General features: G+C 35.7%; 1 protein-coding gene across 1 annotated transcript; it reads left to right on the top strand.

The window, feature by feature from the left end:
* The first annotated feature begins 40151 nt into the window (after positions 1 to 40151).
* Fbxo33 (F-box protein 33) lies at positions 40152 to 71167 on the top strand. The gene is made up of 4 exons (XM_046461011.2): positions 40152 to 41014; positions 65729 to 65839; positions 66339 to 67024; positions 68714 to 71167. The coding sequence occupies exons 1-4, from the start codon at positions 40401 to 40403 to the stop codon at positions 68983 to 68985; spliced, it is 1683 nt and encodes a 560-aa protein (XP_046316967.1). The 5' UTR covers positions 40152 to 40400; the 3' UTR covers positions 68986 to 71167.
* The last annotated feature ends 922 nt before the right edge of the window (positions 71168 to 72089 follow it).

Below are 72089 nucleotides of genomic sequence, written 5' to 3'. Positions count from 1 at the left end.
AAGGAATACATTCTACCAAACAAAGATGCAACTATCTTAAATAAAATACAATGAAACAGAACCTAGCAAATTATCAAAATGAATATTACCCTGACAAAGTGGGGCAAATGTCAGGAATATAAGGGTGTTCAATATCAGAAACTAAGGAAATATAATTCATTAACTTAATTAATTAATAAATGGCATACTGAAAGTATGCCATAAACAAAAATACACAAATAATAAATTTTGGGGGAAAGCATTTGGAATATACATGACAAAGTGTTACTATCTGTACCATTGATTCTTAGCTTTCACAAGAAACAATACATGTCGGTAGAAAATTAGGCAAAGAAAATAAGCAGGCAATTTATACAAAAGCAAATTCGAAAAAAGAAAACATGAGAATTTACTCCAACTTATTAAAAATGAAGAAAATGCACAATAAAGAGAAATTTATTTGTGCCCATCAGATTGGCAAAAAATAAAAAGAGCTATAAAACCTAAATTGATGGGATATGGGCAAAAGAGAGCTTTTGTGTTTTATTGGTGATACTATAAAGTGTTAAAACTTTTTTGAAAAGCAATCTAACAATATATTAAAAAATAAAATTACAGATATATTCCCACCCAGCACCACTTACTGAAAATAGAAGCCATCTGAAATAGAAGCACCAATTACTGAAGCTATAGGCACAGGAGTATATACTACAAAAACAAACAAGAAATAGAATTGGTGAACAGCCAAATAAATTGTAATGTACCCACACCATGGAACATAGAGAAATCTTTAAAAATAATGAATCAGGGCTAAACCTTATTTTGGCAGGATTTATATGAAATATTGCTGAAAATGAAAAACAAGATACAGAAAGGTGCATGCAAAGGATCTCATTTTTATTTAAAAAAAATTAATAATTGTAGGTACACATATGAATATATACAACAGCTCTATGTGTGGTTGTTAAAACAGACTCTGGAGCCAGACGAACCAAGTTGAAACTCAAACATTTGCTTCACCTCTCCATCCACAATTCCCTTATGGACTGAGGGAACTAATATGAACTGAAAATCACAAAACTGATATGAGGATTAAAAGGGCAAATACATGTAGAGCACTTAGAACAGTGCCTGGCATTATAAAAGTATTCACTCTTTATTAATATTAAAATTATTATATAAGCACAGAAAAATAGGAAATGACACACTCTGGGGAGCTGATATGGATAATGAAAGGAGGTTTAAAAAGGTGAAAGTAAGGAGAAAGGAAGAACTGAGGAAAATAGAGGGGGGGACTTTAGCACTGAAAAATAAGCATGAAAGTGATGATAGAATTAATGCATTTGTGTAAAAATGAGGATGGCTGTGTCGGGACTGGGGATATAGCTCAGAGGTAGGGCATGTGCTTAGAACACAGGCCCAACCCCCAGTCAAAAACTAATAATTTTTAAAGATGGCTATCCAACTATAAAGACATAGATCAATTTTTAGTAACAGAAAAATTTACTATTCTGGTGAAAAAAAAACTCATTGAGAAAATAATTTAATATCTTCCACTTGTTTCAAAGGGGAGTCTTTTGGCCCATGCAATTTACAAAAACTGTTCTCCCCTGTGCATAGCAATTAAAGTTCAGATGGCCATATTATCTGAATTCATATTATCTCTGTTATGATTTGAATATGAGGTATCCCCCCAAAGTTCCTATGTTAATACAGGAATATTCCTAATAAAGTGATTAGATTATGAGAACTATAACCTAATCAGTTCATCCTAGTTTGAATGAACTGACTGGATAGGTACCTTAGGAAGATGGGGTGTGGCTGGAGAAGGTGGATCACTTGGGGCTGGCCTGGAAGGATGCATATTACTTGTGCCCATGCCCCTCTCTCTGCTTTCCATCTACCATGTCCAGAACAGGTTTGTTCTGCCACACCTTTCCATTATGATGTTCTGTCCTATCTCAGGCCAGGGCAATGGAGTTAGACTAAACCTCTGAGACCACGAGCTAAAATAAAGGACAGTTTTTCTTGTCGGGTATTTTGATCACAGTGATACAAAGCTAACACAAATTAGTATTAGGAGTGAGGTTGTCATTGTGACTAACATGATCACATGATTCAGAAGTCTTTGGAAATGGTTTGTGGGAAGAATCTGAAAAAATTTGGAAATTCAGGCTAGAGAGGACCTATAATGTTGTATATGGAACTTAATGGGCAATTCTGGTGGGAGCTCAAAAGACCAGAATACTGATAAGAATGTGGACTGTACCCATGAGGTTTCAGAGGGAAATAAGGACTCCATTGGAAATTGCACTAGAGACTACTCATGTTATATTCTGGCAATGAATATGGTTATATTTTGCCCATGTTCCAAGACTTTGTGTAAAGTTAAATTAAAGGTGATGGAGTGATTAATCTGGTAGAGGAAATTTCAAGTCATAGATCATTTTAGTCAGTGGCTTGGATCTTGCTGACAGCTTTCATCCAGGTTTTCTGTGAGAATCCAGAGAGGGGGAAAAAAAAAACTTAGCTAAAGGATTTTAATAACTTGCAGTTTGACCCAAAAACTGCATGTAAAACTGGAGCCAAAAGAAATGTGTTTGCTAAAGATTATAGCCACTAAACAGATGCTAAAGTACTTTGCATATAGACAATATAAAAGATGATTTAAGGCATCTCAGAAATTTTCAAGACCATATGCATAACAGACTCTAATAGGTAGATAGAAATTTTCTTTGAGAAGATCATGGACATCCTGCTTGCACAGAAGGGCCTAATAGTTGTTTCAGCATGCACAGCCATTCAGGTACTCAGAAACTACTACTGCTGCTGCTATAATTTTAGGAGAGCCCAGTTATTGCATGAGCTGGCATAAGACCTTGGCATCATCCACATGATGCTGAATCTGCAGGAATACTGGATGTTGGCATTAAAAGGTCATGGAAGCTTCCACTGAGATTTCAACGGAAGGCCTAGGAGGCCAGGTAAAGTAGAGCAGGGTCAGAGTCCCTGTGGGCTGCCTCCAAGTGGACAATACATGAAGTTGTAAAGGCAAATCTGAAGCTAGAAGAGACCCCATAAATTAGGAAATGCCATTGACATGGATTGTCTGCTGAGGAAAGCTGCTGGCTGTAGAGAGAGCCAGGCTAAAGGAGAGCCCATGTGCCCTTGAACCAATAAGGCCAAAGGGGCAGAGCTACCCAAGCTCTCTGGAAAAAACATCTCATCACCATGTGTCCTAGATGCTGTATGCATATTTGGAGGAGCTATTTGTCTGGCTGGATTTAAGTCTTTATTTTGGTCTTATCCCTTCTTTCTATTTCCCTATTCCTCTCTTTATGTTTATTCTGTGCCACTGTATATTGGATATATGTAACTTGCTTTTGATCTTTACAGGAGCTCACAGACAATAGTTTTCCCTGAGTCTCAGATGAGATTTTGGCTTTTGACTTTTGGACAATCTAAAACTGTTAAGACTAAGGGACTCTTAATGATAGACATGAGCTGTTGGAGGCCAGGGGTGGAATGTTATAGTTTGGGTATGAGGTGTTCATTACAAGCTCCTGTTAATGCAGGAGGTGAAATGATTCACTTATGAGAACTTTAACCTCATCAGTTCATCCTAGTTTAAATGGAATGACTGGGTGGTAACTATAGGCAGTAGGGGTATGGCTAGAGGAGATGGGTCACTGGGGTAAGTCATGGAAGGGTTCATCTACCCTCTAGTCCCTTCCCCTCTTCTGCTTCCTGGTCACTAAGTCCTATGCAGATTCTGGTCACCACGTGCTACTGCCATGACACTCTGCTGCACCCAGGGCCCAGAGCAATGGAGTTTACCAACCATGGACTGAACTTCTGAGACAATGCCAAAATAAATTTTTCCTCTTTTAAATTGTCTTTGTCAGGTAGTGGTAACAGTGACACAAACCTGAATAACACAATCTCTATGATATACGTGTCAAATAGTACCTCTATATAGCTGAGAGTTTCTGGAGGCAAGGACAGAATCTAGCTATTGAATAATAATAGTGTGTCTAAATTAACATATAAAATAGTTTGAATAATAGTGCTATAAACTAGAAAGGATGAAGAAGACACACAGAGGTCTTAAAAGGAGGTATCAAAAGTCCATATGCAGATGAAGGGGTGCACAATCTCTTCCTTTTTAAAGTAATGACTCATTTCTGGCACTGATTAACCATGGGAGAAGGGAAGAAGAATTTCAGTTTTATGTGTTCTTGTTTGTCTATTAGTTTAATACATTGTTTTAATATTGTTTTGTTTAAAAAAATGACGATGTGCACTAAAAGTCTCAAATTATCTTGAAATTATCCATTAACTAGTACTTGTTTTACACCATTAACAAAGTATAATATTTTATAGGTAATTTTTGTAATTTTAAAATTTTATCCATGGTATAATTAAGTGATATAAAATACGTCTTACCATTTTAAAGAAAAGGAATTTATTCTTTGGAAAGATTACTTGAAGTTCTCAAAATAAAAAGACATTTTAGGCTTGGTCTACAACTTGAATCTTGGTGTTGTGATTCCAGATACTCTGAGCCACATGAACTTGATAATATTGTTACAACCGATTGCATAATACAATGAAGGTGTATTGTATAAAAATGAGGGCATAAATTTGTTACTTTGCCTGTAAATTGTCTTTTTCTTGTTGTTACAATTTCTTGTTTTCATAAGAAAACCTCTTAAAATGAATGTCATAAAGCTACCACCATTTGTTTTGCTATGAGAGATTCTAAGTCAGGAATTCAAAAGGTACAGCAACATTGTTTGCCTCTGCTCCACAGTGTATAGGGCCTCAGATGGGAAAACTTCAAAGCTGAAGGTGTTGAAAACATGAAAGCTGAAGGTTGGGATCTGAAATCACTTCAAGGTTCATTCACCATGCACCCCAGCTGGACCCTCAGCTATGATGACCAGCTGTAACACCTACACACTGCCTCCCCATGGACTCCTTGGACCCTCCTCACATTATAGTGTCAGGGTTCCACAAGCAAACAGCAAGAGCAGAAGCTGTGTCACCTTTTATAATTCAGTCTTGCAAATCACATGGAACTACTTCTACCATACTCACAATCCCTCCAGACTCAAGGGGAGAGAACAAAGACTCTACCTCTCCAATCAAAGAATTCAAAGTCATTTTGTAAGAAAGCATAATGGAATGGAAGTTACTATTGCATTTATTTTTAGAAAATGCAATCTACCATACTTGCTAACTAAAAATAGTAACTACAGGTAGAGTACTCTTTATTTGAAATGCTTGGGAATACATGTTTCACATTTTGGAATGTTTGTATAGATTTTACCCATGTCCCTGATGCAAAATCCTGAAACTTTAGTTGGTTAGAGCATTTTGCATTTAATCTATTTGGATTTGGGATACTCAATCTGTAATGTGTTAAGTATATAGTATCACAGAACATATTTTGCCTTCATATTAAATTCATAATACTTGATTATAGAGGAATTAAAATCAATGATCCATAAAAAGCAATAAAAGAGAAAACCCAGATGATCATATCATTAGCTACTAAATACAGGTCAAATAAAATTCAACAGTCATTCCTAAGAAATATAGGCCTACAGGAATCTACACAAACATGATCGTCTGTTCACCAAAGCCTATAGCAAACACCCCCCTAGACAATGAAACATTAAACCATTTCAATTAAAGGCAGAAATCAAACAAGAGAATCTGTTTTTGCCACAAAATTCACTGATGCAAGCTCCATAAGGCAGGGACTTTGTCTTTTTTGTTTGTTGTTGAATCTCTTGCACTAAATGAAGTGTTTGTTGCACAGAGCATGAAAAGATACTCAATACATTTTTGTGCAATTGATTGTTTTTAAAGTATAATAAAAATCAGGCCAAAATAATGAAGTAATTTACATAAATATTGAAACAGGTATTGCTGATAACATAATCATATATTTACAAAATGTAAAAGTAAAATATTCTGACAATAAAAGAATTTGGTAAAATTATTACACTCAAATATTAGAAAAATCAAGAATTTTTCTTTACACTTGCAATCAGAAACTAGAAGAGAAAAGGTGAATTTTTTTCCTTTTATAAAACAACAAAATCTAAATTATGCTAATAATAAACTGAAGACCAGAACATATATGAAGAAAACTATAAAATCTTACTGAAGGACACAAACTAACAACACTAGAAAGACAAAAACTATAAATCCTCTCAAAATTAAAATAAGTTGAATGTAGAATTATGTTCATTAAATATCCAATTATCTTAAAATCCATATGGAAGAAAAAATATCTGTAAACAGTCCCCCAAAGTACAAAATATAAAAAAAAATAAAAACAAGGAGGGGCAAATCCACCTGGTATGATGGCACACATCTATAATTCCTGCTATTCAGAAGGGTGAGGCAGGAGGATCACAAGTTCAAAGCCAGCCTAGGCAACTTAGCAAGATTCTGTCTAAAAAACTAAAAATAAAAAGGACTGGAGATTTAGTTCACTGGTAGAGAACTATTGAGCTCAATCCCTATTAACACACACACACACACACACAGGACAAGTCTAAGCAGACATTTATACTGAAGCCTCTGCATCAAGATGATATTTGCAGTTAAGCTATTGAACCAACCTAGGTGCCCTTTGACAGATGAATGGATAAGGAAAAATTGGTATATATATGCAATGGAATATTACTCAGCCATAAAGAAGAATGAAATTATATCATTTGCAGATAAATGGACAGAACTAGAGACTATCATGCTAGTGAAATAAGCCAATCCCCAAAAAACAATCACCAAATCTTCTCTCTGATATGTGGATACTCACATACAATAAGGGGAGGGATAGAAGTTCATTGGATTAGACAAAGGGGAATAAAGGGAAGAGACGGGGGATGGCAATAAGAAAACAGTAGAATGGATCAGTCATAATTTTCCCATGTTCACATATGAATACATGATCAATGAAACTCCACATCACTACAACAGCAAGAATGGAATCCTAATCAGAATAAGTTATATTTCATGTATGAAATAATATGTCCAAGTATACTCTACTTTCATGTATATCTAAAAAGAAAAAAAAAACAGGAATGGAATTATCTACTCCTCAGTATATATCCAAAATAACTAAAATCAGCATACTATAGAGATACATGCATATCTATATTCAGAGCAGCACAATTCATAATAGCCAAACTATGACACCTGCTTAGGTGTCCATCAGTGGATGAATGAATAAAGAAAACGCGTTATATATAAAAATGGAATTTTGTTCAGCAATAAAGAAAAATGAAATTATGTCATTTGTTGGTAAATAGATGAAACTTGAGAACATTATGTCAAGTGAAATTAAAAAATTCAAAAGGTCAAGGGTCATACATATTCTCTCATTGTGAACACTGGCAAGAAAAGAAGAAAATAATGACAGAGGGAATCTTATCAAAGGGAATCAGTACAATAGAGGAAAAGGACCAGGGGGAAGAAGAGAGAAGAGAAAACGAAAATACTGGAGAATGATATTGGCTAAATTAATACTGTTGTATTGTGTGCATGTATAACTATGTAACAACAAATATCACCACTATTGCAAGGAAAATGCACCAATAAAAATGTGGAAAGATTTTTAAAAAGATGATACTGGCATTAGATGAAGCAAATTTTTGGAAGAGAGTGGAAAATACAAAAATAGATACTAGCATTCAAGAGAATTTCACATATGAAAACTCCACTGGGAAAGAATAGCTAGCTACATTAATAAAGGGGGCTGATTATCCATAGGAAAGAACATAACAATTAATTGGTGTTCATTATATATTAATAAAAAAATCATTTCAGGTCACTATATTAAACCATGTTCAAAAATTCCTGGTAAATTAAAGATATGAATATTAAAATATGGAATAATTCAACCCAGAGTGGATGAAATCTGAAGCCAAAGAGTTAAGGACCTTTAAGATGGATCTTAATATCACCTACAGGAAGATAGACAACAAATCATGTTGATACTGACCTGACTTCTCCCAGATCACAATTTTTTACTTCTTGACTAAAAACTCTTCTGTCAGTCTCAGTAAAGAAAAACAAAAAACAAAAACCTTGCTATCGCGGAGACAGCTCTAAGTGATCTGTTCCCACTTGCTCATTCTAGCCTCGACTCCCACCACTCTTCTGTTGGCTTATCATGGTCCAGTCACAGTGGCCTCCTGGGTATTCCACAAATACACCAAGAATACATCTACCTCAGGGCCTTCATTCTTGCTGTCCTCTCTGCCTGGAACTATCTTCTAACAGAAAACCACATTTTATTTTCCTTACTCCTTCAGTTTTCTGCTCAAATGGTCATCTTATTAGAGAGGGCCTCCCTTACCATGCAATATAAACAAGCAACCATCCTCTAGCCCCTTGTTTAATTTTCCTCCAGAACACTCACCACCTCTTATGCATTTACTTTTTATCTACACTCATTAAAACAACACTTTGTAATTTTTGTTGATGTTATTCACCACTCTAAAAGTGAATGCATGAATCATGTAGACAATAAGTAGTTGTGAAAGAAGGATACAGAAAGAGGAGAGAGAGAGAGAACTGCAAAGACCAAAAGAAAAGGTGGCCGAGAATGCAGTATTTCAAGCAAGGTGTTCATAAGGCTTATATGACCGTTTCCTGTTTTCTTGCTGTTCTTAGGATAAACACAGTACCTAAACTAAGTCTTTACAGCTGAAATTCAAATATAATCATAATCACTCCATATTTGTATGAGCTGGGTGCTATAATCACATTTACTTATAACTTAAGTTTTAAGTTGCAACTAATATATGCCTATAATCACAGTTACTTGGGAGGCTAAGGCACAAAGATTTCTAATCCAAGGCCAATCTGGGCAACTTAGTGAGTCCCTGTCTCAAAATAAAAAAATAAAAAGGGCTGAGGATGTAACTCAGTTATACTCTGGGTTCAATCCCCAGTATCCCCAGTACCACAAATAAATAAATATACATTAATATATGTTATCTTCATAATGATGCTAGGTATAGATATTACAGACATTGTTATTCCTAATTCTTCTCAGATGTGGAAACGGAAAATCAGGAAAGTTACTTGGCCACTAAACAAGTTTGGAATTTTAACAGCTTTTCTAGTGCCCAGTTGGTCTTAATTACCACTGTGAATGAGCACTACCCATGGAACTTAGAATCTACTCACCCATGTTCCACCCCATAAATTCTGAGTCACTCAATTTGAATGAGAATCTACCATCTCCCACAAACTTCAGAGGATCCTCAGACACAGCACCGATTAAGAACTATTTCATCATACAATTCTACCATATATCATTTCCTTGCTCAAGACTGTTTGATGGCTTTCAGTTTTGCCCAAAATAAAGTTCAAAATTCTGTAGCATTCAAACCCCTTAAACAATGGTTCCCGTGTTACCTTTCCAGTCACTACACACAGACAAAGCTGCATTGTGCAGCCTTCATTCTCTGGCTGTGCCCCCACCCTCTTTCTTGTTCCCATGCTTCTGCTCATGCTGCTCATCCCCTGGAATGGGGCTCTTTCTTCTCCTGCACTGGGTCACATTCCTGCAGCCTCAAAGACCAACTTAAAAACCACCACATGAAGTCTTTGCAAAGCTTCTCCCTTCTTGTGATAAAGTTACTTACTAATATCTTTCTCTCCTCCACTTTATTATAAACATCGAGAGACAAGGGATTATGTTGTGTTTATCTTTGTATCTCCCATGACAACTAGATAATAAATACATGTAGAATGAAAGCTCTTAAAATGATTGCTCTCTTTCTTTAAATGGTAGCATAGCACTATAGCTGCCTTGTGTGAGTGGGTGGGAACTCTGATGAAAGCTTTCCTATGAATATAGTGTTGGGGCTTTGGGGTTGTAGTTCAGTGGAAGAGCACATGCTTAGCACACACACTAATATGAAAGAAAGAGAGCAAGATAAAGAGAGAAAGAAATATTGAGAGAAAGAGTTGGGAGAGCAATCCCAGCTTGCCAGGCTCATTGCTTAATTCATTCAACAATTTCTTACCTGCCTGGCCCCGTGCTCAGTACTAGTGATAAAAGATGACCACAACTATGCATGCAATAGTTAAAACTGATAAGAAAGGTCCCTAAGATGAGATTCGGTTATAAGAAAAAGTGCTAAGAACTGATGTCTAAATTTACTGTGATTTTCAGAGAGGATGCTGAGTGGTACCTGGTTAAAAAGCCACCAAGGAGAAAAGGGGGGAAGCCCTCACTTAGAAAAGCCAGAAAGTCAGGTTGGAGTTCCCTGCATAGTTGTTTCTAACTCATACATCCCAGCCTTGAAGGGAGAGAAAGGCATCTTCACTGTATACTTAACAAGCAGAATTGGTAGAATTTCAATAGAATTTCCTGCTAGAAAATCTACAGAAACTCAGTGAGAGGTCTGCAGTTATTTATAAAAACGGGTTCATGATAGAAAGAATAAATCTAGAAAAGAAGGTTTTCTCTCTCTCCCTCACCCTCCCGACTTTTTCTTCCTTCCCTCTCTCATATTTCTATATAACTATAGGTTAATCTTAAATTACAAACTCACCACAACTTAACAGCATGAGCCCTCCATTAAATCCTAACTATGACATGTTTTCTACCTGCAAGTAAAGTTTTTTATTTGGCAGTGGCACTTTTTGTAATAGAAATGAGAATAGCATTTAAGAAAAGATAAAATATCTTTCCAAGACTCCCTTCCCTAACAGACACAAAATCTAATCATGCTCCCTGGGGCTAAAGGAGTCATCGTGGCAACAGAAGACACTGTCAGCCCTTATAGCTCAAATGTACAAGAATAGTAGTAGAAACCTCAAATAGAATCACTCGCACAACTGTCACCACTCAGATAAGGATTTCAAGTGGATATATATATATATATATATATATATATATATATATATATAGAGAGAGAGAGAGAGAGAGAGAGAGAGAGAATGGAAGAGGAACAAAAAGTCTCTCCCATAAACTGACAAGCCATGAACATTATGCCCAATAGACTAAACTTTGCTTCTACCAGAAAACAAGCTTACTAATAAACTTAAATAGAACCAGGATCTGCTGAAAAAATATATTTTTTTAATTTAGATTCAGAAAGTTCTGAATGGATCTGCACTTTAGTGTTTTAACACGACTGTTAATTACCTGTGCTTTTCTGGTTTTCTGATTTTTGCTCCTTTAACTGACTTCCTGTCTCATTGTAATGCATGTGTACAAACAAAACTCAGAGTCTTCACTGACCAGCAAATGCCCTTTGCCTCTAAGTGGGCAGCACATTCACAGTAGCTTCTCACAGGTCACTGGCCTGGCTACAGTTGGAGTGAGGGAGCACTATATTCAACCATCACTAGCTAGACAAACTGGCAGTCATACATCATTGCACAAAGCCACCATATGCAAGAAACTTCCTAGAATTGCTTCCCTGGCAAGGAATGTGGCCATAGCAAGTTCTATACAGATGGAGAGGCAGCCCTCTTTAGAATCTCCAGACACTAAGTTACTTTGTTCTCAGCTCTGGGACCTCAGCCCAAAATCAGAATAGGAAAGTCCCACTTCTCAATTTGCTGCATTAGCCTCCTTTGAATTTGAAATTATATTTGTATTATTTATTTTAGTAGTTCTATGTAATAGCCCCCTTTTTTAATGGAAATCTTTATGTAAAATCTTGCTGAGCAACAGAAATCCTCATGTTCTTTTGATGTATGCAGTAGTTTCTTTACCCCAAAATTGTTTCCAGAGAAATCCCAATATACCACCTACATTCTATTCTACCAAAAAAATAAAAAATAAAAAATTAAGTTCTCCATGCTAGCTAAAAAATGTCTGAAGGCCTATTAGCAACAAGAGTTAACATTTGGACTAGTTGATCAGAATCTCATGTAATCTATTCTCATGGGTGAATAAACAATAATTTGGCTATTGACAAAAGGAAATACAAGAAGAAAAAAAAGGTTATTTTATTTAAGTAGCAATCTTGGAGAGAGGAGATGGGGAGGAAAGTGTCTTTTCGGATCTTTTGCCATTTTTAAAATTGGTTCTATTCTTATTACTGAATTTAATAATTCTACATATATTTTGGATATACACACTTTATCAAACATGTAAATTGCCAATGTTTTATCCCAGGTATAACCTCTTTTCATTCTCTTCACAGGACCTTTTGCAGAGATCTTTTTAAACTTTTTAATTTTGATAAAATCTAAATGACCTATTTTTCTTTCAAGGATTATGAAGTGATTGTCTCTAAGAAGAAAGTAAGTTTTTAGATTATGATGAAAGGATCCTATTATTTGGTCAATGAGAAGAAAAAATGTAATTCCATTTCAGGGGGGGTATTACATAAGAAAATCATTTTCCAATTATAAATCAATTAAAACATTATGTAATATTTTTAAATTTATAAAGTAGAAGACAAGAAAATGACCCTGATCTTTATCGTTAGGGTTATAGCTTTGGATCAGAGACAAAAAAATGGAGTCATAGTGTACCATTTGACTCTTCATTGTGTAATCATACATAATCATAATAATGTTCTATGTTGGTTTTTAATTTTGAAAATAAATTGAAAGCATGTTAAGGATTGATTACGATTATAGAATAATAATGACAACACTAATAGAAATCATTTATTTAGCATTTATTGTATACCAGGCCTTGTTTTAAAATATTTACATATTTAAATCACTTACTCCTTATAATAATTATTTTAAATAAGTACCATTATAATCCCTTTTTTTAATAGGTGAGGAAAGTGAGGCACAGAGAGATGAAGTAACTTGCTCAAAACACACAGAGAGGATGTGGTTCAACATGGATTTGAACCCAGGCAGCTTAGATCAGTGACTACATTATCAAGCACAGTAGTACACTACCTTCCTTAAACAAAACATAAATGTTATAAACTTTAATAATTCAGAGTAAATGGGTATTTAACAGAAGTTAAAACGCACAAAAAGTTGAAGTAAAGGAGAGTAATAATAGCCACAGATTATAAAAAGGGAAATGAGAGTTATTGCTAAAAGTTAATGGTATATGAAATAGATGTTTAGGCATATTGATTTGAAAAATAACCATTAAATGAAATAAAAATAATAATGTATAACTATATAAAATTTGAAGAAGGAAGGTAGAGTAGCACAAAAGTAAAAACTTATGTTAAATGGCAGGTCACTAATAATCATTGTCTTAGTTGATAAATCAAGATATGGAGTTATATCATTTAAAACTATGGAAATATCCAGTAGAAGAAAAAAAGAAATAATTAAAATTGGCTCGCCGCTTTCCAGATAGGCTACTACAGTATGGCAGTTAAAAATAGAACCTCTAGATCAAAATTTCCTGGGATCAAACTTCATTCTTCCACTTAGTATCAAAGTTTCTAATAAAGAAAGTTATTTGCAATTTCTTTTCCTCAATTTTCTTTTCTGAACATGTCTAATTCATATGGATATCATGAGGATTAAATTTGTTAATACATGTAAAGCATTAGAACTAAGACTGATCCATAATCAGTAAGCCTTAACTAGCCTTAAATAAACTAGAGAGAAGAAAACACACACACACTACATTCAGATGTAGTTCCTGATTTACTAAGCCAAAGCCCCGAAATCTTATCAGCAGTGAAGCTGCCACTCAGCAAGAACAGATGCAGCTTGTCTTAGCACCGCTTCTACTGACCTGCATAGTCATGTGCTGCAAGCGGGGAGGGCAAGGTAGATTTGCCATATTTGATAAGCTCAGCTGTTAGGGTGGCACTTCTCTTTTATGCTTAGGGCTTACACCACCATTTTGGAAAGGACAAACATTAACAAGCTGTGCCCTATAAAGGGAAGAAATTACAAACATCTGAGTTCCTGCTGGTTCTTGAGCCAAACCCTATCCTAAGGCAAGAAAGCAGAATCTACATCCAGCTGTTCCCGAACAACCCCACTTCCTCTAACCTTCCAGTGTTTGGAAAGACTATTTCCCACACAAATTGCCTCTAAGAAGTAGAACCAGAGTTCTGATTGTTGTGGAAGGCAAAGTATTGAAAATCTTGGTCTCTGCCATAAATGTCACTAGCTCATTAGGAAAAAGGATACATATAAAAACATGGTGAGTGTAATAGTACAGAGAAAATTAGGAAGAATGGGATAAAGGTACAAAATTTTGCAAAAGAAGTTTCTGAAAAAGAAAGATTTATCTTGTTACTCTGTGGTAACAAGATGAATTTGCTTGAAGAATTAAGTTGGGTGGAAAACATTATAAGTAAAAAAGAATAAAAATGACCATAGGAAAGCAGCAATGCAAAAGGGAAGCTGAGGCAACACAGTATTCTGGTTTGACGGAAGTAAGAGATTTATATAAAACTACACTATGCAAGGACACTGAAAACCTAAAGCCTTTGAAGGTAAACACCAAGCAGGGATATGACATGGTAAGTTATTTTTAAAAAGTTTAATTTTGTTTACTATCTAAGTGACTCAATTGTGGTTGCATAGTGGTAATATTATCTCTATGCTGATGAATCCAAGACCTTCCTGAACTTCAGTCCAATACGCTCTCGTTTACTTAAGCAGTCTTGCTCTACTTGACTATCAAGTAGGCATTGCAAACATAACACAGCCAAAACTGACTTCTGAGAAACCACCTACCAAACCTGCTCCTCTCAGAACTGCTACTCCCACATCTCAGTTAATAGCAACTTCACTTTTCCAGCTCCTCAGGCCAAAAGACTCCAAATAATCCTTGAATTTTCTTTTTCTCTCACATTTTCCATGCAATCTATCAGAAAAGTCTGTTGGCTCTATTCCAAATACATCCAAAACCAGGCGTGCACGTGCACATGCATTCATTCTCATTTTCTTTCTCTCTCTCTCTCTCTCTCTCTCTCTCTCTCTCTCTCTCTCCCACTCACTCTCACTCTCACTCTCTCATTATTCCCATGGCTATCACTGAAATCTGAGCCACCACTGTCTCTCTTGGGTTTGTTAAAATTCCTAACTCATTTGCCTTCTTCCTGTCTCCTCTCAAGATAGTTGCCAGAGTGATTCTATTAACATCTAAGTCAGAACATGTCACTTATATGTTCAAGATCCTCCAAATACTAGCCATCAAATGTAGAGTAAAAATCTAATAGGAACCTCTGAGACCCTACTCAATCTGCCTCCTCCCGCCCTGTACCTCACTCCTTGCACACACCCATGCTTCCCACGACTCATCACTCTACTCCTCCCCAATATTCAAGCATATCAGGCACACTCACACCTGAGGTCCTCCGCACCTGTTGTTCCCTTTGCCTGGAACTCTTGTCCCCATGATATTCCCTATCTACCTCATTCTCTCCCTTTAAGCTTTTACTCAAGTGCACTTTTATAAAAGGACCTTCCTGAACACTTTATCCAAAATGTCATTCTCTCTTCCTTGATACTATCTCTCTCCTTCATTAATTTTCCTCCTTTGCAGTTATCACCACTTAACGTACTACATATTTTGCTAATTTCCTTCTACTTCACCATAACATAAGCCAACAGACGTCATTAAGTTTTTATAGTTGATTGCTATATCCTCAGTGCCTAAAAGAGTGTTTAGCACATAATAAGCATTCAAATAATATTTGTTCAATGAGTGAAGGAACCTGGTAATGCTCTACAAAACAAATTAGAAAGAGAAGAGATTATAGTTAGAATACCATATTTTCAAAAATATTAGTTGAGAGCCAACTATGACGTAAGGCTTCTAGGGGTACCAAGATGAAAAAGTCAATGCTTAAAGAGAAACACAAGTAACTATAATCTAAAATAATTATCCACAACATTCATGTGCAAGTTACAAAGAAAGTACCAGAGAGAAAATTCCATTAGTGGGGGGCTATTACAGTAATCTAGGCATAAGGTGATCAAGCCCTACACTGAATAGAATACAGAAAAAAAATGGAAAGGAAACTGAAGCTGCTTGGCATGTACTCTCAGGTGCAAATTCCTTTGCTTGAGGGGGGAAAGGCTGCTGCCCCTTTAAACAACTGTTAAGGTTCCTTAAAGTTGTTTGTTTTCTGTTTGCTTCAGATAAGGCCCTCCAGAGAAAATCACAAGGAACCTAATTAAATCAGCCAAGCCACCCAGCCTCTTCTCCAGATGACATAAAAGTTTGCTCATTACATTCTCATTATAATGCTAAATACTCCAGAATGGAGGGTGCTTGACTGCCATTTTTTATGTGATGTATAAAGAAACAGAATCTCCCACTGAGCATGCTTAGGAATATGCCCGCCTCTACACATGATAATGAGTCTTTCCAATATGAATATGCATGAGTTTCCCCTTACTTCCTTTGTTCAAGGAGAGGTATTGCTTTCAGAATGACCCCTACTGCTCTCATTTGCTGCAAGTGATTAACCTTTCTTCCTCTTTCATCTCCTGGTCCTGATTATAGGCTTTGCATTCCACAAGGGGAAAACCTCTTGCATATGGTTACAAAGGAACAGATAATATGACAATGGCCAAAAACAGTTGGTAGGACTTGGTGTCTATTTGAATAGGCAGAAAAATTCCATAAAACGTGAAACTTTGTTAACGACAAGAATGGTGGTGCCATTTAAAAAGATGAGACAGGGAACAGAGGGCGGGGCTCAGTGGTAGAGCACATGCTTAGCATGAGCCAGCCCCTGTGTTCAGTCTCCAGCACAAATAAATAAATAAGAAGGGAAGTTAAAGTAGATGGGAAAATGATGAGTCCAACAATAAACCTGCTTCGTTCGGAGTAACTGCAGGCCATATAAGAGAAAAGTTCAGCTCACAGTCCTAGATTCAGTACTATGACTTAAAATCAAGAAGCACAGACTTAGGAGATTTTTTCCTACAGGGAGATAATTGAAACTGGAAAAGGTGAGATTTCTAAGCAAAAGACTAATGGAGAAAACCATGGGAAATAGGCGAACTTACAAGTCAAGGGAAGGAAGAGGTGTAAATGAACATGACAGAGAAAACAACACAGGGAGAAAGAAAGAAAATCAGGACACTCAAAAAATACACACACACACACACACACACACACATATATATACATATATATATATAAATTTTATCCAGCTTCTTAAAAATGACTACGCTACCATCCGCTTTCATAGGTACTCAAAGTTGCAGACAAAACCAAAGCAATATTTCAGTTCAATCTTTATTTAAAATTATGAGGCTAGAGTATTTATTTTCCTGGTAACCTCTGAAACAAAAACACAGCTTATGTACTTTAGAACATTTAATGGACTTTGGATGAAAGATAAAGAATATGACGCATCAAGACTCTGTCACCCAGTAAACCAACCAATATCATGGGAAGTTGTGTATCCTTCCTCATGAATGTAATCCAGCCCTGCTCAGCCTCTGGCTCAGTTCCATACTTTAGGAGTAGGCACTATATGTTCACATAATGGTAGCAAATAGGATAAGAAAATGCAGAAATAGATAAATTTTAAAATAATTAATTCAGAAGAGGGGGGGAAGGGAAGTTATTATTTAATGGGTACAATTTTCAAAAGATGAGAAAACTCTGGACAGAGTGGTAATAGAGGTACAATAATGTAAATCTACTTAATGGTCTGAACTGTGCACTTAAAATAGGTAAAATGGTAAAAATTATGTATATTTTACCACAATAAAGAAAATAATTAATTCTACTCACATTTTGTGCTATAAGCTAAATGCTAATTCTCCATGAGCAATGGTTATATCAACTGTTTTAAAATCCCAGTTCTCTATAAATTCATGACTGAAATTCAGTAATGAGGAGAAAAAGCTTTGATTCAAGATGATATTGACAATGGAAAACAAAACAAGATAAAAAAAAAAAAGGCTTTTTAACTTGAAACTCTAGCCAGAGGAATTAGGCAAAAGAAAAAAATTAAAGATATATGAATAGGAAAAGAAGAGCTCAAATTATCCCTATTTGCTGACAACATTATCCTCTATTTAGAAGACCCAAAAAACTCCACCAGAAAATTTCTAGAACTCATAAATGAATTAAGCAAAGTAGCAGGATATTAACTTAACACCCATAAATCACTTATGTTTCTATACACCAATAATGAATCAGCTCCAAGAAATTAAGAAAACCATCCCATTCACAACAGCCTCAAAAAAATAAAATAAAATACTTGGGAATCAACTAACAAAAGAGATTAAAGTCCTCTACGATGAAAACTATAGAACACTAAAGAAAGAAATCAAAGAATACCTTAGAAAATGGAAAGATCTCCCATGTTCTTGGATACGCAGAATTAATATTGCCAAAATGGCCATAACTATCAAAAGTGCTATACAGATTTAATGCAATTCCTGTTGAAACTACAATGATGTTCTTCATAGAAATAGAAAATTCATTTGGAAAAACAGGAGGACCAGAATAGCAAAAGTAATCCTTACCAAGAAAAGTGAAGAAGAAGGCATCACAATACTAGACCTTAAGTTGTACTACAGAGCCATAGTAACAAAAATAGCATAGTATTGGCACCAAAACAGACATGAAGACCAGTGGAACAGAATTAAAGACACAGAGACAAACCCACATAAATACAATTATCTCATACTAGACAAAGGTGCCACAAACATACAATGGAGAAAAGATAGCCTCTTGAACAAATGGTACTGGAAAAAACTGGAAATCCATATGTAGCAAAATGAAATTAAACCCTATCTTGCGCACTGCACAAAACTCAAATCAAAGTGGGTCAAGGACCTGGGCATTAAACCAGAGACCCTGCACCTACTAGAAGAAAAAGTAGGCCAACTCTCCATTATGTCAGTTTAGGAACCCAATTTCTCAACAAGACTCCTAAAGCTCAAGAAGCAAAATCAAGAATCAAGAAATGGAATGGTTTCAAGCAAAGGAAACACTTAGAACATGAAGAGAGAGTACAGAATGGGAGAAAATGTGTGCCACCTGCCTCTCGGAGGGACCACTGATTTCCAGGATATATAAAGAACTCAAAAAGCTTAACACCAAAAAACAAAAACAAAACACACACACAAAAGCAAATAATCCAATCAATAAATGGGCAAAGTACCTGAACAGGCACTTTACAGAATAAGAAATACAATCAAAATATATGAAAAAATGTTCAACATCTCTAGCAACTAGAAAAATGCAAATTAAAACTACACTGAAATTTCATCTCACTCCAGTCAGAATGGCAATTTTCAAAACTATAAGTAAAACATTGGGAAGGATGTGGAGGAAAAGGGAATACTCATACATTGCTGTTGGGACTGCAAATTGGTGCAGCCAATCTGGAAAGCAGTCTGGAGATTCCTCAGAAAACTTGGAATGAAATCACCATTTAACCCCACTCCTCACTATATACCCAAAGGACTTAAAATCAGCATATTACATCGATGCAGCCACATCAATGTTTATAGCAGCTCAATTCATAATAGCTAAGTGATGGATTCAACCTAGGAGTCCTTCAACAGATGAATGGATAAAGAAAATGTGATATATATACACAATGGAAAATTACTCAGCCTTAAAGAAAAATGGCTTTATGACTTTTGTCAGTAAATGGATGGATCTGGAGACTATCATGCTAAGTGAAATAAGCTAATCCCAAAAAACCGAAGGCCAAATAGTTTCTCTGATATGCAGATGTTAAAACACAATAAGGAGGTGGGGAGAGGAGAACAGAAGTTCATTGTTTTAGACAAAGGAAAATGAAGGGAAAGGAATAGGGATAGAAATAGGAAAGGCAGTAGAATGAATTGGACATAACTTTCCTATGTCTATGTATGAATACAGCACCAGTGAAACTTCACATCATATACAAACACAAGAATGGGATCCTAATTAGAATAAATTATATTCCATATATGTATAATATGTCAAAATACACTCTACTGTCATGTATATCTAAAAAAAAAAACAAATTTTTTAAAAACAGGCTTTTCAACTTAAAATAATTTTTGTCAATTATTCTTTACTAGATTTATAATATTTAGTTTCATAGTAAAGTTAGAATAAATCTAGCAATTCCATACTAATTAACCAACCATCTAATTTTTTAAAGGCTATGTTTATAAGAAATGTTTCAAACATGCAAAGTTTAAAATGTATTCACTACTATTAGTCCTGTAGAAAATCAGCCACAAACATATGGGAAATAAAAAGTCTTCATCCTGTCATAGCTCAAGCAGTAACAAATAAGTAGGAAATGTTCAGGTTACCTGTTATCTGGCCAGTTCTCTGTTGATATGATTTGTAACTGCCAGAACTTTTTTTCTCCCTGGTCACCATAGAACATTCCCAAAACTTTCCTTCACTCAGTCCAAACCTTATCATTCCTGTCCCAAACAACCAGAGCTTTACAGCCATCCAAATCCTAGTCACCTCCAAGGAGAGCTCTCTATCATGAGATCATCTACTAGCTCAGAACATACTGATCTCTTCATTGCTAAATTCTCATATCGCCTGTAATCTCAACTAGGGTTTCTCAAACTATCTGTGGTGAAATGCCATTTTTAAATTTTTCTAATTCATTGTGGACTCCCACTTGTATAAAATTATTATCAAAAAACTTTTATAACGTGCAAAAAATTAATTTAAATTTTTTTAAATTAATTTTTAAATTACATGTTTCAACAGACATATAATTATTTTGTTGAGTTGCTATAAAAGTTTCTAAAACTTATCTACAGTTTTTGTACTTACATTCCAGCAAAGGGGTTACAAACAGGTCATGGACTGGCATCAGCCCGCAAACCATACTTTGAGCAGCATTAAACAACTCAGGGCTTCAGTCAGAAAACATTTATTCTATACTCCATATGAAACCTTCACTATGTGAGACACTGTAGGGCAGTCAAAAAGGTATATAGTCTTTTCCTTTAGGGACTTCAAAATTTATGGAGGTAGGGGGGTACACTAACAAGAGAGAAACAACAACAAGTCACATAGATAAATAAGCTTTGTTGCTGACCAGAGGCAAAAGATAAGTGAAGTCTGGAATAGTCACAACAGGCTATTGGGTAGGGGGGATGAAATTTGAATTCAACATTTATGTTTAAATAGGTCTCAGATATGAAAAGAATGAAAACTCTCCAGAGTAGAGATCATATGTACAAAGGAATACAGGTGAGAAATGACGTGTACTGCTGACATAATGAACCACGTTGCTTTCAACATAGGGCCAGGAATTGATAGGCAGAGTTGACACAGGAAAACATGAACAAAGGGAAATCATCACAAATTTCTAAAGAACTGTGATAGAATCAATGTAGTAGAAAGATTAAGCCAGTAGTGGCAGCAAGGTTGAAGTACAGTAGAGATTCATCAGTTGCAGGGATTATGTTGTATCTCCAGAACCCAAAGAAGACCTCTTCTGTGGGTATGAAAAACATCTTGTTCAAGCAGCACATATTTTTAAAAGTTAAAATTCTGTTAGGGGTACTAATAAAAAATATTTTAGATTCACTTCATCAAACTTCTGAAACTTAAAATAAAAAAACAATGTAGAGAGACTTAAGACTGTGTAATAGTGAAGAGAACTTAGCTAGGGTAAGAGGTGGTCATTTGCAATCAAGAGAGTTAAAAAAAAATCTCTGAAAGAAAAAAGTAGACATGAGTATATGGATACCATAAGCAGAACATAACACACCAGGAGAAGCTGCAACTGGAATGAAAGCCCACTAGGATCGTAGAAAGATTCTAGGCTCGGACATACCCAGGAACTGCCTCTATTGGAAATGAGGGAAGAGGTGGGAAGGGAGGCTAAGAACAGAGATCAACTAAAGATCTGAATATAGGAAGACTACACTACTCACATATTCCGCCTTCTTCTTCCATCTCTGCCCACAGAAAATACACAGAGCCTAGTATTGATCACCAGACAAAAATGATAACAGAAAGAGAAATTTCCTTTGTGGAAAAGATGGCCAACCATCAACCAAAACTCTGACACCCTCTTCCATAGTTTAGAGTGATGCTGGGGCCAATGGACAGATCACTTGCTCCCTGGCAACCTACATTTCATTCAAGTTGGTGTCCAGTTTAAAAAATTACGTGTGGTGATGCACAATTGTAATCCCAGTGACCTGGGAGGCTGAGGCAGGAGAATTGCAAGTTCAAGGCCAGCTTCAGCAACTTAGTGAGGCCCTAAGCAACTTAGCAAGAACCTGTCTCTAAATAAAATATTTTTAAAAAGGGCTGGGGATGTTGCCCAGTGATTGAATGCCCCTGGGTTCAATCCATGGTAACAAAAAAAAAAATTTATTTTAAAAAGTTACTTTAATAATAAACAAAATCCAAGAACTGACTTTGTATTTTTTCAATGACTAGAGATAGTTTAAAGATGTGAAACTATAAAAGCAGCCACTTCTTCAGATGACACAGAGGCAGAACCATGAAGTTTCTATGAGTTTAAAAAATAATATAGTAATCAACAAAAAAGGGTATATACGTAATATATGTATAAATTCATTATATTAAGTATAAAACAATTAACCCTGAAACTAATATAATTAATATAATATTGTATATATTTTATATGTATAAAATATGCATTAATTTCCTCCCAAAAAATGTTTTATTACAAACATGAGACAAATAAAAGAAAAACTGGCCAGGCAAAAGCTAAGCAGTTAAAAATATTAGTTGAAAACATTAAAGAAAACTATTATAAATGGATGTTAACAGTGATAAACTTTTTAATATAGTCTACATATTAATAGGAAAAATATTGTCGGGTCCTTATAAAGTCATCTCAATACAAAGGTACATTATGACATTCTGCTGCATGAACTTTGAACAGTTATTGTTCAAAAAGATACTATTAAAAACTAAACTGTGTTCAATCTGATTATAGACTATTACATGGTACCTAATTAATATGTACTTTTTAAAAGTTTCTGTTTAGTTAAAAACTTTGTTCTTTTTTTCCCCCCAAGTACTAGAGATTGAACACAAGGACACTCTACCAATGAGCAATATTCACAGTCCTTCTTTTTTTTTTTTTTTTCTTTTTGAGACAGGGTCTCACTAGTTTATTTAGGATCTCAAATAAAAACTTCATTTCTTAAAACTTTTTTGCATCTAGACAGAATAACATGTCTCCTTTTAGCCAACGGAATGTAAGCAGAAGCAATATGTCATTTCCTGGACAATGCAGTTAAGTGCCTTTCTCCATTCTCTTCCCCTTCCCCTGTCTGGAGACAGAGAACCACAAAGCAGTTTTCCTTAAGAACAACAGAACAATAAGACAGAAGGAATTCAGGGCATTAAATCATTATGTGGTGGAAAGATGCCTGCTGAGAACAATCTTATTGAACTGTCGGAATGAGTAAAAATAAATAAATAAATAAATTGCTATTTTGTTAAGTCATTGAAATTTTCAGGCTTACTTGTTACAGCAATCAGCATTTTTATTAGAGTCTTTATCTTGAAAGGAAGAAAGGGAAGGAAAACCACCATAAGTGAGCTTTACACTATGGTTTTAGTGACCCAGAGATAAGACTTCTTTTGTGCCATTTGAGAGACCAACAACCTGAAAGTCAGCTCCCTCTCCCTCACAATAAATAAAAGCCTGACAGCTGGCATGTTCTACCATATATACTCATATTAATATGAAGAATAAAGGCAGGAGGATCACATGTTCAAATCCAGCCTTAGTAACTTAGCACGGCCCTAAGAAACTTACTGAGACCTGTCTCAAAATAAAAAAGGGCTAGGAATGTTGCTCAGTGATTAAGCACTCCTGGGTTCAATCCCCATACCAAAAAAAAAAAAAAAAAAGGAAAACGAAGAATAGGGAAAGGGAGAAGAAGGAGAAGTCTCCTTCTTAGAAGAACATAAGTAGATAGAATGAAAGGGATGCACATAATTATGATCAAGTGGTCAGATGTGCTAGACTGAACTACTCTTGTATTATCTTATCATGAGCAGCTAGTAGTACTGTTAATGCTTTCAACATTCTGCCTGGAAATTATTTCCTTGCCCAATAACAGTTTCATTACTTATGCTTTCTTTCATTTTACTTCAGACAATGGTCTTATAAAATGATTGGTTATGAAACAACAGAGTTCACAATTTTTTTCAGCCTCCAGGAAGTTTTCTTGCTGACTATCACCTAGTACTGAATCTAATACCATGTTTTAGGTTTTCATTTTATCAGCACCCTGCTTGTAGGTACCCACTTATATAGTCAGCATTCTCCACATAACAACCAACCACAAAATCTCAGTAGTACACAAAAAATAAACATGGATTTCTCCCTTAGAAATAAGTTCTGGAGGTCAACTGGGGCAGCTCTGATTTGGGCCATACAGATCATGTTGACATCTATTCCATATTTCTCCTTCTGCGGCTCAAATGCTGGGCAGCAGACACTTGGACATGTTGTGTTCATGCAATGATCAAAATCTTACAAAGGAACATGTGAAAACATTGGAGACTTCTTAAGGCCCAAGCTCAAAACTGATGTATTATGACTTCTGTCTGTGTTCTTTTGGTCAAAGCAACTCAGAAGAGCAAGCCCAACATAAGTTATCAAGGAGGAAATATACCCTTTCAGAGAGGTGGAAAAGAAGAAAGAAATGAATATTCACTGAACAATTATCTTTCTTATTCTAATTCACTTTATTGTAGACAAAAGATTATGATTACTACATGGCACAAGCTGGTTAGTTATCAGAACCAAATAAAAATTAAAATTAACTATCAAATATTGATAAAATATGGGAAAGGGAAGGGGAGTAATGTCATTGAAATAAATTTTTATCTTTTCTAAAAAGGAGTAATCAGATGATGTCTAAAGTTAATTAATCAAAGAGCATGGGTAAAATCATATAATTTAAAGATACCCAAGAACCAAATACTCACATGTTTCAAAATGTTTCTGGGGTAGGACTGAAAATAGAAGTAAGGGAAGAGAAAGAGGTGTTTTTCATCAAAAGTGCTTTTGTACTATATCTTTTGGTTATCATGTTCTTGTATTACTCTGATTAAGAAAATGAAGTAGTACATGAATAAAATGTTCAACATCACTACTCATCAAAGAAATGCAAATCAAAACCACAAGGAGATATTACCTCACCCCAATAAGAATAGTTGTTATCAAAAAGACTTAACATAACAAGTGCTACTTCAATAAAGAAATAGAGATTCTGAAACAAAATCAAGCAAAAATCCTCAAAATGAAGGAATCAATAAACCAAGTAAAAAAATTCAATGGAAAGCATTGCCAATAGAGTAGACCACATTCAAGCAATAAAGACAAAATATGTAATCTTGAAAATAAAGTTGACCATGGAGAACTTCCCATAACCTGAAAAGACCAAATTTAAGATTTATCAGGATAGATGAAGGCTCAGAAATACAAATCAAAGGAATGCACAATTTTTCAATAAAATAATATCAGAAAATTTCTCAAACCTAAAGAATGAAATGGAAAATCAGATACTGGAGGCTTACAGGACCCCAAATATATAAAATTTCAACAGACCCACACCAAGGCACATTATTATGAAAATGACTAACACACTGAATAAGGATAGAATTTTAAAGGCTTCCAAAGAAAAATGTCAGGTTACAATTAGAGGGAAAACAAATTGGATTTCAGCTGATTTATCAACTCAGACCCTCAAAGCTAGGAGGTCCTGGAACAACATATACCAAGCTCTGAAAGAAAATGGATATCAGACAAGAATACTAAGCCTGACAAAATTAAATTTCAGAATTGATGATGAACTGTGGCATTTATACACAATGGAGTATTACGCAGCACTAAAAAATGACAAAATCATGGATTTTGCAGGGAAATGGATGGCATTAGAGCAGATTATGCTAAGTGAAGCTAGCCAATCCTTAAAAAACAAATGCCAAATGTCTTCTTTGATATAAAGAGAGCAACTAAGATCAGAACAGGGAAGAAGAGCATGAGGAAAAGATTAACATTAAACAGAGACGAGTGGGGGGAGAGAAAGGGAGAGAGAAGGGAAACTATGGAAATGGAAGGAGACCCTCATTGTTACACAAAATTACATATAAGAGTTTGTGAGGGGAAAAGGGAAAAAAAACAAGGGAGAGAATTAAACAACAGCAGATGGGGTAGAGAGGGAAGATGAGAGGGAAGGGGAGGGGGGATAGTAGGGGATAGGAAAGGTAGCAGAATACAACAGTCATTAATATGGTATTATGTAAAAATGTGGATGTGTAACCGATGTGATTCTGCAACTTGTATTTGGGGTAAAAAATGGGAGTTCATAACCCACTTGAATCAAATGTATGGAAGATGATATGTCATGAGCTTTGTAATGTTTTGAACAACCAATAAAAAAAAAAAAAAAGAATTGATGATGAAATAAAATCTTCCATGATAAATAAAAGTTAAAAGAATTCACAATTAGAAAGCCTGTACAACAAAACATTCTCAATAAAATATTTCATGAAGAAGAAATGAGAAATAAAAGTGAAAGTTTTTTGGTTAATGCTCTCTCTGTGGTACTTGTGGTAAAGATTTTCTCCCATTATGTAGGCTCTCTCTTCGTGTTATTTAATAATTAAAATCAGAGCTGAAGTCAATGAAATTGAAACAATTCAAAAATTGACAATACAAAAAGTTGGTTCTTTGAAAAAATAAATAAAATTGATAAACCTCCTGGCCATGCTAATGAAAAGAAAGAAAGAGAAAAATCAAATTACTAAAATGTGTGATGAAAAAGGAAATATCACAATGGATACAACTGAAATACAGAAGATAATTAAAAACTATTTTGAAAATATACTCTAATTAAATAGAAAATCTTAAAGACATTGACAAATTTCTAGAGACATATGAACAACCCAAACTGAATCAAGAGGATATACATGATTTAAACAGATCAATTTCAAGTAATGAAATAGAAGATGGTACCAAAAGCCTATCAATCAAGAAACACCCAGGACCAGAAAGATCCTAAGCCGAGCTCCACAAGACCTTCAAAGAAGAATTAACAACAATACTCATCAAAGTATTCCATGAAATGGAAAAGGATAGAACCCTTCCAAACTCATTCTATGAAGCTAGTATCACCCTGATAACAAAACCAGATTAAGACACATCAAGGAAAGAAAACTTCAGACCAATATTCCTGATGCAAAAATTCTCAATAAAATTTGGGCAAATTGCATACAAAACATATTAAAATGATAGTGCACCACAAGCAAGTGGGGTTCATCCCAAGGATAAAGGTTGGTTCAACATGGAAATCAACAAGTGTAATTCATCACATCAATAGACTTAAAAACAAGAATCATAATCACATCAATAGATGCAGAAAAAACATTTTACAAAATACAGCACCCTTCATGTTTAAAACATTAGAAAAACTAGGAATAGTAGAAACATATCCCAATACTGTAAAAGCTATCTATGCTAAACCCAAGGCCAACATCATTCTAAATGGAGAAAATTGGAAAGCATTCCCTCTAAAACCAGGAACAAAAAAAGGATGCCCTCTTTTCACTTCTATTCAACATCACTCTTGAAACTCTAGCTAGAGCAATTAGACAGGAAAAAGAAATTAAAGGGATATAAATAGGAAAAGAAGAACTCAAATTATCACTATTTGCTGATGATATGATTCTACATTTAGAAGATCCAAAACATTCCACTAGAAAACTTCTAGAACTAATAAATGAATTCATAAAATGAAACATGTTCCTATACATCAGTGATTAATCTACTGAAAGAGAATTAGGAAAACTACCCCATTCACAATAGTCTCAAAAAAAAATACTTGGGAATCAATTCAACAAAAGAGATAAAAGATCTCTACAATGAAAACTACAGAATACTACAGGAAGAAACTGAAGAAGACCTTAGAAGATGGAAAGATCTCCCATACTCCTGAATAGGCAGAATGAATATTGTCAAAATGGCCATACGACCAAAAGATTTAATACAGATTTAATGCAATTTCTATTTAAATTCCAATGACATCCTTCATAAAACTAGAAAAAAAAAACAATTATGAAATTCATTTGGAAAAATAAGAGACCCAAAATAGCTAGCAACACCAGGCCTTAAACTATACCCCGGAGCTATGGTTACAAAAACAGCATGGTATTGACACCAAAACAGACATGAAGACCAATGGTAGTGAATAGAAGACAGAGACAAACCCACACATAGGGGTTCTGTGTTTGGGATTGCGGTCTCTGATAAACTTCATGATTGTGGCATGCTTGGTGGATAGGAAGTTTCTGTGCAAAGGCACAGAATACCTGGCTACTGGGAAACTTCCATGTAAAAGTCATGGGATGCCTGGCTGCTATAAGCAATGTTCTTCAGGAGAGTTTCAACCTTGATCTCAGTCACATAACTGGGGATAAAGGAACTTGCTGGCTTGATAACTACAATGTTTCACCAAGCTCCAGTGCTCCTGGATCTGCCTGCCTAACAGTAACTTCAGACAATGGACTTTCTTGAGAGCTGCACAAAGCTCCTAACATTACATATTGTAACTATAAAATGTAACTGCAGAATAAGCAACCTTACTGATATTCTACACAATAATGTAGTTATGGTACTAATAATCTAATGTAACCTATTGGTATAAATATACATGGCCGCTTGGACAAGGAGCCACTCTGCCACTTTCCTGCCTCTGCACCTTGTCTCTGTGTCTCCCTTTATTATTGATCCTTACACCCACATAAATACAGTTATTGCATACTAGACAAAAGCACCAAAAACATTCATTGGAGAAAAAAATAGGTTCTTCAACAAATGATGCTGGGAAAACTGGAAATCCACATGTAACAAAATTAAATTAAGTCCCTATCTCTCACCCTGTGCAAAACTCAACTCAAAGTGGATCAAAGACTTAGGCACTAGAACAGAGACCCTGCACTCAACAGAAGAGAGAAGTAGGCTCAAATCTTCACTATGTTGGCCTAGGATCTAACTTCCTTGAGAAGTCTCCTAAAGTGCAAAAAGTAAAATTAAGAATAAATAAATGGGATGGATTCAAACTAAAAAGCTTCTTCTACCACCTAATTTGAAAATAATTTGATTGTTAATCTAGCTTCTTTCTGATACAAGTACTTAAGTTATAAGTGTTCATCTGAGTACCATTTCATCCTAGAGATTCTGATATTTTAAGCTTTTATTATCTCCTAGTTCAAAACACTTTTTATTTACTTTTCTTGTACTTTCTTCTTTGACCTGTGAGATATTTATAAGTGTGCCATTTAATTTTGAAGTAGTTGAGATGTGGGGGTGGTGTTCTGTGTCTTAAAGTGATTGATTTCTAATGTAATAAATCATGTAGGAAACACAGTCTGCATGATTTCAAATTTTTTAAAAAAGTAATGGAATGATTTTTATATTTATTGTATTGGGTACATATATGTCAAAACTGACCAAACTGCATACTTCAAAATAAATAATAACAAGTGCTAGAGGAGATGTGGAGAGAAGAGAAAACATGAACACCATTGTTAGAAATATAAATCAGTACAGACATGATAAAAAACAGTGTGGAAGTTCCTCAAAACATTAAAAATAGAACTACCAAATGATCCAGCTATCCTACTCCTAGGCATAAATCCAAAGGAAATTGAAATCAGTATTCCAAAGAGACATCTACACTCCGATATCAACTACAGCACTGTTCACAATAGCCAAAAGGTGGAAACAACCCAAACATCCATCAACTGATGAATGGATAAAGAAACTGTGGTGTACATGTACAATGGAATACTATTTCACCATTGAAAAAGAATTAAATCCTATTATTTGTGGCAACATGGATGGAACTGGAGATAATCATGTAGTACAAAATAAGTCAGGAATGGAAAGACAAGTACCACATGATCCTGCTCATATGTGAAATCTAAAAAAGTGGATCTCATAAAAGCTAAGAGCTACCAGAAACTGGAATAGCAGGAGGTGATGGGGAGCTGATCAATGGATACTAAGTATCAATACTAATACTAAGTATCAATAGATACTAAGGAGCAAGAATTTCTGTTTGCTATTGCACAGCATGGTGATTACAGTTAGCAATAATGTACTGTACATTTCAAAAACTAAAAGCAAGGGTTTGAAATGTTTTCACCATACATAAATAATAAATATTTGATGGCATAAGAGGGTTGAACCTGATTTAAACATGATTCCATGTATACATGTACAGAATATTACATGGTATCTCATTAATAAGTACAACTTTTATGTTTCATGTACCTTTAAATGTAAAAAATAAAACAAAATAATGAATTTCTACTAGAAACTTCTTGCTGGATTTCAGAGGTGTAAGAACCTTCCTCTACAAACTGAACACTTAGGGATAAACTCTATAACCTTCAAGTAAATAGAAAACTTGTTATATTTTGTGGCATGAAAGTATGGTTTCCCCCTTAATAGTCAATATAAATGAAAAAGTAGTTTTAGGCATCTCTGGATAAAGAGTCACTAAGCCATGGTGTCTATGTACCAGACAGATTTCTGAATGGTTGCTGGACTACATTATATTCCAAAGAAAGTTCCTTTCTCTCTGTGTTAGTCAGTTTTTCATCATTATGACCAAAATGTCCAACAAGAATAACTTAGAGGAATAAAAGTACAATTTTGACTCATAGTTTCAAAAGTTCAGTCCATGATGAGCCAACTCCATTGCTCTGGACTCAAAGTGAAGCAGAATATCATGGTAGAAAAACACAGCGGAGGAGTACTGCTCCATTCATGGCAGTCAGGAAGCAGAGAGAGCCAGGGAAGGGATCACAAGAAAAATGAACACTTCCAGGACATGCCCCCAGTGATTCACCCCTTCCAGCCACATCCCATCTGTTATAATTACTACCTACTTACCCCATCCAAATTAGAGTGGACTGATTAGGTTACAACTCTCATGATCTAATCATTTTACCTCTGACTATCCCTGCATTAACACAGAGCTTTTGAGGAGTACCTCATATCCAAACCCTAACATTCTGCCCCCTTCAAAGGTCATGTTCATCTCACAATGAAAAATGGGTTTAGTTCATCTCCAGGAATTTCCATAATCTTACAAGTTCCAGCATTTACCCAAAGTACAACTCCAAAGTCTCAACTGAGACTCAAGGCAAACTCTTAGCTGTGAGCCCTACAAAGATCAAAATCAAACTGGGTGTGGTAGTGCATGCTTTAATCTCAGCAGCTTGGGACTCTGAGGCAGGAGGATCTCAAGTTAAAGCCAGCCTCAGCAAAAGTGAAGTGCTAAGCAACTCAGTGAGACTCTGTCTCTAAATAGAGGTGGGTATGTGGCTCAGTGGTTGAGTGCCCTGAGTTCAACCCCAGTACTAAAAAAAAATTAAAATCAAGTTACATATAGACATAAACAGAGGTACAGAGTAAACATTCCCATTCCAAAAGGGAGGAATAGCAGAATGAAGAGATGAAACTAAAATATATCCTAAACCCAGATGGGCAAATATTTTCTATTATTCCACATCCAGTGCATGGTCAGATGTTGATGAAATTCTTTCTCCAAAGGGCTTGGGAAATCCAATTCCTTTGGTCTTGCCAGTTTCAGTGATTGCAGCCTCTCTCTTAACCTGGGTCTCTCTGAAGCTAGCAGCTTTCCTCAGCATACAGTCCATATTATTGGAATCTCTTCATTCAGGGGGGTCTCCATAGCAGTTTCATCTTCCTTCTCATAGCATATGCATCATCCTTTCAGGGGCTTACCACAGGGATTGCAATTTTGCCACATTTTGCTTGGCCTCCCAGGCTTTCCTTTGAAATCTTAGTGGAAGCCTCCATAACCCCCTAACACTAGCACTTGCGTTCATGCACAACCAGAGAGAGCCAAGGTCTGCCACCAGCATGAGCAGTAATCATGCTTCCTACAACCAAGGCGCAAAAGCTTCTAACTGCTTAGTTTGCTGAGAATACTAAAAAAAATCTTTGGAAAAAAAACTTCCTAGACACTCCTGGGCAAGCAGGATGCTCCTATGTTCTCTTAAAGTAGTTTACACTTCTACACCCTAGAGACTCTAATGGGTATGGTCTTACAAATTCCTGAGATGCTCTCAGGTCATCTTTCCTAGCACCTCTGTGCAAAGTACTTAGCATCTCTTTAGTGGCTATAATCTCCTTAACTACCACATCATTCTTGACCCCAATTTTACATGGACTTTTCTAGCCAAACTATATGTCTTTTTAATCCTTCAGCTTTGCTTTCTGCTCCAAATTTTCATAGCAAATAGCTAAAAATTGCTAAAAAAATCCATACTATTGATTAAACACTGATCAGTGCCTCGAAAAGCTTACAGTAAAATAAAAAGGACTTTACAGAAAGTGATAATAAAGGAAATTGAGCAGGGAAGCTGGTCACTTTCCTTATCTCCATTCTTTAGGTGAGTTTCAAAACAGAGGATTGTGGTTGTAAAGTAAAAGAATATACTTATAAAACACCTGAAGAACTCCATCTCGAGTGGGCACACGGTCTATCCCACATATTCCCCTTCCTTATACAGTGGTACTCTCCTCCCTTATATATCAGCCTGCCACCACTAAGGAGTGCATGAGTAATAAAATATCCAAAATCCCTCAATTGTGACCTCCATGTTCTTTCTTTAGGACTGGTAAACAGTATGCTAGGGCATTTGCTTCCCTGAGGCTGAACATACATCACTGCCTGAATGTTGCATTGCCTTGGTATTTCCTCCACCAGATTTATTAGGCCCTAGCCTTTAAATTCAGCCCCACACAAAGTCTCAAACATTGGGAAAAAGTACACAAGTTCTTTGCCAGAATATAACACAAAAAGTCTCCAAGCCAATTCCCAGAAGAATCTTTATTCCCCTCTGAAACCTTATGAGCAGAGTCTTTACTGTCTGCATTCTGGTCTTCTGAGCTCTAACCAGAATCACCCATTAAGCTCTGTCTATAACATTCTATGATTTCTTCAACCTACATGCCCAAATTTTTCCAAACCCCTCCCGCAAACCATTTCCAAAGGCTTCTGAACCACATGGGCAGATTGTCACACCAATAAGTCCACTTTGGCTACCAATTTATGTGATGGTCAACTTTTTGTTGCTGTGACCAAAATTACCCACCTCTTCCAAATAATTTAGAGGAGGAAAAGTTTATTTATTTATTTATTTATTTATTTGGTTCACAGTTCAGAGGTTTAATCCATGGTGGACCAAATCCATTGCTCTGGACCCAGAGAGAGGCATAATGGAAGCATGTGGTGGAGGAGTGCTGCTCCATTCATGGAAACGAAGAAGTAGAGAGAATGAGGGGAAGAGGTTGCATAGACGATGAACTCTTCCAGGGCATGAACCCAGTGATCCACCTCCTTCAACCAGGCCCCAACTACCTAAAAAGTTACCACATAGTTAGTCCATTTGAACTAGGATGAACTAATTAGGTTATAGTTCTCATAATCTAATCATTTTACCTAAGAATATTCCTTCATTAATATAGGAGTTGGGGGGAGCACCTCATATCTAAAGCATCTCACTCTCTCTCTCCCTACCTCCATCCCTCCCTCCCTCCCTCCCTCTCTTTTGTTTTTTAGTTGTAGATAGACACAATACCTTTATTTTATTTATTTATCTTTATGTGGTGCTGAGGATCTAACCCAGGGCCTCACACATGCTAGGTAAGTGCTCTACCACTGAGCTACAACACCCTAATCCATATATCCATCTGTCCAAATCATTGAACACATTATTCCATCCAACTAAATCTGGTTCTGTTATGCTCATAATAAAGTAAAAGTATAAAGTGGTAATATAAGGATTTTACCTTTTCCCTTAAAGAACTAGGAAATGTAAAAACAGAGTTCACCTTCCCACTGGTGGGGAAGCATCCTCTGGTAAGTCACAATCTTCCACACTCCCTATCATATTACAAACTCGCACAACCAACTGGAGTGTTGGTGTTGGTAAGCTCTGATAACATATAAGCAACCTGTTACATCTAGGCCAAGACAGCCAATGAATGACATGGCCTTTGTCTTGCATTCAGCTCACCAATGTAGACCCAGCCTCCCCTGTAAGATGAGCTGCCCAAAATACCTTATTTCTTTCTTTCTGTTTTGTTTAGTTGTCTTTTATTGTCACTACTAGGAACTGAACCAAGAGACTATTTACCACTGTGCTGTAACCCCAGCCATATGTGTGTGTGTGTGTGTGTGTGTATATATATATATAAAATTATATATATATAATTTTAGTTGTAGATGGACACAATGCCTTTATTTTATTTATTTAGTTGGTTTTATGTAGTGCTGAGGATCAAACCCAGTATTTCACACATGCTAGGCAAGCACTCTACCACCGAGCTACAGCCCCAGTCCACCCCAGCCCTTTTTTATTTTGAGATAGGGTCTCACTACGTTGCCCAGGTTGACCTTGAACTTGCAATCTTCCTTCTCAGCATCCTGAGTTTCTGAGATAATTCCTCATTTCTTTTTCCTATAATATGATCCTACAAGGAACTACTCTATTAGATAACAGTGGAGAGAAAAAAAATCAGGTTTCCAAATCTATTCTCCCCTAGGCAAATTTATTGGATACATATTAACAGATAATTGGAAGGGATTCATACCTTCCAACTGCATTCAAAACCTAGGACTTCCTTCAGGAAAAAAAAAACAAAAACAAAAGAAACAAACAAACAAAAAAAAAAACCAAAAACCACTTTTTCCAGAAATATTTAAATTTGGGAAATTTTCACATTTACTAGTAGCCCTAAGCCCTGGCTAAAATAAAACCTATCACTGGTTATTTTTTTCTCTTATAAAATGACAAGTGATTCAGTATAATAAAAGTTATATTTAACACACAACTAGTTGCCACATTTAAGCAATAACAGGGAGACAGCTATCTATGTAGGATATATTTAATATCCTAATCACCTCATTGGAAAAGCACTAAACTTAGCATGTTTTAAAAGGAGGAATATGAGAATATTGAATACTTAATTTGTTTACCAGAAAAAAATACATTTAGAAGAGTATGTCTCTATAAAATAATTAATCACATATGTAAAGAAAAAAACAGAACCATTGACTATGAACAGGCAGGCATATCAATTCAGGAGAACAAATATCTACCTTGATATTTTAGTCATATCCACCACTGGTTGCCTGGGTTTCAAGTCCAAATATGCATGATGGTTGCTATAGTGACAATATTCCACTTTTGGAATCTGGAACTTAGTAGTACTAGGTACTTATGAGCTTCATAAAACCACCAGTACTTCTTCCCACATTCTGAATCATAGCTCAGACTTTAGAACTTCATAAAATGTGTTTTTATGCTGTCCTTTGAATTCAGTTTTGTCACTTTATCAGCATAGAGTATGTATGTGTGTGTATGCATATATGTAGAGAGAGAGAGTCAAAAGAAATAATCTAACTAGCATGTTAAATATACATACTCATAAAACATTTAATTAGTATTAAAGATGAGTTGATAAGAATTTTGTTCATCATTTACAGTTTTATTACTATAACTGGGCAAGGCCATATCTTAAAAATCCATGTCTTAGTTAATGGTTATTAATAACAATATTCCTATCATTCATCATGTAATAGGAAAACATAAAATTCAAATATACACTATGAAGCAGAATCTTATTTTAAGGAAGGTTGATATATTTTTGTTTCCTTTATGAATAATTCCTCATAATTAAAGGCTAATTATTAATGATGCCCCAGAAAAAGGCAGCTCATTGCTAGCAAAATGCTAAGGAAAGAAATATCAATCTCAAATCAGAGTACATTTCCAGATGGTCAAAAAGCCAGGAAATCAGAACCCTCATGCATTGTTAGTGGGAATGGAAAATGGTGTAGCCACCTCTGAACAGTTTGGCAATTTCTCATAAAGTTACACATACAACCCCTTTCACTCCTAGTTATCTCAAGAGAAATTAAAATGTATGTCCAGGGGCTGGAGACATGGCTCAGTGTTAGAGCACTTGCCTAGCATTCACGAAGTCTTCAATACCAAGTCTGAAAATAAATAAATAGATAGACAGAAAAAATAAATAAAAACTTCAAAGACTTGCACATGAATGTTTCATAGCAACATTACTCTTTAGAGCCTCAAACTAGAAATAATTAAAATATTCATTAACAAATGAATGAGTAGACCACATACACACACAAAAATTCCATGCCATGGAATGCTATTCAGCAACATAAAGGGATGAATTACTGACATATGCTGGTCATGTATGAAACTCAGAAACATTATGCTAAGTGTAAGAAGATGAAAGTGGACACTCTGTGGTGGCCTCTCATAGACCAGACTCTGCTTGCTCACTCATCTTGCTCCGCTTGCTCAGCAAGCATGTCTGACAAATCCCATATGGCTAAAAAGGAGCAATTCAGTAACTCAAAATGGAAAAGATAAATACGAGAAAAATCCTCCACCTTTCAAAGAAATGATTGAACAGGAGAAGCAAGCAGACAAATCATAAAGAGGTATACATGGCCAATATGCACTGTACATTCCAAGCAGTAACTTCTTATTTTACTTTCTTTAGCTGTTTACCTTTGTAAGATGCAAACAGGTTGAATCCAGTTTAAATGACTATGCTACCCCTTTTATGTCAAGAACTACTAGCAAATAATCCCAGCTCTTGCCTCTTCCATCTGCAGGTCCAGCTAGCAGGGAAAAAAAGAACTGGCTAGGTGGGAGGACAGTGAAATCTAGAGTAGAATCTATGCTAACCCAAGGTGTTCTGCAGACTATAAATACAGTTTAACAGGACCCATTTTCCTGTCATAACCCACGATTTTTACTAAAAATAATAAACAATTGTTTTTTTTAAAAAAAAAAAGAAGAAAAAAAAAGACCATATATCACATGATTTCATTTATTTTAAATGTCTGAAAAAAGCAAATTTACAGAGACAGAATGTATATTGGTAGTTGCTCGGAGACAGAACAGATTAGCTGCAGATGGCCAAGAGGAATCCTGAGGGATGAAAATGTTCTAAAACTGATTTATGGTGATGATTGCACCACTTGGTAAAATTACTAAAAATCGTCATCAACTTGGATGAATTTCATGACGTGTAAAATTTATCTCAATTTAATAGTGGGTTTTTGTTAAGAGTCAGAAAACAATAGAGCTGCAAGGATTCACACGCTTGTATAGATGAAGAAAGCAAAGACCAAAGAGGTTATGAGCAATTTGTTTAAAGATCTCCTACTTAGATCACAGCAAAACCAAAACAGGGAAAAAAAATCAAAATCTAGCCTCACTCTCCTACCCATTGTGTTATATCTACTGAAACCACTCAAGGAATTTTTTAAGACTATAATAATTACACAGAATTGATAGGTGTTTTAGAAGCATCAAGATTTGAGAATCAACAACTATAACTGCTTAAAATTTATAAACCATTAATAAATACATTATATATATATATAAAATATTCTTCAGAAAGAGCTAAGAAAATTCACTTATCATCCTCCAAAGCCATAAAAACTTGCTTTCAAAATGACTGACAAAAAAAAAAGAGACAATTACACATTTTTTTTCTGCTTTTCCAAAAGGAGCTAATATTTCAGGGTAAATAAATGATCCTAGTGTATGAAAGAAAGCATCTGCAGAACAAAAATTAATAAATGTAGATGGAATGAAAGAATGCAAAATTGTCATTTTATAACCCCTAATAAAAATTATTCAGGCAAGAATTATGAATTACTATCAAACCCATTCAGTGAATGGTTGATGGGAGAATTGGACATTTGTAGGAAACAAAAATCACACTGCACAGGTTAGTCTTTTTGAAGGAAGGAAAAAATACCACAGAACTTTACATGGAAGATCAAGATATCATCAGCCTAATCCACAAATAGTCATTGTAAAACTATTTTTGATTGTTCAAATAAATGTGATTTCATGTGAAGTACTCAACATCACATAAAGGCTAAAGTCTTTATTAATTTGCATATTTATAAGAAATACAGGAAATAGAGGTGAAATTTGAACACCAAAAGAAAGTAGTCAAGTACAGAAGGTAAAATATTCCATCTCAGGCAATTAACCTGGTCTTTTTAAAAAATCAGTTTAAAAACAAGTGGGGGGCGGGGGGGGGAGGTGCTGGGGTTGTGGCTCAGTGGCAGAGTGCTTGCCTCAAAGATAAATAAACTTAAAGAAAAAAGATCTCCCAAGAATAAAACAATTTAAAAAAATTGTGGGAATTGTGAACACTGACAATCAAAAGACTAAACCAGCGCATGCCTGTAATTCCAGCCAGTGGGGAAGCTGAAGCAGGAGGATCAGGAGGATCACAAATTGAACACCAGCCTAAGCAATTTAGTGAGTTTGCTAAGCAACTCAGTGAGACCCTGTCTCTAAAGAAAATACAAAAATGAGCTGGGAATGTGTGCTCCTGAGTTCTGAGTTCAATCCCAGGTACCCGCCTCCCCCCCAAAAAACTTTTAATTTTTAGATTAAAAGAAACGATATAGACAACCAAATATAAAGGTGGTCTTTAATTGGATCCTGGTTGGGAGAAAGCAGCTTTAACAGACAATCGGAAAATAACTCCAAATTTGTATAAGGAATATTAGACAATACTGAAATTTTGCCAAGTGTGAGGTTATTTTTTTATTATTTTTTTTTAGAGAGAATTTTAATATTTATTCTTTAGTTTTCGGCGGACACAACATCTTTGTTTGCATGTGGTGCTGAGGATAGAACCTGGGCCACACGCATGCCAGGTGAGCACGCTACCGCTTGAGCCACATCCTCAGCCCATGAGGTTATTCTTTTTATACAGGAATATGTTTCATAGACATACAATGAACTAACTAAAATATCTAGATGTCTAAAGGTCACTTCAAAATACTTCAAAGAATTAAATTTAAAATCCAAGCCTTAACTTCCTAATTCACTGCTGTTACCACTAAATGCTTGTTAAATATTCATAAAATATAACTACACAGAACTCTTGCACGCAAGAGTTGAAAAGTGACCTACAGGATTCCTTTAAAAAAAGAAAAATAGGCACTGTGAAGAAAACTCTGAGGTACAACATAATACTGTTGACAACCCAATGAGTCATGAACAGAGAGCTTTGCCCAAAAAGGGCTAAAAACATCTAGCTTTCTTAGCGTATAGAGCAGGAAAATGTAGCTGTTTCAAAATCACAGGTAACGCTTGGAGGCGGATGTGGCTGTCCTAATTGAACAGGCAGCCCCCACCCAGAGCAAACCTCAATTATTACACAAAATCACTTAATCCTTTCTGACTTCACTGCCCCTTTTCAACCAGTCATGTAACTCTCAAGTTGTGGTGCAGTTAGGGGACAGTATTTCAAAGACTCCTCTCCTTGGACTGGAGATATGGCTCAGTTGGTAGAGTGCTTGCCTTTCATGCACGAGGTCCTGGGTTCAATCCCAGCACCACCAAAGAAAAGGAAAAAAAAAAAAAACTCAAGGGTGCCAAGCTGAAGAAAGCCACTATACTATCATCCCAAATTTTTCAAAGGGGGCCTTCAAATCTCAGTAGCAGGAACTGGGGCCCTTCCTCAGGCCCTGGAGAACAGACAGATCCCAGATTCATTTGCCACTTTTTTCTCCCCCTATAAAACCATAGGGTGGCGCTATCCTCGCTCCTTCCCTACACTGGGGGCGCGGAGAAATCCACCTGTGCAGTCCGAGTGACGGAGGTCCTCCTAGGGCCTCCTATAGGCTTCGTGGCCGCCGGGCCCACCAAGGCCCTGCCCCGCCCCGCGCCTCTCCTCTTCGGACACCTCCTGTGCAGGTTAGCCTGCAAGTCCCCCTGCTTCTCTTCAGCAATGCAATCTCAGAAATTCTTAATATTCTGGCAAGTGGGACCACTGAAAGAGACCCTGAAAGTGGGCACTTTGGCTCAAAAGTCCGCAGCCCAGCAAGTAAGAAACGTGCAAAAAGAAGTCTCAAGATCTCTAGCACTCAGCCCAAGTTCTACCGCCTCGAGAATCTGAGTGTCCCGATTTCCAGCACCCAGTCCGGGCCCCGCCCCCTCAATGCCCCTGGCTTCCGTGCGTCAAGAGTCACGTGCCGCGTCTCCCTTTCCCTACCGGCAACCCGGCGCATCCTCATTCCGGAAGTCGCGCTCATTCGCACCGGGCTCCTCCCACCATGGGTGACGTCAAACTCAGTTCCTACCACTGCCCAGCCTCCGCCTCCAGGCGCGGGGAGGGCTGTCGTTTCCTTACGGTAAGCCCAGCTACTTCCGGGCCCCTAGACAGTACGAGCGAGGGTTTTGAAGTTACAGACTGGGCAGGCCTTGGACGCGCGTGAGTACAGTTTGAAAGGCCTACGACTTGCTATTTGCAGGCCACCTACGTAGGGGCCTTTCCCCCTCTCCGCAACTTGTACTCCACTTGGTTCCGCCGAGACCCACGACGGTTCCGCCCCCTTCTTCCTTGTCATTGATGTTGTTGTTCTTGTCAGTGCCGCAGCCCCGACCGCCGGGAGCTCGAACCCGAGCCGGGGCCGCCCGAGTGGCGCGGTGGCGGCGGCGGCGGCAGCGGCTGCGGCTGCAGCAGCTGCGACGGCTGCGGGGGCTGCTCCGGGGACTGCGGGGGCGGCCGGGAGCCGACAGCCGGCGGCGGGGCCGAATGGCTCTGTGCGGGCAGGCAGCGGGCGCCGCGTCGCTACCCAGCGAGCTGATCGTGCATATCTTCTCCTTCTTGCCCGCGCCGGACCGGCTGCGGGCCTCGGCTTCCTGCTCGCACTGGCGGGAGTGCCTCTTCTACCCGGCTCTGTGGCCTCAGCTCCGCATCTGCCTCCGCGTCTCGCCCGCGGAGCAGCCCCGGCTGGAATTCCTCATGCGCAAGTGCGGCTGGTTCGTGCGAGAGTTGCGCGTTGAGTTCGCCGCGGAGAACTACCTGAGCGGAGGCGGCGGCCCTGGCGACGGAGGTGGCGCGGACTCGGGGACTGGAGGGGAAGAAGTCGAGGGCCTGCAGCTCTCCACCCGTTGGCTGGAAGTGCTGCGCACCTACTTGGAGCTGGTGCTGTGCGTGCTGGTCAGCATCCGGAACAACAGGTAGGTTTCTGGTGGGCCCAGTCCCCGCTCCCGACTGGCGACGAGCCCCCTTCCCTTCTCCCCGAAATAGATTCTGTGGGACGCGCCAAGCTCGCCTCAGCCTTGCTTGTTTCAGTGAAGATGTCGGTTCTAACAGGACGATTTCTTAAGGCAAGAGGACATAATGGGACACTTTACAGCTATGGACTCAAGTGTTTTTCAGACACCACTCCAGGCACTGTCTCATTCATCCTCTTGGTGGAGGTGGGATGAAGCTGACAGGAGCTATCATTCTTCATTTCATACATGAGAGAGTCAGACTTGGAGGGTAAGGCCTGTGAGAGAAACAAAACATAACCCGATTTTCAGACACTGAACCTTACCATTGGAAGTAGATGATGGTAGAGAAGGAGTAATGGTGCTACTGGTGTTCCATAGTTACAGAGTCCTTCTAAAAGAAGTTTTTAACAGTCATTTTTTTTTTTTACCTGGAATTGTTCAAATAGGCTGGACCAGATCCAAAGAGAAGGAGGAATGGAGTGTTCGTTGAAAGTATTGGGGGAGAGGTGATTGTCAGAATTGGACGTCTACCCCCCTCAGCGCCCTCCACCCCCACCCCCCCTCCCGCAGTGCACCTCCAGACTGAACTTGTCCCCAGTGATTCACCTAAGCCTAACACAGTATAGTTTGGGGGTGGGGATGGGGGTGCCATGGCCAGCCCATGTCTACAATGGATAAGCATGAAACTCTTCTGGGTTTGCAACAGGACTTTACTATAATTCTGCAACTTACTCCCCCTGTTCTAACTCAGTATCCTGATCGTAAATTTATTTCTCTTTCACCCTTTCCAAACCCTATTAGTTTGTATTTCCTACGTTTGAATATTTTGATCTTAAACCTCTTTTAAGTTGAAAGTTCAAAAGTTCAGGGGAAAAAAAGAGAACCTTACATAGTAATAATGGTTTAGTACTTTCAAATTCATTTCCTATTTGAGCCTCTCACTAACCCTATGAGTCAGGGTTTGATTGTTATCCCGTTTTATAGAAACGAAACTGATGCTTTACAATGTCAAGTGGTATACACATTGTCATGCAGCATTATTTTTCTACCAAGAATCACATTCTTCCTTTTGCAATAAACACACTGCCAGCATTTGTGCTAAAGACGATTGAGAGCAGACCTTGGTTAATTGTGAATTTATATAAATATTATAGGTACATAGATATTTCCATAATTCTGTGTCCAGATCAGAAGTCAAGAGATAAGCATTATAACACCAAGTTGTATCTGGAGCATGGCTCTATTATTCCAGTGGCCTGTGTATTTCCACAGCTTTTTACATGAAGACATTCCATTTACTTACTTTGATTTTACTGTGCAAGAGAGTCTGTTAAGTATTATTAGGCTGTTGGTATTGATTAAGTTGGAGATTCTTTCTCAGAGTTGTATGTGTAAGCTAGAGGACCAACTGACCCAGAAGTTGAAAGACTCAAACTCACTGATGAAACCAAGATTGGAGTTTTAGTCTGTTCTGAAATCATATAGCCCTTCTGCGCAACCATCCAAAAAAAAAATGTGTGACTTTGGTCAAAGTAAAAACTAACATTTTACAGTGCCTACTTTCTTTTCAGCATTTTAATAACTGTTTGGACATATGGATGGATGAATAACATTATGTAGGCAAATAATGGCATATCACATCTTCCCTTTGTTGTTTAATTCTCCTGACCTCTTCCTCACCCCTACTACTTTTATTAGCATCCCAATCTACTTGTCTGTAAGGCCACCTATGCTTGCTCTTATATGTCAGCAGTCACCTGTATACAAATACAGAAGACTGTCATCCTGATTTTAAGATTTTCTTGTTGTCTACTATAGGAATGGAGCTACCTACATGTGATGCTGCTTTGGTAGCATATTCATGTATGTGTTTGAAATTAAACTAGTATAATTGTATTATTTGTACTAAGGATATTTCAAAGAGTTTTTTATTGCATTTAATTTTACATAATAATGGGATTCATTGTGATGAATGTGATGAATGTCATATTTATAACATGCACATAACAATTTGGTCAAAGAGTTTTTAAAAATAAGTTTATAAATTTAGGTATAAGTTATGCCTTTTATGTTTGAAAATGTCTTGTTGCTCTAGTAATACTGGAAGTATTAATCAAGCTATCAAAAATATAGACATAACTGGTTTCCTTTAAGTTTTAACAAATCTGAAAATGTTTTAAATCAAATTGTTATTTAGTAAATCTGGGAAAGCCTGATATTTCTTTCTGTAATCATAAACTACAGACATCAGATCAGGTTCAATTAAAGACCTGAAGCATAGTGTATAATAACATCGTTTAGTGGCATTTTGGTTTTCCAAACCATAACATTTAGTAACTATATAAACATATGATATTTTTCTTTTTAAATTTGTAGTGGTTTTGCTTTATAATTTCTGCAATTCTACAAGTTGGAAAAGGGTATTATACCAGAGCATAAATATTGTGCTTCCAGGCTTTGTGCTAAATTGCTTTATACAGTTCATACAATCCAGACTGTTACTTTGTTTTATTCCAGATAATTTCATGTACTTCAAGAAAAGAACAAAAACTGTAACCTTAAATTGTGGGAAATTTCAAGGGTACTGATCTTCAGCGAGGATAATTGGCATTTTGTTTTGCTCACATTCATTGTCAGAATGATTATGGTTGCCATACTGATATCTTAGGTGTTAGGAACAACAAATGAGGTGTAGAACTGGCTCTTAGAAGGTAAAACAGTCCTTCATGTTTCATAAATCCCTTCTTTATAAGGGGCTAGGACACCTATCACTTGATATATAAAACAGAAATACGGTAAGGACTCAATCAATTGTATGATAGGTTCAATTGGCTGAATTTCTTTCACAGTTCTCCAAAAAATTGTACCATAAAATAACAAATTCAGAAATATATTTATAGTTTTTAATTTGCTTATCATGTTGAGTATCAACTTGAAATGCTGTATTTTAGACCAATTAAGAAAAATAAGAGTCTGTGATTCATAAGATTTATATTAATAGACTCACTTGCTGAAAACACACTCTTTCACAGTAGCCACAAGCACATTGTCATTATCTAGTTTATGTTTTTCTGGACTGTATAAAATATTTTACATAAGCCTTTTTTTAATGAAATGCTAAATTAGGGTATTTAAAAGAATGAATATTGTAAACAGCCAGAACAGGTTGATTTCCTGTTAAAACTCTAGATTACATCTCTCGTTACATGTGTGTAAATTGAACATTTCAATTTATGCTTCTATGCCCTCTGTTAGTCAGCTTTCCATTACTACAGCAAATACCTAAGATAAATCAATTTAAAAAGAGAAATGGTTTATTTTGATTCACAGTTTTGGATGTTTCAGTCCCTGACTGTTCGAACCTGTTGCTTTTGGGCCTGTAGCAAGGCAGTTGATCATGGTAGGAAGCATGCTATAGAGCAAAAAGCCACTCATCTCATGTCTGGGATGTGGAGAAAGAAAGGAAGAAACTAGAGTCCCACAATCCCTTTCAAGGGCATGTGCCCAGGACCTAAAATTTCCCATTAGGCCCAAAGTCTTGAAGTTTCTACCACTTCACAATAGTGCCACAGGTTAAGGACCAAGATTTTAACACATGGACATTTGGAGGACATTTCAGATTCAAACTATAGCACCTTCTTACAGAAAAAAAATACTAGCAATTCTTTGATTTGTTGTTGTTGTTATCTTATCGATTTGACATACACAGGAAGGAAAAATCTTAGCTTTGTATTATTTCCTCAATATCAGTCTATCAAAACACAGTAACAAGATCTCTTAATAGTACATCTATAAATAAGTTAAAATTTTTGGACATTTCAGATTACTATCTAAGATGTTAGGAAGTACCTTAAAAGTTTGTACAACTGCCTTGTTTTTCTTGAAATGTTTTTCCTCATCAGAGATAATAAATTGTATATGGAACAGCATTTCACTTTTGGGAGCTGACTTTCTTATTATTATTCGTTGCCTTAAAAAGCCCATTTACAGATTAAATAAGTTTGTTGGGAATCTTCTTAGTCTACAGTGCCCAAGTAGCAGTTAGAGAAGTGAGGTGAGACTATGCAATCCCACAGACTCCTTACCTTAAAACTGACATAGAGGGGTTGGGGTTGTGGCTCCATGGTAGAGTGGTTGCCTAGCACATGTGAGGTACTGGGTTTGATTCTTAGCACCATATATAAATAAATGAATAAAATAAAGGTCCATCAACAACTAAAAATATAATTTTAAAAAACTGACATATTAAAATGGTTCCCTAGGGATAACTTCAAGGTCATTGAGAAGAGAGTCTAAAAAAACTAACTTCCTGGAAGGGCTGCTAAGAAAGGGATTAGAGCTCTCTCCATAGGTACATTCTTTTTTTGTTTCCTTTTCTTTCTTCTTCTTTTTTTTTTTTTTTTGTTGGCATTGCTAGGGATCAAACCGAGGGTTTCAGGCATACTAGAAAGTTGTTCTACCACTGAAGTACATCCCCATTCCCATAGGTGCATTCTTCTGATCACTGAGAAACTGATAAAAGGAGGATAAAATGTAAAGGAAAAAAAGAAAAGATTTTTAAAATATCTTTTTTTTTTCCTGTTAAATGAAGCTATTGAGCAGCTTTTGGGTGAAGTCATTAAACCTTTCCATTTTAATGTAGTATTGTCCCTGAGACAGTCTTGGAAGAACTCCCGCCAACTTCACCAGTTTATATAGAATCTAAGATGACAGTTACAGAAAACTTGGGGTTTTTTTCCTGAAATATTGAGAGCCTACTGTGTATCATACAGTTAAGCTCCCTGTTCTCACTGAATCTACATCCTAGAGGAGGAAGACAGAAACAAGTAACTTAATAAAAGGTTATTTCAGAAAATCTGATGATAAAAGAGAACTATGTAATAGTGATTAGATGGCAACAGTAGATAGTGATCTAGGAAAACCTCTTTTGAGAAGGATATTTGAGTTGTAACATGAATGATAAGAGTTGCCCATTGAGAGATCTGAGCAAATTACATTCTTAGCACAAAGACCTTACACCAGACAAATTTTTGACCAGTATGAGTACTAGGAAAGTCTGACAGGACCATGGCAATGGGTATGAGAACAGTGTCATGATGAGCTCCAGTGTGAAGAAAGGAGGAGGAATGGGGTTATATGACATGTGGAATGAATTTGAAATATATTCTAAGCATAGAAGGCATTTAAAAAAATTTAAGGACAAGAATAACAAATGTAATTTGCATTAAGATCATCATTTTGGTAGCATATAATGAATAGAGCAAGAGAAGAAGCAGGGAGACTAGTTGGAAAGCAATGGCAGTAATGTATATAAGAGATGATAGTAGTTTGGACTAATGTAGAGACAGAGGAGGTGGAAAGAAGTGGATGAATTTGGAATTGTAAAGCCAAGAGGACTTGCTGATTAGATGTAAGAGAAAAAGCAGCAAATATTTTTCATCATTTCTCTTTTTAAGACTCATTCCATTTTTTTTCTGGTTCTTGTGGATTTTTTAATTTTTTTATTTGTATAATTAGCTATACATGACAGCAGAATGCATTTTGATTCATTATACACAATTGGAGCACAACTTTTCATTTCTCTCTACACAATGTAGAGTTGCACCATATGTGCAAGACTTGCTCAATTTTCTTGACCTCCTTATTGATAAAATTATGTTTTGATAGTATGTTAAAAATAATTTTCAATGTTAATTGTATTTAAATATACCTTTCACATGTAACTTTTTGGGATTTGGGGGTGGTGGTGATTCTTATATGGAACTTATAAATTCTGGGAAATAGGTTTAGTTAATGGATCCTAATAAAGCTAATAAGGAATATTGTTACAGGCCAGTGACTTATTTCTGGGCTCTAATGTTGCACTACTCAGTATTGTAGCCACTAGCCACATGTAGTTATTTAGATTTTATTAATTAAATAAAATTAAAGATTTGGTTCATCCCACAAGCCATATTTCAAGTGTTTAAGAGTCATAAGTAACTAGCAAAAGCAAGGCACTAAGCAGCTCAGTGAGGCCCTGTCTCTAAATAAAATACAAAATAGGGCTAGTGGTGTGGCTCAGTGATTGAGTGCCCCTGAGTACAATTCCCACTACCAAAAAGGAAATAAAAATAGGGTAGTGGTGTCGCTCAGTGGTTGAGTATCCCTGAGTACAATCCCCACTACCAAAAGGGAAATAAAAAAAGAGTGTTATGTCAGTGTAAAAACACTCACATTGAATGTGGGTTAAGAAAAATAGAATTGACCCAAGAGAATTTCATGTAATTATTATTTTTTTATTATTTGAGAAATAGAAAAAAAATATTCATAATCTTGTTTAGCATTGGGAAAGATTTTAATCTATTTATGAGTATCTTTTTTAAAAAAACAGGTTCATTTGTATTCCTTGTTTCCATAGCTAATTAGAATTATCTATATTAAATCCAGTTTAAGGTGGCTGCATTTTGCATTTTTCCACTATTCTTATTACATCATGGAAATAATTTTGGATTCTCTGGTATGAACAGAAATATACACTGCCACAGGTGAAGTCCCCAATCTTGAACAACAGAAGAAAAACAAAATCTTAATGCTTTGAGATCTCAGATGCTTTGTGTCTTAGTTATACTAAACAGTCCAACTGGAATCTGAGGGGAAAATTAAGGATTTTTATCCCTCTGCAATTAAATCTTGAGAAGTATTTCTTGAGTACATAGTTGGTTATAGTTTTCAAAGAATTTGCCTAAATTGGTTTTTCTGAGACTATCAAAAGTTGTAACAGGGAAATTCTTATGTTATAAAGAAAACAAACATGTTAGTCACTGTCATCAAAATGCCCAACAAGAACAACTTAGAGAAAGAAAAGTTTCTTTTGGCTCATAGTTTCAAAGGTTAGATCTATGGTTAAATGACTCCATTGCTATGGGCCCAAGATGAGAAGAATATCATGGCAGTAAGGCATGGCAGAAGAGCACTGCAAAGTTAATGGCAACCAGAAAGCAAAGTAAATGGGAGGGGCAACAGGAAAGAAAAATCCTCAAAGGGGAAGCTCCCAGTGACACACCACCTCTAGCCATGCCCCTGCTGCCTACAGTTACCACCCATTCAGTCCATTCATACTAGGATGGACTAATTAGGTTATAGCTCTCCTAATCATTTTACCTCTGGACCTTCCTGCGTTAACTCTTTTAAGTTTTTGGAGGACACCTCATATATAAATCATAACAAAAAATATTTTTTCAGTGGAATTTTAATATACATGTTTAAGTTGTATGTTTTTCAGTAACTGTAGTTGAAAAGACAAATACAGGTTAGATATGGTAATGTAAGCCTTTAGTGCTAGGTATCTGACAGGCTGAGGTGGGAAGATTTCTTGAACCAAGGAGTTCAAGACTAGCCTGGGCAACACAGTGAGACACCCTCTGCCCCCAAAAAAGAAAAAAAATTATAGGGTATAAGCAAAGAATTTATAGTTTTCCGGCAAATGTGTTGTTTTAGAGAGATTCCTATTGTATAATATAAATGAAAACTGGTCTGCAAGTGACATCTGTGATAATGAGTTGTAGCTAGATTGACTTTTTAGTTTTTCTCATAAAATTAAGGTAAATACACCAAATGCCAGGCCCTATTGTAGGAATTGGAGATACAGCTAATAATCAGAAAGTTCTTTATCATAGAGTTTAGTCTAGTGGGAAAAGATGACAAGTATATAGTATATCAGTTGGTAATATATGCTATGAAGCAAAATAACACAGTGAAGGGAGATGGGAGTGGTAGAGGTAGGAAGAAATGTTTCTGTACAAAAATGAATACATTATGGAAGATCTTAACTGCTGAAATAGTATTTGAAAAAAGGGAGGGACCAAGCCGTGTGTCTCTCTGAGAGAAGTGATATTAGCCAGGACAAGTAGTAATTGGAGAGACTCTGCAATGGGAGTATTACTGGCATATTTGAGAGAGAGCAAAGAAAGCAGTAAGGTATATAAGAAGTTAGCCTCACAAGGGGGAAGTGAGCCAGGCACAGTAGCAGATACCTGTACTCTGAAGTATTTGGGAAGGTAGGCATGAGGATTGAAAGTTCAAAACTATCCTGGGCAACTTAGCAAGATCCTGTCTCAAAATAAAAAGGTCTGGAAATGTAGCTCAGTGGTAGACCATTTACCTCGCATGCAGGGCACTGGGTTGGAGCCCTAGTACCACAATAAAGCAGGAGAACTGAAAAATTATTTGAAAATCTGTAAGCTGCTTTAAGGACTTTGGCTTTTACTTTGAAATGAGGGACCATCAAAGCATTTTGAGCTGAGGAGTAGCATGAACTGATATTTCAAAATAATCATTCTGGGTACTGTGTTGGGAACAGCTTGCAGCATAAGGGTGGGAGTAATTCAAGCAAGAGATGATAGTGTGGCTTGGACACAAGTAGGAGCAGCAGAAATGATGAGTAGTTTGATTCTGTATTTATTTTTATCTAGAAGTTTTCTGGAACTGGGATCTGAGCACAAATAATTAGATATAATTGTATAAAGTCCTTTAAATTTCTGTTCCCTAAATATCTAAAAATACTTTTCTTTATGGTTATTCTTAATCATTTTTTTCTTTTTGTGTTAATCATTTGGATGTCAATAGACATGTCATTAGGGTTTAGACACAGTTTGTTTTCTGAAAACATTTCTTTTCTTTGGTGTTCAACTTGTTACTACCAAAGGACTTGTACAGCAGTGCCCTGTTCGTATAGGCCTTACATAAATTTGGGTCAGTCTACTGAATTTCCCCAGAAACTTCTTGAGTTTCCTTACTGTGATCACTGGGAATTTTCCTTTACTTCTTTTATCCTCACTCACTTTTCTGCTTACAAAAACTCATTACTCTTTGGCATTTGCCTGAGTCTACTCCTCATATGAGCTATGGATTCAGGATATCACCTGATGCTCATCAGGTGATGCTCTGAAGGAGTGTTCTTTCTTCATCTTGTGTGCAAACCACTGTTCTCATCATCTGTAACACAAGCCCCTGTTAAATCTGTTTTTTAACTCAAAACCTTCTTCATGTGCATTCTTCTACTATATCCCTTACGTATATAAGGAAAGGGGAAGAAATAGGGGACTGAGTCAAGCTACATTTTAACCTGGTTTATTATTCAGATGTTGCTAATAATATGGAAAAAGAATTCCACATTTAAAAACCTTAAAAAAATTATTTTTGGTTGAAGACAAAGAGGAAACATAGCCACCTAAGCCAACTTTGATCTTCAGTAACTTAGCCCCACCTTCTCAAGCCACACATCCTACATACCAAAGTTTTGTTAGAATCTACAGAACCACCACCAGGGTCACTTGGCTGATAAGGCCCATTTGTATTGCCAGCACTGCAGACATTGTTTGGATGTGTTCTTGACATCCCTTCAAACCCTAAGCTGGCTTTTCTAGTCAAACAGCAGTGTTCAACAATCCTTTCTTATTCCTTTATTATTACCTTTATTATTCCTCTTTTATAGATGGTGAAACTGAAGCACAGAATACTTGAGTAAACTTGCCAGGATTACATAATTAGAGAAATGACTACTTGTTTTTCTAATTTATCTTATGAAATTATTGAACACGCCAAAACCAGATACATGAATTCCAGTTATATCCATCACCCGGAGTAATTTGATTTTGCAACATTTGTTGTCTTTTTTCTTTGCTAAAATATTTTAAAGCAAATTCCAGATTTCCGTGTCATTTTACTTTGCACACTAAAGTATGAAGAGCTCTGAAAATTACTGGCATTTTCATAAATACTACAATGCCATTAATATACTTAATTAACAAAGTTATCAATAATTCTTCCATATCATCTGATTTTTAAAGAAATGGTATTTTTGAAACCCTTATTTCCACTCAAAGAATCTAATAATAAGTTCATGGATGGTTGAAACTTAACCCTTCACATCATTAGTACACAATACATATTTTAGTAATTAAATAAACACGGAGTAGAGTGGTCTGTAGGCTGAGTTTTTAAGTTCTAAGTGCTTGATAATATGATTTAGCCCCACATCTGGAACTGATGACTTTTAAAAATATGGTTAAAGAACACAATTAGATTAAAGAAATTCATTCTTTTTGGTGGTAATAATGGCTTTTGTACGCTTTAGAAAGAGGGTGAAGCACTGTTCATGATTTTGGGTTATTTCACAACATATCTTAGGACTGGTGAATAGGTTGTATACTATCAGTGTTACCATAGGAACCAGAACAAATTAGTTTGAAGACTTAAGATGAAAAATATTTCTAACTTAACTATAAAATTTTCCTGGTATATTCTTATTACATGCTTTTTTTAATATTTATTTTTTAGTTGTTGGACACAATATGTGTATTTTACTTACTTATTTTTATGTGGTGCTGAGGATCGAACCCAGGGCCTTGTCATGCTAGGTGAGCACTCTACCGCTGAGCCACAACCCCAGCCCTTGTTACATAGTTTTTGAGCTAGTTGTATGTTACGGATATTCTGCAGGAATGAACACTTTCTTCTACTTGATTTCCACTTGTTATTCAACAATAATGAATGACTACTCAGGTTTCAGATTTCCCTTTTAATTAAAAGGAGTATGTGGCTGGGCACAGTGGGACATGCCTATAATCCCCCTAAGTCAGGAGGCTGAGGCAGGAGGATTGTAAGTTTGCTCAAAATGACAAATACAAAGGACTGGGGATGTAGCTCAGGGGCAGAGTGCCACTGTGTTCCATCCCTGGTACCACAAAAAAAAATAAAAATGAAAGTTGTATGTGGCACAATTAGTCTTGTCTTGTTATGGAAGAGTCTCCTGTCATCAAAATGAGGCATTTATTTATTGCCACAAGTTAAGTGGGTTCTCTGCTGTGTTCTTGTCTAAGTACTCTTTTTAGTTCCTTTTCTACTGTCTAAAACAATTACAAGCAATGTGGATGCAGTTTCTACCACATGGTATATTATCAAATTTCAACATGTTATATTTGAAAGGTACCCCTGAATTGTCAATTATTTTTGTTTTTCTAACTTTTAAAGTTAATTATTTTATTTTGTATCATTGATACATTTTCATTTTGAATGGAAAAATAAGTACTGAAAAACTTTTTCCACAATTGCCCCTCATATACTATTCTAAGATAAATCACTTATAGTTTTTCCTGTCACTTCCAATAAGACCATTATATTTAAGCACACAGTTTTAAATTCAAATAGCATAAACAAAGTGGATGTCAAAATCAGGGTTCTCTACTTGTTTCTGCCTTAAGTAGTTTTGCAGACTTAGACAAGTCACTTCAATTTCCTAATCTATAAAGAGAGAAGATTGGATTCCACAAATCTTAAAAGTCTGTGTCATTATGTCTGTGAAGAAAGTCTGTGCATGTAACAATAACATTAGCATTTTATTGCTGCAGTTAGAATTTTTGTTAAAGTGCCCTGTAGTTTGTTTTCAACACTACTAGTACATTTTAAAATATTGAATAGCTAGATCCAAAACTGAAAATCTTCCGAGAGACTCTTTATATTAACTCACTAAATTTTTCTATGATTCAGTTTCAACTTTTTTCAGTGATTTTAAAGTTAAATTTTTAAAAAGGTGAAAGTTATTTAAAGCTACTTTTTTTCCTTAATTCTCAAATAATGTTTATAAAAATAGAAAATGTGAAAAATTCAGAAAAAAATAAAGTAAGATTCACTAGAGATGATAATGTAATGCATCTTTCTGAAAAATTACAAGAATACTTTATTATATTGTACTTTTTAATTAATATTATGGTATGTGCATATTTTTCTCATAATCAAAAATTCTATCATGAGAGCAAGATGGTGGAATAGGAAGTCCAAGCCTTTGTTTCCCCACTTAAACATTAAGCTAACAATATTCAAGACAAAGATGTTTTAAGTGCAGAAACCAGTCAAGAAGTTAAAGCACCCCAAGTACAAAGCTGAGAAAATTCACACCATTATGAGTAAGAGAAGTAAATTTCACTTTGCTTACATTAGCCCTTTCCCCAAACCAGCTCAGCTTAGGACCAAGAAAATCTCCTGTGACTTTGTCTTTGGCGGGGGAAAAAAGAGTGTGGAGCTTGCAGCTGGCATCATGTCTTCTAACCTTTTGGTATGTTCCCCAAGGAGCCAATTTCTGATTTGTCTCATACTGAGCACTGAAAGACCCATAGAACAGAGAACCTTGAGATAACTAACACTTGTTTGTGGAGACTGAGAAAAAGCTAAGAATGGGGGCTTTTCCTCCAGAAAGAGGAAAGAAATGAGGTAAACCTTATACCCAGTCTTTCAGTGTTATCCCCAAGGAGCTGGTTTCCATCTTTCTTCACACCAAGAACTAAAGGACCAGCAGAGTGTAGTCACCTGGAACAGCTAAGAACAAAGGGAAAGGAATGAGCACCTCCTATATCTGATACTATTTTGTGAGATTTGGGTGAAAGTGCAGTTTCTTCAAATGCTGACACCAACACAACCATACAGGAGTCCCTCCTTATTCACAGCTTCACTTTCTAAAGTTTCAGTTCTCCATTCTTAACAACAGTTCAAAAATATTAAATGGAGAATTCCAGAAATAAAAGTTCTAAATTGCATACCATTTTAATAGCCATCTTATTTATCAGAATGATTCAAGGCATCACATTCAGGTAACCATTATTTTACTTAATAATGACCCTAAAGCACAGAGTAGTGATGCTGGCAGTTCAGATAAGCCAAAGGAAAGCCTTGGAAGTGTTTCCTTGAAGTGAAAATGTGAAAGTCCTTAAGGAAAGAAAATAATCGTACACTAAGTTTGGTGGAATCTACAAAGAGAACAGATATTCTCTCTGAAATGGTAAAGATGGAAAAACACATTTGTTTTAGTATTGCTGTGACACCTCAAACTGCAAAAATTGTGGCCACAGTGTATCATAAAAGCATAATTAAGGTGAAAAGGGCACTAAATTTGTCAGTGTAAAACATGAATATAAAACACATTTCAATTAATGGAAACATTTTGCTACAGAAAGCATTAAGTCTATATGAAGACTTCAGCAAGGGATGTCCTAAAACAGGTGACATCAAGCCATTGATTGCAAATATGATTCAGGAATAGGTTTGGACTAAAAAAATATCAAAATTACTGAACAAACTATGCCTGCCAATGAATAAGCTGTTGCCACATTTCTGGCAGAGTTAAAGGTATTGATTAAGGATAAAAAATGCCATCCAAAGCGACTCTTAAATTGCAATGAAACAAGGCCATTCTGGAACAAAATTGCCAATACAATCTACATTTGTAAAAGTGCAAAAGAGGCACCAGAGCATAAAACATGGAAAGACAGATTAACTCTGGTACTGTGTAATAAGACAAAGGCAGTAGTGTACAGAATGAAGAACCCATGAGGTCACAAAAGCAAAATAAAAATTACACTTTGAAAGAGACCATATTTTATATGTCTCTTGTATTTTATGTCTCTGTATGTTATTATATTTGTTCTATTGGTTGTTAATTTCCTACTGTGCCTAATTTATAAATTAAACTATATAAATATATACATATAGGAAAAAATTTGTATATGTAGAGTTTGATACTGTTGTCTCAGTCCACCACTGGGGGTGTTGGAACATATTTCCCTGCAGATGAGGTAGACCTCCTATACAAGGAACATGAGAAATGAAGAAAGCAAGACATAATCAAATATAAATATATAGTAACCAATCCAAAGGAAATGGAGATTTATGCTGGATATAGTGGCACATGCCTGTAATCCCAGCAACTCAGGAGACTAAGGCCACACATCACAAGTTCAAGGCCAGCACCTTAGTGAGACCTGTTTCAACTTTTTTTTTAAATGCTAGGGATGTAGATCAGGATGCCCCTGTTTTTCTCCCCCTGTACTGCGAAAAGAGAAGAAAGAAAAGTAAGAGTTGGAGATTTATGATTTAGCTTCAAAGAATTCAAATTAATTATCTTGGAGAAGCTCAGTGAAATAAAACACTGAAAGACAACTAAAAATTTAAAAAGTAAATAAATGAACAAATGAGTATTTACAAAGAGCAGGAATTAATTTTTAAAGCAGAAGAAACATACTGCAAAAGAAAACAATACAATAAAAGTCAGAGGAACAAAAGAAAAAAAATGAATGAAGAAAACTCACAGAAACTAATAAGACTCCATCAAGTGAACAGATATAAGCAATGAAGTCCCAAAAGGAGAGAGAGAGAGAGAAAGAGAAAGGAGTATAAAGGCTGTTTCAAGATGGCACCAGGCACAGTGGTGCACACCTATACTCCCAGCAGTGGGAGGCCAAGACAGGAGGATCACAAATTCAAGGCCAGCCTCAGCCACTTAAGGAGACCCTAAGCAACTTAGTGAAAGACCCTGTCTCAACATAAAAAATAAAAAGAGTGGGGATACAGCTCAGTGGTTAAGCACCCTGGGTTTATTCCTAGTACCAAAAAAGAAAAAGAAAGAACCACTAAACATTTCCTAAACCTGAGGAGGGAAATGTAGATCATTTCATCCAGATTGATGAAGCTTCCTATTTGGTATTAATAGAAAGAACCCAAAGTGGCATACACTAACAGCATTATGGTCAAATTGTCCAAAGACAGAATGTTTTGAAAACAGCAAAAGTGACTTATCACATGTAAAAGAACATCCATAAGACTCTGAGCAGTTTTCTCAGAAGAAACCTTGCAGACCAAGAAAGTGAAATGATATGCCCACAGTACTTGAGGCGAGGGGGAGAACCTGCCTACCAAGAATAATACTCAGCAGTGCAGAACATCAGAAGTGAAGAAGAGATAAAGACTTTCCCAGATAAACAAAAGCTGAAGGGGTTTATCACCGCTAGACCAACTTTATAAGAAATTTTAAACAGAGTACTTCACATTGAAACAAAAGACACTAAGTAGCAACACAATCCACATGAAAGTATAAAATTCAGTAATAATGGAAAATGTATAGATATAGAATACTATTGTAATGCTTGTGAGTAAATCACTGTTGAAAGAAAAATACCAAGAATAACTGTAGATAGGGGCTGGGGCTGTAATTCAGTGGCAAAGTGCTTGCTTTGTACATGTGAGGCACTGGGTTCGATCCTCAGCACCACATAAAAGTAAACAAATAAAATAAAGGCATGAAGGCATGCTGTCCATACACAACTGCCAAAAATATTTAAAAAGAATAACTGTAGATAAAATAATGAATTTACAATATAAAAATATGTAAACTGGAGCATCAGTAACAATGTGTGGGGATGTGTAGAAGACTTGTACACGAGCAAAGTTATCTAAAAGTGCACTCTTGCAGATAAGAGTGCACTTTTAGATAACTTTATCAAAATAAGATGATTTTTGTAGGCCCCTGATAACATAAAGAAAAAAAGATATAGTAGATACACAAAACATAAAGCATACCATTATAAAAATAAATCAGACAGCAGGAAAAGAATGAAAGAATGGCAAAACAGGAAAGAAAATGGCAGTAGGAAGTTTTGCTCTTCAATAATTACATTAAATGCAAATGAATTAATTCCCCCATCAAAATACAAAGTGGGGCTGAATAGATTTTTTAAGATATCCATGTGCTCTCTACTAGAGACATAAGGATACACATAGCCTGAAAGTGAAGGAATGGGAATTACAAATGGTAATCAAAAGAGAGAGAGGTGGCTATGCTAATATCAGACAAAATAGACTTTTAAGTCACAAACTGAAATAAGACACAAAGATGGTGTTATAATTTAGATGTGAGGTGTCCCCCAGAAGCTGATATGTGAGACAATGCAAGAAAGCGGTGAAATGATTGTGTTACAAGAGCCTTAACCTACTAATTAATGAATTAATCCACTGGTATGGATTAATTAGGTGGTAACTGTACGATGTGGTGAGGAGGTAGCTCATCAGGGCATGACTTTTGGGTATGTATATTATCTATGGTGAAGCTGGAGGAGGTGAGTTAACAGGATGTGCCTTTGGGTTATGTATTTTGTTCCTGGTGAGGGGAGTCTCTGCTTCCTAGTGCCATGTTCCAAGCTACTTGCCTCCACTATGCACTTCTGTCATGATGTTCTGCCTCATCTTGGGCCCTGAGGAATGGAGCTGGCTGTCTGTGGAATGAGACCTCTGAAACCATGAGCCCCCAAATAATTTTGCCTCCTCTAAAATTGTTCTTGTAGGGTCTTTGGATCACAGCAGTGAGAAAGCTGATTAAAACACATTGTTATTTTAGAATGATTTTAAAAAGTCAATTCATTAGGAAGATATAACAGTTACATATGCATCCAACATCAGAGCACCTAAATATTAATCAAATATTTATAGAACTAAAGAGAGAGATACACAGCAATACAATAGTAGTGGGATATTTCAATACCCTACTCTCATCAATGGATAAAATCATCTAGACCAAAAGTCGGTAAGGAAATAATAGAATTTAAACACATTATTCACCAAATGGACCTAAAAATAAACGTGTGTGGGTGTGTGTAACATTCCATCCAGCAGGAGCAAATTCACATACCACATACTTGTCAAATACAACCAGAAAGTTCTCCAGGATAGGTCACATATATAGGCTACAAAGCTAGCAGTAACAAATTCAAGAATATTGAAATCACATCACATATTTTTTTTTCACCACAATGACATGAAACTAGAAATCAGCAATAGGAGAAAAACTGAAAAATTCACAAGTACATAATTCTAAACAAATAGTCAAGTAAATCAAGTCAAATCTTTTTCTTTTCTTTAACAGAAGGAAAGAGATAAGAGCAGAAAAGAAAAGGAAAAAAACTAGAAAATATCACAAGACTGAGTCACTTTTTGAAAAGATAATTCTAGAAATAAGAAAACTCAAAAATAGATACAAAGGAGGAGACTGATACCACAGAAACACAAGGGATCAGAAGAGGCTACAATGAACATTCATATGCCAGCAAACTGGCTAACTTTAATAGAAATAAATTCTTAGAAACATAGAGCCTACCAAATCTGAATCATGAAGAAATAGAAAATATGGACAGATCAACTTGAGTAAAGAGAGTGAATCAGTAATGATTAACTTCCCAACAAAGAAAAACCCAGAACCAACGGACTTCATTACTAAATTCATTACTAAATTCTACCAGATACTTAAAGAACTAATATTGATACTTCTCAGACCCTTCCAAAACAACTGAAGAGGAAGGAGCACTTTCAAATTCATTTTATGAGGCCAACATTACCCTGATGTCAAAGCCAAAGATACTCACTACAAGAACATTATAGTTCGGTGTCCCTGAGGAACACAGATGTAAAAATCCTCAACAAAATTATAACAAAACAAATTAAACAGCACATTAAAAGGATCATTCATCATTGTCAAGTAGAATTTATTCCTGAGTCTATAAAGATGGTTCATTGTATAAAAATTGGTAAATGTGATACACCACATTAACAGAATGAAAAGTAAAAATCATGTACTTATCTCAGTAGATGTAGAAGACAGTCAACAAAATTCAACATCCTTTAATGATAAAAATGCACAAAAAAATAGATATTGCAGAAATACAAGACCATTAAGAATAGCAGGGTGTAGTAGTGCATACCTGTAATCCCAACCACTTGGGAGAAAGAGCCCAAGTGTTAGACAAGATTAAGCAACATAGACCCTGACTCAAATTTTAAAAAATAATAATTAAAAAAGAAGAAGAAAAAAAAAAGGCCTTATATGAGAACTTTGCAGCTAACATTGTGCTCAGTTTTGAAAAACTGGGAGCTCTTCCTTGAAGTTCAGGAATAAGACATGTACACCCACTCTTACTGTTTCTTAATGTAGTTAGCCCTAGCCAGAATAATTAGGAAAGAAAAGACATTCAAATCCAAGAGGAAGAAATAAAATTGTCTGTCTGCAGATGACATGTTGTTATATATAGAAAACTCTCAATACTCTACACCAAAAAAAAAAAAAATTGCAAGTTAAGAAATTAAGCAAAGTTGATGAATACAAAATCAACACAAAAATCAGTTGCATTTCTAGACACTAACAATAAGCAATCTGAAAAAAGAAAATAGTCCCATTTGTGATATCAAAAAGAAAGAATAGGAATGACTTTAACCAAAGAGGTGAGAGGTTACTATTGTATACTAATAGAAAGTAAAGCATAAATAAATAAATGGAAAGACATCCCATGTTTATGGGTGGAAGAATTAATATTGTTAAAAGTGTGTATCACCTTAAATGGTCTACAGGTTTATTGCAAATCTCAATGGCATTTTTATAATAATAGAAGAGTAATCGCAAAATTCATATGTGAAAGAAAAACAACTGGAGGCATCACACTTCCTGATTTCAAAATATATTACAACAATAAAAGATTAAAACATGGTACTGGCATAAAGACAAATATAGGCCAATTTAAAAATAAGCAGAGGACATGAATAGACATTCCTTCAAAGGAGCTAGTCAAATGGTCACCAGGTATATAAAAGGTGCTTGACATCACACACACAGGGAAATGCAGATCAAAACCACAGAAACCCATTACTTTATTCCTGTTAATATGGCTGTTATCAAATAAAGAAATATTAAATATTCATGAGGATATGAAGACATTAGAGCCCATGTACACTGTTTAAGGGAATGTAGAATGGTGCATTACAATAGCTTCTCAAAAAAATAAAAATAGAACTATCATATTATCCAGCAATCCTACTTCTTACGTAAGAACTAGACTTGGGTTTGGGGTATTGCTCATATATCTAGCAAACACAAGGTTCTGGTTCTCTTCTCAGCACAAAAGAAATTGAAATGAGGATTGCAAATGTGTATCTGCACCCTCAAGTTTATTGCAATGATAGGCAATAGCCAAGATAAGAAGCAACCCAAATATCCATCAAAAGATGAATAAATAGTGTACACATACAATGAAATATTATTCAGCCTTAAAAAGTGAAGGAAACCCTACCACTTGTGACAACATGGATGAACCTAGAGGAAGTTATGCTAACTAAAATAAAACCAGTCATAGACAAATACTGCATGATTCCACTTACATGAAGTAAACCGCACAGGCACAAAAAATAGAATGGTGGTTATCAGGGGCTGGGAGGAGGGGAAACTGGGTTGCTCAATGGGTCTAAAGTGGATTATGCATGAAAATGTTCTAGATATCTGCTGTACCATATGGTACCTATCATTAAAAATAAGATATTTTGAACTTTTATTTATGGGGTACATTTGTTTTAACTATTCTTACCACAGAAAACATAAAGAACACAGAGCTAATGTGTATAATTATTATCGTGATGTGGTGGTATTATAGGTACATGCATGTGTTCAAACTCATTGAGATGTATATTTAAGTGTGTCCAATATTTTGGGCATTTATATCTCAATAAAGCTTTTTTAAAAGGCAGAGAACTCTTACAAGAAAGATTCAAATAGTAAGTGTCTGTCAAAGAACAGGGAGCTGGTGATCCAGCAAGTGAATATAAAATCCAAACTTGTCTGTTCAAAGATATATATATTAATCTATCAGAGACATATCATTAAATGTCTAAATCAAGCCAGTAGCTTCTCTCATACTTTATCCTATGTTGATCATGAAACTTTGAGACAATTTGTCTTGCCTTATACTTTTTTAAAAGGAATGGGCTAATCTGATCTTCAGTGCAAATCTTTGTTGCCCAGAATGATTTTTTCCCCCTCATATTAGCCTCCTGTGAGTTAGCAGACTAAGTCTTCATGATTCTAAATATTTCTGTGGTGTTTCTAAACATATATTTGCTATAAAACTTAGCAGAAAAGGGGTTGGGGTTGTAGTAGAAGGCTTGCCTAGCATGTGTGAGGCCCTGGGTTCGATCCTCAGCACCACATAAAGTTAAATAAATTTTAAAAAGGTATTGTGTTCAGCTACAACTAAAAAATAAATACTAAAAAAAGTTTTAAAAAAAACTTAGCAGAATGAATGCAACTTTTTAATAGATTCATAATTAATTTCCTAAATATCCTCTGGAAGATAATCATCATTTATATACAAGAATGAATATATTGTCAAGATTTGCAGTTTATATAATAAAGTTTTGACAACTTTTTTTAATATTTATTTTTTAGTTATAGTTGGACACAATACCTTTATTTATTTATTTTTATGTGGTGCTGAGGATCGAACCCAGGCCCTCATATGTGCTAGGCAAGCGCTCTACTGCTGAGCCACAACCCCAGCCCCAAGTTTTGAAACTTTTTTAAAAAAATTGTATCATGATATATACAGTGAATATACAGTATCTTACCAGAATGTTTTTATGCCCTTATTTTACATTTGCAGTTATATTTTTAAGCCCCCTACAAACCATCAGATAGTAACTAATTTTTGTAAATATTCTGCCCATCAAGTCCAATACACAGAATTGGCATAAACAATTTTCAATTTTCCCCCAATTTTAAAACTAATGCATTTACTATTTTGTATGTATGGTACAAATAAGACAGAAGATCTCATTGGGAAGCACATGATTGCCCCATGCCAACCCAAAAAAATCCCCTGTTCAAAACCACTTATGAAAGAAAAATGTTATAAGAATGGATTTTGCATGTAAATAGTGTAAAGGAAAAATATTTTTTAAGGATATGCATGAGTTTAACATGAATTGGTGCTAAATTTTGTCAAAGGCTTTTTCTGCATCTATTGATCATATGATTTTTGTACTTAATTCTGTTTTGTGATGAAGTACATTTATTGTGTTATATATATTGAATCAATCTTGCATCCCTGGGATGGTCATGGTGTACAATCTTCTTAATGTATTTTTGAATGCAGTTATTGAAAGATTTTTGCATCTGTTTTCAACAGGGAAAAAAAATTGTTCTGTTTTCTTTCTTTGATGTGTCTTTATCTGGTTTTGGTATAAAGGTGATATGAGCTTCATAGAATGAGTTTGGGAATATTCTCTATTTCATGGAATAATTTAGGGAGAATTGGTATTAGTTCTTTATATAGAACTCAGCTGAAAAACCATCTGGCTTTGTGTTTTTTGGAAGGCTTTTTATTACTGCATCAATATATTGGTCTGTTTAGGTTTCTGTATTCTCTTGGTTCATTTTGGATAGATCATATGTGCCTAGAGATTTGTCAGTATCTTTTAGATTTTATAATTTATTGGAATATAAATTTTCAAAATAGTCTCTAATGATCCTCTGGAAATGTCTGTATTGTATTTCATTCCTAGTTTCATTGATATGGGTCTGCTTTCTTAATTTTTTGGTTGATTTGACCAAGAGTTTATCAATTTTACTTAAAAAAAAACAAGTCCTTGTTGTCTTGATCCTTTGTAGTGTTTTTTTTAATTCTCTATTTCATTATTTCAGCTCCATCTTAATTATATCATGTATTCTGATGGGTTTAGAATTAGTTTGTTCCCACTTTTCTAACATTAGATTGTTGATTTGAGATCTTTCTGTTTTGTTCCAGGACCTAGTGGTATATTCCATTGTTGGGAGAACTATTCTGTAGATATGTTAGGTCCATTTGATTTATAGTGTCATTTAGGTCAGAAATGTTTTTATTGGTTTTATATCTAGATGACCTGTCCTTTGTAAAGAGAAGAATGTTCAAATCACCAAGTATTTCTGAATTGGTGTCTTATCTGATACTTAAAATCAAGAGGTATTTGTTGCTGGATGCAGTGGGTGCGCACTATAATTCCAGTGGTTCAGGAGGCTAAGGCAGAAGGATCGAGAGTTCAAAGCCAGTCTCAGCAAAAGTGAGGTGCTGAGCAATTCAGTGAGACTCTGTCTCAAAATTAAAAATACAAATTAGGGTTGGGAATGTGGTTCAGTATTCAAGTGCCCCTGGGTTCAATCCCTGGTACCCTCCCCTTCGCCAAAAAAAAAAAAAAAAAAGGAGAGAGGTGTTTGTTTTATTCAATTAGGTACACTAACATTTGGGTCATAAATATTTACTATTGTTATATCTTCTTGTTGGATTCTTCCCTTCAACAGTATGTAGCATTCTTCCTTGTCTTCTCTAGTTAATCTTTGCTTAAAATCTGCTTTGTTAGATATGAGAGTGGCTATTCCTTTTGATTTCCACACACTTTGAATATAATATCTCTTTCCATCCTTTTACTTTCAATCTGTGGAGATCTTCGCCTACAAGATAGTCTCTTGAAAAAACAATATATGGTTGGGCCTTGTTTTTTAATCCATTCTGTCAGTCTTTGTCTTTTATTTCTGATCTCTACATAATTAGTCTGTAGGTGATGCTTTCAAGTGAATTTTTATTTAATTTATTGCATCTTACATTTCCAAGAGTTCTGACTGGTTTCTTTTTGGAATCTCTCCCTCTTTATTGAAATGGTCATAAGCTTCCTGTAACTGATTTCTTAATTTATTCCTTAATTTGTTTCTTAGGTCTTCTTTTAGCTCACTAATTATTTTAACATTCTGGGATTTAAAAAAAAATCATTGTAGATGGAAAAATACTTTTATTTTATTTATTTATTTTTATGTAGTGTTGCTGGGGATCTCTGAGGATTTGTCACTGATGTACAGAAATGCCTTTGATTTATGGGTGTTGATTTTATATCCTGCTACTTTATTGAATTCATTTATTAGTTCTAGAAGATTTCTGGTGGAATTTTTGGGGCCTTCTAGGTATAGAATCATATTATCGGCAAATAGTGATAATTTGAGTAGTTCTTTTCCGTCTGTATCGCTTTAATTTCTTTCATCTGTGTAATTGCTTGGGCTAGAGTTTACTGTGTTAAATAGAAGTGGTGAAAGAGGGCATCCCTGTCTTGTTCCAGTTTTTAGAGAGAATGCTTTCAACTTTTTTCCATTTAGAATTGATGTTGGCCTGGGGCTTAGCACAGGTAACTTTTACAATGTTGAGATATGTTCCTGTTATCCCTAGTTTTTCTAGTATTTTGAACATGAAGGGGTACTAACATACTCTCTTAAATAGTCCCTCTACTTTGGCTCTTCCCTTCTTAAGGCTATAATAATATTTTCCAGGCACAAATTTAATTGTTATTCTCTCCTTGAAACCATTTTGGAGCAGCTTTTTGTAGTGAAGACAGAAACAATGTTTTTTTTTTTTCTTTGACTTAGAATCCTATCTGTATCTACGACCTTTTTTCATTTTACTTCTACTCAATCTTAATATTCATTTTATTTCAGGAGTCCTTCTCTCAGTGAACACAGTGTCAAATATTCTCTTGATGTACAGCAAGCACCCTGTTCTTGTCCTTCACAGCATTGGATCACTATTGTACCCCTAATATATAGCACAGCACCTGGCACTTAGTAGCCCTCAAGGTATATTTGGTTTAATGAGGAAATGAATTAGTAATTATTCCTTGAGCTAAGTTTTAGGATCATCAAGCTTTTCAGTGAAATCAATGTTATTAATTTGGGAAAATGAGACATACTATGAAGAAATGGTATTTTATTTATATTTAAATTTTATCACTTTGTGTCTTAAACATTTCTTATTAAAGTTATCTGTATATTTTGTTATATATGGGATTTCTAGTTAGTTATGATTGCCATTTAGGAGTTTTTAATATTAGTTTTATCCTACTTAGAATTTTGCTATCAGAAAAGTAGTCTTATATCTGAAATTATTTAAAGCTAAAATATTTTTTCATAGTTTTTTTTTTTTAACCTCCATTAATCAAAAGCTATGCATGTGACCATAAGACTGGAGAAGGTTCTCTTTGTATTTAATCAAAGAAAATTTCTGAGTTCTTCAGGGAAGAGCCCGACCCTTGACCATTTAACATGTTGACTAAGTTACCTAGTTTGAGAATGTTTATGTTATGATTAGCATTACAGTTGTTCATATATCATTTTGTTGCTCATCCCTACTCTGTAAAATAGATATAGTTATTACATATTAATTAAAATATTGGGCCAAAGATTGAATGTTTTCTCTTATATATGAAGTTAGAAAGGAAAAGGAAATTTTAAAAAGAGATTTCAGGAAAATAGGAGGAGAACAGTAGAGTAGAGGAAAGGGGGGATGGGCAGGCAGGGAAGGGAAGAGGGGAAAGCAAGATACTGGGGTATTAAACTGACCAAATTATGTTGTGCATGTATGAATCTATCATAACAAATCCTACATGTATGTATATTATAATGTACTAATTTTAAAACAAAAATGAATAGGAGAGAGAACAGCTGAATAGAGGGAAAGGATCAGGGTAGGAGATGGGAAGAGAAAGGGGAGGTACTGGAGATTGAAATGGAGCACATTATATTATGTGCATGTGTGACTGTGTCACATTGAACCCCAATGTTATGTATAATTATAACACACTAATAAAAAATATTTTTAAAAATTGAGCTCCTGAACCAACCTTTACACCCAAGTCTTCATTCAAAGCTTATGCTGCTTTTCCCACATCATTTTGCCTTATGTTTTGTGTATATAGAAAGTATTTAGTTGGATTCAAAGTGAATTATAGGAGCTGGGGTTATGGCTCAGCGGTAGAGCACTTGCTTCGCACATTCAAGTCCCTGGGTTTGATCCTCAGCACCACATATGAATAAAATAAAGTTATTGTGTCCAACTACAACTACAAAAAATAAGTATTTTTTAAAAAGTGAATTATAGGGTGTAAACTTTTCTAGGATATCCCTTTTGCACATATTTATTTTTAATATTTATAATTCTGTGTATTAATTACTTAGAAAATCACTTTATATACTTTTTCTTGTAGGAACCTCCAGAAGTTTAGTCTTTTTGGAGACATAAGTGTTCTGCAGCAGCAAGGAAGTTTGTCAAATACATACCTCAGCAAGGCAGACCCTGATGGCAAAAAAATTAAACAGTAAGTTACGTATTGGACAGGGGTCTATACTAATATATTACTTTTATTCTAGTTTTTACTATAAAATTATAAAAAATAATCAGAATAGTAATGACTTTTTGTCTTCTGCAAAAACACAAATGTCTTAATGAAATACAGTGATCATATATGTGTCATTCTATGCCATAAATCTTTAAGATATCAAATAGCTTGCTGGATAATTATTGTGATTTAAAACTGTTTATTCTCTTCTTGTCTTATTGTATGTCTACCATTCTGTTGTGCAATGCTGTTTTCCTTAGATGAGGAACATAGGTTTACATGTTTAATACATTTGTATGTTTGATAGTTTATTCATTAGATGTTAATGTGAATTTTAGTGGTATTTATTGTGAGTTGAGTAGACATTAACTGATGAGGGAAAATATACTTCAACATTGCATGACATTTATTGCCTATTTTTAAAAATCATTATTAAAAGATTGTAGTTAGATCATTTTGGCATGTGTTTTCCTTATAGAATTCAGCAGCTGTTTGAAGAAATACTGAGTAATAGTAGGCAACTGAAATGGCTGTCCTGCGGGTTTATGCTGGAAATAGTAACTCCATCATCACTGTCATCTCTCTCTAACTCTATTGCCAACACCATGGAGCACCTGAGTTTACTGGACAACAATATTCCTGGTAACAGCACTCTTATCACTGCAGTTGAACTAGAACGATTTGTGAATCTGCGCTCACTTGCCCTGGATTTCTGTGACTTTACAGCTGAGATGGCAAGAGTCTTAACTGATAGCAATCATGTGCCTTTGCAGCGACTATCTCTCCTGGTCCACAATATTTCTGTGATGCACAAGTCTCTGGACAACATGCCGAATGATGACCATTGGAAAGCCCTGTCACGAAAGAGCACCAGTCTTCGGGTTTATATAATAGCTTTTGATATCAAAAGTGAAGATATGTTAAAGATTCTGAAACCCAGTATACCACTAGAGAGGATTCATTTTGACAGCTATATCACTTGTGTTTCAGGGGCCATTGTTGATCTTATATCCAGGCAGTATGACAAGTTCCTCACTCATTTTATATTGATGAATGATGTAATAGACACGTCTGGTTTTCCAGATCTTAGTGACAACCGAAATGAAGATCCATTGGTTTTATTAGCATGGAGGTGTACAAAGCTCTCTCTCCTGGCCATTCATGGTATGTGATTTTTTTCCCTATTAGTTTGATATTGGCATTACACTTAAAATGTTTTTTTACACTTAAAATATTTATGCCAGTAAAAAGGTGGCAATGGCCTTTAAAACGTCAGGAAATCTTGCAACAAATTGATATGCAGTCTTTTTTTAAATATATTTTTATTTGTAGATGGACACAATATCTTTATTTTATTTATTTATTTTAATGTGGTGCTGAGGATTGAACCCATTGTTTCATGCGTGCAAGGCAAGTGTTCTACCACTGAGCCACAATCCCAGTACCTGATATGCAGTCTTTATAAAGCTTTTTAAAGTTCATAAACTATATCACTTACAAACTGAAAGACATACCTCTATCCCAAACATTCTGCTTCAGCTTCCATGTTAATTTTTTTCTTCTACCACGTAGTATTTCACATGACATCTGAAATTAAATTTAGCTAAGAAAACATACACATCCCCCTGCAATAGATATATTTCCACTAATCACAAGATGCCTTAAAAGCATAATACACAGTATGATTTCTTTTATGTTCACTGCCTCATCTCTTAGATTCTAAGTATCAGTGTACTAGTTTGTATGATGTTTTTTCAAATGATGATCCTATTGGTTAGTTACATTTTTATTTCTTAGTGGGGCCATTCATCTAAATATGAACTATTCTCAAATTGCTGTTCTAACAATAAAAGAAAATTTTTACTTTCTTTTCTGATATAATACAATTGCAAAATAATCTATAAGAATGTCTTTTAAATTTTTTACTAGCTCTGTTTCATTAGTTTGTTTTTTGGGTTGTTTTGTTTTGTTTTGTTTGTGGTGCTGGATATTGAACCCAGGACCTTCCTTGTGCATGCAAAGCAAGCATTCTACCAACTGAGCTATATTCCCAGCCTGTTTCATTAGTTTTTAAACTATTTTTAACCTATACTTAATATGTGGCAATGGTTATATCTTGTTTTTCAAGTTTTGTTTTATAATTTGGCCAGTTATTAGAGGTAGCAAGAATAAATCAGTATTGAAAGTGGAAGGTAAAATGGAAATACAGAATGTGTAATTATTTAAAAATTAATTTAAGGCAATCTTTGTTAAGACATAAGATATTAGAGGAAAAACTCTCTATACCACCCATTCTCTTTCATCCCTCTTCAGAGAAGCCATTATTCTGAAGTTGATATGTATCATACCATGACTGTTTTATGCTTTTCATATTTGCTACTGATGATTAACAGTTTATCTTCAAACTTGAAAGTGTCACTTCATTTCTTTGGATTGTGAAGTACCACACAAGATGATTTTTCACAAATTAAAAATACTAGTTTGTATGTATTGTTAATGGATACATGTATATGAAATAAAATTTTGTACTTGTGATATATCACTATCCAAACCTCCAAAATTTATTTATATATACTTTAAACTTTAAACGTCATCTCTTTTACAGAAAGAAATGTCAGAATAGGATTACATTACATAACAGTTCATCATACACAATAGTGTTCCTGAAGACAGTATCAAAATTCTGACCCCTTTCCCCCACTCCCCTTTTTCAGTTTCAGTATATTTTTAATGGAAAAAGACCAATTTGGGGAGATACAAATTTGAAGCTTCTCACGAAGCATCAAATGAGAAAAAGACTAACATCCAAAAAATTAAAGAAAATGACAGACTTGTCTTTTGCTTATTTTTAAGGTTACACAGTGTGGGCACACAACCTCATTGCCATTGCTCGTCTTCGTGGCTCTGATCTAAAAGTGCTTGAAGTCACTGAAGAAAGCATTGATTTCGACCAAGGTGAACTAGCCGACCAGGATGTGGATCCAGTGCATAACCTTATCGAGCAGGTATCCCTGGGCCTGGGTCAACCTTGGCATGCTGTCATGGACATTGAATCACTCAGCGTCTTCACTGAACCAAATCGCCATTTTTACAGAGAGATGCAACGCTTCAGCGAAGACATTTAGCTTTTTTTAAATGTACAATTCCTGTGGTTACATATGCAAGTAGGGTCCTATTATGTTTTTTTTTCAGTAGTGTGAATTAATCCCTTTGTGCTGTGTTTAATCAGTATTAGCTTTATAGAATTATATATGTATATTCTACTTCTTGATCAAAGAACGTAGTCGGGTATTGGTTTAGAAGTTCAAAGTGACAATGTATAGGGCTTTCACGGTTAATGGAATTGTTACCAAACCTTAAGGACATACAATCAAAGATTGTCTGAGGTTGCTGGCTAACTTTGTTTTTCACTGAGTTACTCTGCCTTTTGGACATTTTTATTCTTTGTGTGTCAGAGTTCAGAACTCAGGAGCCAAAATATTTTTATACTATATATATATATATATATCCACAGCCTGATGGATTTGTATGCAATGCACTGCATCTAGGTATTCCAATAGCATTTCATTAATTCTGATTTGAAATGGAATAAGGGAAGATAATATAATCCCAAATGAGTTATCTTTAACAGAAAGCCAAGAGTTTAACTTCCATTACCTACATTAGAATTGATAACACCATTTACCATTCTGAATTTCATATAGTACTAGGTTAGAACATTGCTTAATCCTTTTTTAAAAAATGCATTTACATAAACATGAATACTTAAATGGCCAGATTTTTTTAGACTGTATCTGATATAATTTTACTCAACAATTACATTATACATTCAAGTTAGCTTTTTAGCCCAGATTTCAAATAGTAGAGGAAGAAAGAAACTGTATTCCAGTGTAAAACCTCCTAAATAAGATCAAAATAGAATTGTAAACAAACATGTTTGCAAACAGACATTAGTCGTGAAATCCCTAGCAACAAGTCACTGGATTTTTCTCTGTCAGCACGCGTGTCAGCTGCCAAAGAATAGACTTAAATGAAGAAGTGCCCACATGCTGGCAGGGGCCGGCCCACTGTGGTCAGCCAGATACTGCTAGATTGTAATATTTAAGGTCGAATTTCGACCTGTGGTACACAGCTGTGCTGTGGCTCAGTCAGCAACCTCAGAACTCTGAAAAAAAAACAAAACAAAACAAAAAAAAAAAAAAGAAAAAAAACCATGCACCTGTTTCACTGTGAATAGTGAATGTAAAGAAAAGAAAGGAAAAACTGAAAGCTTGTTCTATCACAGGTATGAGCTGCTATGATACATGAAGAACATTCCATGAAGTATGTTTTAAAACCTTGTTATATCTGAGAGGCTTTAAAAGCCAATTTAACTGTTCAGGGCAACCGCGGTACAGACGTGGTCTCTGTGAGACTTCCACCTGACCCCAGTTTTAAGTGGTACGAATGTTGTGCATTTAATGTTAAAGGACAGTCTGCAATAATAAAGTAAGTAGCCAACGTGGGTGCCCAGCAGTGCTGAGACCTGGCTGCTCTATTGTAAGCTTTGGAAACACAATTTATGCAACAGATGTCCAGATATGATTCTATTTATGGAAAAAGTTTATATGTTTTACAAATGGTTTTACCATCTTATATTAAATGACCTTTTGACAGGTGTGCACTGTTTTGTCTCCAGTGAGCACATACCATGCGGATTTTATATGTACATCAGTAGTGTGAATCCACTGGCACAGTATGTGTAAATGCCAGATGTGGTGAGATTTTATCTTGTATATGTGATCAGATAAAATAACTCCTGACAGAAACTGTAAGGAAACCAGCTGAATGTTTGACCTGATGACTGATGTTGTATGGTTTATGTTAAATGTATATTCTTTTAATCAATGAATAAAGCATTAAAAAGTGATCATTGTAATATATTTTATTGTATATAAAGCATGAAAACTTTCAGTGTTAAATAATCTGCATTAATCCTTATAGTGTATATAATCATGTTAGCTGCTTTTGTATTCTGGTGCAAAAAAAAGCTTAAATTTGAGAATGTCATAAAAAGTCATAATCTGGAAATATAGCATATAAAGTCTTAGTCTGAGTAGAGGATTTTAATTTTTAAAGAAATTTACTTTGACCAAAAAAAAGCAAAAAAACTAGACTGGTTAGCACAAAGTCATACTGAATTATGTACTCACATTATTGATATGGTAAAACTTAATTTATAGACTATAGGAGCTTATTTTTTAAAGTTCTTACACTATATGCAAAAATATTTAGAATTGCCAGCATTAAATATTTCATAAACCCCTTTATCGGTATGATGTTGTGATCTCTATTCTTGAGAAAAACAGCTCTCATTTATGGGGGAAAAAATGGCTTCTTTTCCTTCTTCCATCTTTCCTTCTTTAATCATTTCAGACTTTTGACTCTTTTAGGAACTGCCTCATCTCTGAATAATCTGTTATTTAAAAAGAATTGTTCTGAAGAGGCTAGGAAACAACGAAGCTGCATTCCAGGTATGCCTCCAAGGGTGGTTTGGCAGTTTGCTCATGGTCCTCACATAAACCATGTTAAACACACTAGCTGGAATTCTCAAACTAACCATAGATGCCTATCTAACCCCAATCTGAGAACTTCCAGCACCTCTACCAAAAGCAGCCTCTCCTTGGGACACACAAACACTGGAGACCACACACAATGCCAGGCTCACACCTACATGCCTTTGCAAGGGCTACCTCCTTAAGCAACCATTTCTGACCTTCCCTGGTCCCTTCCTGCATTTTCACAGCACTTCATTTCTAACTGTCCCTCCATGAATAGAACTTTCAAATGACAAGTGGTTGGTACATTTCACTGTCAATGTCTGATGTATAATGAAAGGGGAAAAAAGGAATTGTCCTTAGACCTATCAAACTTTATTACTTAGACACACCCCTAACTCGAAATGTGCCCAAGATATTCATAAAAAGAAAGTCTTATTAATAAATACGAATATCAATCAAGTGAAAGTTGATGTGGTAAAGCTCTAATTGGAAGGCTTAGTACCTTTTTCTGATCCGAGCTCTGGCTCTAACGCTGCCTGACCTCAGACTCCTCTTTGAGCTTAAGTTTTCTCACCTTAGAAATAAAGATTGGACTTGATTATCTAAAACCAATTCTTGGGGGGCTGGGGATATAGCTCAATTGGTAGAGTGCTTGCCTCTCATGCACAAGGCCCTGGGTTTAATCCCCA

This window comes from Marmota monax, unplaced genomic scaffold (genome assembly GCF_021218885.2).
Source record: "Marmota monax isolate L192 unplaced genomic scaffold, Marmota_monax_Labrador192_F-V1.1 WCK01_AAM20220418_F8-fsc00001, whole genome shotgun sequence".
In the NCBI taxonomy this organism is placed as follows: domain Eukaryota; kingdom Metazoa; phylum Chordata; class Mammalia; order Rodentia; family Sciuridae; genus Marmota; species Marmota monax.
The sequence above is the reverse complement of the archived record's forward strand: the minus strand, read 5'-3'. Positions and strand labels throughout refer to the sequence as shown.

Coding starts and splice junctions, on each gene's coding strand:
- Fbxo33 (XM_046461011.2), top strand. CDS start 40,401: ATGTTGTTGTTCTTGTCAGTGCCGCAGCCCCGACCGCCGGGAGCTCGA. Junction 41,015..65,728: donor GTCAGCATCCGGAACAACAG/GTAGGTTTCTGG, acceptor TTTTTCTTGTAG/GAACCTCCAGAAGTTTAGTC. Junction 67,025..68,713: donor CTCTCTCCTGGCCATTCATG/GTATGTGATTTT, acceptor CTTATTTTTAAG/GTTACACAGTGTGGGCACAC.